The sequence below is a fragment of the Bos indicus x Bos taurus genome, chromosome 18 (assembly GCF_003369695.1).
Source record: "Bos indicus x Bos taurus breed Angus x Brahman F1 hybrid chromosome 18, Bos_hybrid_MaternalHap_v2.0, whole genome shotgun sequence".
Classification (NCBI taxonomy): Eukaryota; Metazoa; Chordata; class Mammalia; order Artiodactyla; family Bovidae; genus Bos; species Bos indicus x Bos taurus.
The window spans coordinates 40,421,280-40,492,329 of NC_040093.1; the positions used below are offsets into that span (position 1 = coordinate 40,421,280).

A 71,050-nucleotide genomic window follows, 5' to 3' on the forward strand; every position below is an offset into this window, starting at 1 on the left:
TTTTTTTAATCAGTTTTTTTTTTTTTTTTATTGAGTCATATGAGATCTTTGTATATTTTGGATAAAGAAAGAAAGTGAAAGTGAAGTCGCTCAGTCGTGTCTGACTCTGCGACCCCATGGACTGTACCCACCAGGCTCCTCCATCCATGGAATTTTCTAGGCAAGAGTACTGGAATGGGTTGCCAGTTCCTTCTCCAGGGGATCTTCCCGACCCAGGGATTGAACCTGGGTCTGCCACATCTCAGGCAGACACTTTACTATCTGAGCCACCAGGGAATCCCATATATTTTGGAGATGTTAACCCCTAATTAGATATATCGGCTGCAAATATAATCTCCCATTTAGTAGGCTGCCTTTTTGTTTTGTTGATAGTTTCCTTCTCTATGAAAAGATTTCCAGTTTGATGTAGTCCCATTTATTTTTCTCTGTATGTTTATTCTTTAATTCTTCCAGGTCTTTGTTAATTGATTCTTGCATTTTCTCCATTTTACTATCATTATTCTGACCATTTATTTGTTTTTGATTTTGTTTCCCTTTCCTGAGGAGACATATTAAAAAAAAAATTACTGAGGCCATTGTCAAAAAATGTACTACCTATGTTCTCTTCTAGGATTTTTATGGTTGTAGTTTTACAAACTTTAAACAGTTTGATTTTTTTTTTTTTTGCATGTAGTTGTTCAGTTTTCCCAACATCATTTATTGAAGAGGTTGTCTTTTCCTTGTTGCATATTCTTACTGCCTTTGTCATAGATTAATTGCCCACATAAGTCTGAGTTTATTTCTGGGCTCTCTAGTCTGTTCTGTTGATTGATGCATCCATTTTTGTGTGGTATCATAATGCTTTGATTGCTGCAGCTTTTAAAAAATATTATTATCGGTTTGACTATGCTGGGTCTTAGTTGTGGCGTCTAAGGTCTTCGATCTTCATTGTGGCATGCAAATTCTTAGTTGTGGCATATTGGATCTAGTTTCCTGACCAGAGATCAAACCCAGGCCCCCTGCACTGGGAGCCTGGAGTCTTAACCACTGGACCACCAGGGAAGTCTCTACTGCAGCTTTGTAGGGTAGTTTAAAATCAGGTGCCATTTGTTGAAACCAACTCTACCAGGAGCAGTGCTCAGACTATAATCTCATCAGCCCTCATGGCTCACCTGTGAAAGGAACCCATGATGCTCAACTAGACCATAGGATAAGGTCAGGTGCTCCTCCTTCTCCTCCCCCAAGGCCACTTTGGGAGGCTGGACTGCTTCAGTTCCTGGCTGGGGGAGTCCTCCCCTCCATGGCAGAACCACCCTGTGGGCAGGATCCTCTATCATGGCTTTGCTGTGTGACCTCAGGAAGCTCACAGACCCTTTCTGGGCCTCAGTTTCATTACCTGCAGAGAGACTCAGGGGCCCCACCAAAATTTTAGATCTGAGAAAGATGGGATCTGCCCTTAGAGAACCTCACACGAGAATCTCTCTGCTTCTTAGAGTCACATCACATGTCAGAGACCCCTTAGCCCCACCCATTCCTCAAGCCACAGACCAGGAGGGTTCTCTCTGCCCCCAGTCTGTCCCGCTGGCCATATCCTCTTATCCCCAGGGCAAACTTTGGCCTGGAGACAGAGCCTGGAGCCCAGAGGAAACACAAAATTCCAGGGTTGCCTGGGGAGGGCCTGCGTCCTAGGAGGAGGCAGAGGGAGCATGTTTGCTGATGCAGGGCCTCCTGGGGGGAAGTCTGTAGACCCAGCATGCCCTCTACCCAGTGGCATCTGCCCACTGTCTCATGGCTGCCCCACCTCCCAATGAGGCCCCCATGCTCTTCTCTGCTGGACAACAGGGAACTGTTACCATGATGATTAGCAGTTTATTAACCATGAGGCTTCCCCAACCCCCACAGCTGGGGAAACTCCCTGAGTGGGTTTCGAGTCCCCTTTGTTTTTGCCACCGACTCAGAACTCTTCTCTGGAACAAGCCAAGTTCCCCTGCCCCTTCCAAGGAACAGGTTACATGAGAAGACACAAAGGATTCTGGACCAGCTCCGGGCGGGTGCAGTGTGCCTCGCCGGGGACAGGGAACAGAGCAACCAAGGTGCCCTGGAGCCCCTGCCAGGTGCCTGGTGTGTGCTGGGGTCATGGACGGGCAGAGTTCAGAGGCCAGCCCTGACCCCGGGGGAGTTCGCAGGAGATGAGGATGGAGAGACAAGGCCCAGCCCCACAGAGGAACATGTAGGTGAGACGAAGGGCCAAGGGGCCTGGAGTGGGGAGATGTTGCTTTTGGCTACCTTGGATGCCACAAGGAGGCTGCAGCCAGTGAGATGGGTCGGGTGGGTGGAAGGATTCATACCAAGGGAAGGAGGAGTGGGCATTTCACACCAGGGAAGCACTGAGCACAGATAAACGGGGAGAAACAACATGGGATGCTGCTGGAGCAAATGGCCTGGGTGTGACGCTGAGGCAGTCAGCTCCGTGGGGACGGGAGGGCGTCTGCTTTGCTTACCACTATGTGTGTCCCCAGCGCCAAGCATGGCGCCTACCACCCAGTGGGCTCCACAGTGAGGCTCGACCGAGTGAGCGCAGGCTGGAAAGGGAAGTTGATGACATGGAGCAGAAACGGAGGGAGAAGTCCTGGAGGGCCGAGTGCATCTTTCAGCCTTCCTTGGTAGGCAGAATGGACCAGGGACATTTTTGAGGTGGTTTCCTCACCGGGGATTAACCCATTTATTCCTCTTTGGTTCTCCCAGCTGTGAGACAAACTCCAAGGGACCTTCCAGATGAGTGTCCTGGAGTCTGGGCCTGTGATCAGGGTCTCAAAAGACCTTTGAGGTGCTCTGAGGACTCTGGGGCTCCAAGGTCTGTCGGGGGCGGTGCTGGGGAACCAGGAATGCTCCCTGGAGGAAGTGACAGGGAGGGGCTGCTGGAGAAGAGGTGCAAGGGAGGGGGTGTAGGGGAGGGGTGCTGCAGCTGGAGGAAGGGAATGGGTACAGGAGGGAAGCAGGCCAGGTGCAGGCCTGTTGGGAGAAGAGCATCAAGGGGGAATTGGATCTGAAGGGGAGGAAGCAGCAATGTGGACTGTCTTAACACCTCTGACCCAAGCTGGCCAGACACCTGCCTGTTCACCTATGGACCCTCCTGCCCTAACACTGCTGCCATGGGGAGTGCCTTGAGGATTAAACCAGCTGGAGGGCTCAGTGTCCCCCCAGCTTTAGCCTGAAGGGGTCAGACCGGCCTGATTCTGGTCTTCCACTTGACAGGTAAGGGGGGAGGGGTCCTGCCCCACCTCTGGCTCTACCACAGGCTGGGCCGGGACCATAGATGCAGCTGTCACACCTCCCAAAACTTAGCCCCAAGCCACAGAGCAGGGACCAGGTTGCTGGGGTGTGGAAGCTCTTCATCACCTTCAAATTGCACGTGACAACTGTCACTTGGCTGGCAAAGCTGTCTTGTGGGTTACTTGTGTCAGTTGAGGCTTCAGGAGGTGCGACGACTTGTCTCCTGCAGGATGTGTATGTAGCATTGTACACACTCGGCTCCGTTCTCTGGCAGCGGAAGCGAGGTTCATCCTGCCCCGCCCCTGGGGGCTGAGGTGCTCAGGTCTCCAAATTTATCTCCATCTTCCAATCCCAAGACGTGTCCCACTCCCCTGTCCTGAAAATCTGACCTGCTCACTGATGAATCAATTGTTCCTGATAGGTTATAGGTCTGCTTGATTCCTCAGGTCAGAAATCCAAGGGCAGTCCCTGCCCCAGGCTCTCCTTTCCCTCACCTTACTGAGTCAGCCACCCAGACATGACTTGAATCCATCTCTTTTTCACCATCCACATGGCCAGCCCTCCATTTGTCTCCTAGACCACGGTCCACATCCATCTCCCAGCTCCCAGCCTTGGCCTCCAAGTCCATCCTCACCAAAGCCCAGTCATCTTCCACAAACACAAATCTCAGCAAGGCTCTCCCCTCCCCAAATCCTTCAATGCTTCCTCATCACCTTCAGGATGGAGTCTAGATTCCCACCAACTTTTCAACTTTTGCCCCCAGCCCTGCCAGCCATGTCACTTTGTTCCAGTCACATCAATGTTCTTTCAGTTCCTTGAAAAAGGCCAGGCTCTCACTGACACTCCTCAAGCCTTTGGACAAGTCTGCCCTACCCCTGCTTCCTGTCTAGAACACTCTCTTGCTCCCCACACCCTACTTCCATTCATTCCTACGCTCCTTCAGATCACAGCTTAAACCTTCACTTCCTTCCTTCAGCCCCAACTTTTCTCTGTGTCCTCAAAGGTCACTGACTTCCCCATTATGCTGTCTTTTCATTGCATTGTTATACCTGGCTTATTCCTGTGAACTCCTTGAAAACAGGAACTCTTTTGTCTTTCAACTTGTACCTCCAGGACATAGCACCCAGCTGATATGCCATAAAATATGTTTATTGTATGGATGAAGGGTTGGTGGTTGGATGGACGGGTGAACAGATGAGTGATTGGATGACGGATGGATGGACAGATGGATGTGTGGCTGGGTAAACGGCTTCATGGATGGATGGATGGATGGACACTTACACAGTTCTGAAGTACAGCTTGGACTCAGCTTCTGGTCTATCCCAGCGGCTTCTTCACCCCAGAACAAGTGATTTTTGATCCAGTGTATGTGTCCCCTCAGCTCATGCGATACACCTGAATCCTCTGTTACGAATGAGGTGGAGGAAACCAAACAAGGCACTCTTTTGACTTTTTTTCCACCTAGTTCACAGCTTCCTTGTGGGTTGTGGCCATTTCTTGCTTCCTGCCAAACCTAAATTGCTTCAACTGTGGCTTTGATCTCATTCGTTCTTCATCCTAGAAGGGTCTTCCTCCCTCCACATGCTCCCACCTCTTGGCTTCTGACACTATCCCACCCCAGGGTCTCCTTCCCCTCTGCCGACGACATGATCCCTTTTGCCTGCTTCCATAAAACCTCTCCTTGACCCCAACTCCCCTCTCCCCTAGCCTCCAGCACTCCAGCATGCTTTCCTCCTATTTCCCCTTTTATTTTTCCCCTTTTACGAATATGACCAAACTTCTCCGATGTGTGGTCTACACCTCCCACTACCAATTTCCTCTCTGTCCACATGTGATTGAATTCTTAGAATGTGGCTTCTGGTACTGACACTCCAGGGATGTGACTCTCTCTGGGCAGCTCAGCCCCCACACCCTGAACTTCTCATCCTTTCCCAGAGGACAGTGTGGGGCAGTGGTTACCAGCAGATGCTCTGGGACCAGTGTCTACAGCCCTGGGCCCCAGTCTGTCATCTACCTGTTCCTGGTTATGTGACCCTGTGAACAAGACTAGGAACCTCACTGTCCTTGTCTGTAAAATGGGCATGTGGGTAAGATTCTGCCTCATGGTATTGCTGGGAAAATGAACTGAGATGATGAAGGTAAAGTTCTCAGTCTCCAGCTGGATGGATGAGTCCCCTTGTCATCACTGAGCACCCATTTCCCTTCTTGACATTCCTCCCTGTGGGATTCGGGACATGTTTTTCTCTTGCTTGAACTCTGTGTGGACTCCTCTCCTCAGTAATGGGCTTCCCAGGTGGCGCTATTGGTAAAGAACGCACCTGCCAGTACAGGAGACAGAAGAGACCTGGGTTCCATCCCTGCGGTGGGAAGATCCCCTGGAGGAGGGCATGGCAACCCACTCCAGTGTTCTTGCCTGGAGACTCCCACGGACCAAGGAGCCTGGCGGGCTAGAGTCCATGGGGCCCCAAAGAGTCGGACTTGGCTGAAGCGATTTAGAATGCAGGCACTCACACTCCTCAGTAATGTGTCTGAGCTCTCACCACGGGCGGGGCAGGGTTCTTAGCAGTTATGCTGATTAGTTTCCTTTGTCCTCACAACAGCCCTAGAAGGTAAGAACTATTTTTATCTACATTTTACGGATGAGGAAACTGGGGACCAACCGCAATGGTTGAGAAACTGGTCCAAGGACACAGAGCTAGCTCGTGGTACAAGTGTGCTTGGGACTCTGTCCTAGGATGTGTTTTCACCTCAAGCAACCCTTTCTCCTTCCAAGATGTCTCCACTCAGACCTTTGATCTCAGCACGGATGCTTCCGTAGCATGACAGACCAGACACACAGCCCAGGACCCCGCTGTCTCCTCTGGCGTTCTCCTGCCTGCACTGTCGGATACCTTAGCTCTCTGCCTTGCCGTCTAGCTGGTTCTGTGTGCGTCTGCCACCCACACTGGACTGGGGGCTCCAGAGAGGCAGAAAACTGTGCCCTCATGGTTCTCGCAGCCTCAGGAACCAGAAAGGCAGAACCGAGTTCCCTCTCAACCGACTTCCCTTTTTTTCTGTGTATGTTAGCCTCATTCCCTACCTCCCCGTATGTCTCACTGGTCTGAAACTTTGCCCTTGACTCATTCCTCGCCTCCAGCCCCCACATTGCATCAGGCACAGACTCCACTCGGCAATGTCTTCAGGCAGCTTTCAGTTTTCTCACTTCCTCCTCATTCCCACTGGCTCAACTCACATCCTTCACACCCAGACAGTATACCAACACTCCCAGTATATTTTCTCCTCTCTGGTCCTGCAGACACCACCCACCTCCCTGCCTGTGTCTGGTGGGTCTTTCTCAAGCGCTGCTCTGACTTCATACTGCCCACCCTCAAGAATCATCACTGATTGCCTGCTTCCTTCCACCTCCACTGGAAACTCTTCAGGCCAGTCTTTAAGCCCTGGCATCAGTCTGGTCCCTCCCTCCCTGGTCAGTCTCATCTCGAGTTTCCCCAGGGTTAAATTTCTACTCTGTGCCTGGGTTTGCAGCTCCTGTCCTCTCTTTTTCTGGATTTACCCACCTCCTATCCCCAAACCAAATTCTATCCATTTCTTATCTATATGTGTATTAGTCACTGCTGCTGCTGCTGCTGCTGCTAAGTCGCTTCAGTCGTGTCCAACTCTTTGTGACCCCATAGATGGCAGCCCACCAAGCTCCCTCGTCCCTGGGATTCTCCAGGCAAGAACACTGGAGTGGGTGGCCATTTCCTCCCCCAGGGGATCTTCCTGACTTATGCATCAAACCCAGTCTCCTGCATTGTAGGCAGATTCTTTACCATTTCTTATATATGGCATGCCATAAAAGATTAAGCAAGAAGGTTACTGTGGAGCTGAGGGGCTGGCAGTCAGATAACCCAGGTTTAAATTCAGGTCTGCCATCAGCAAGCTGGGGGACTTTCAATAAGTCACTCCTCTCTGAGCCTAGGTTTCACATCTTTAAAATGAAAATAATAATAGTAACTGCATTAGAAGGTTTGGATTTGCTTCAGCTGCCTTAGCACTATATCTGGCAAATAGTATGAGTTCCTGACTTTAAATATCATCTATATGCCACCGACTCCCAAATTCCTCCCGCCAACTCCAGACTTGTATTATCAGCTGCCTACTCAACATGTCAAACAGATGTCTCAAACCACCAAGTCTGAAGCTGCATTCCCCATTCCCATTCACCCCCATACCTGCTCCTCTCCTGTTCTTTGCCAACCCCTCCATCCTGTTACTCGGGCCAGAAACCTGGGTGCCATCTTCTACACCTCTTTCTCTCACCCTCTACTTCCCATCTGTCTGGTGATCGCCCAGCTCTGCCTTCAGAATCCAACCAGAGCCCAGCTTCTCTCTCCTGGATTCCTATACTGCCTTCTCCATCATCTCCCCACCTCTCTCCTCACCTCCTACAATCTACTGTCAGCACGGTTGTCAAAGGGAATGAGAGTGTCCTCTGATCAGAGCATCTCCGTGGCTTTCCATCTGACTCTGAGGAAAAACCAAGGACCCCACAGCAGCCAGAAGGTTCTGTGTGCTCTGCCTGCCTCCTGACCCTGTTAACTCCGGTATTTTCTTTCCCTGGATACTTGTGTGACTCATTCCTTCACCTCCTTCAAATTTTATTTAAATGTCACTTTTCAGTGAGGTCTGCCCTGTTTAAAATTGCAACCCACCCCACCTTTTCCTCTGCTCAATTTTTTCTTTTGCTTTTTGCTGTGTATTTAATACTTTCTGCCTTCCAACGCACTATATCCCATTGGCTTACTTATTCTGTCTGCTGCTGTTTGCCTGTCTCCCACTCATATCTCCCTACTCCCATCTCCACTGGAATGTAAGTTCCCAGGGACAAAGGCCTTTCAACAAAGCATATCCCCTGGCACATGGAGGGCCCACCATACATCCTGGTAGAATCCAATGAGAGGATGAATAATGGCTGGTATTGTTCCAGGAAGCACTTCTCATGGTGTCTCGCTCTTCCCTGTGATGAGCGAGGGGAATCTCACTCATGCCTGGAATCTCACTCACTTCATCTGGGCTCCCGCTCCAGCCCTGTAAATCAGTTCCTTTTATTCACTGCTAGAATCCAGCTCTCTCTCTCAAGGGAGCACTTATCCCAGTTTCCAAGTATTTTCACAGGCAGGTGTTTGGTCTCCTGAAGGCACTGGGATCATTCTAGTTTGGGCTGCCAGTCCAAGGCACTTAGCCCTCAAGAGCAATGACAGACCTTTCATTTGGATGTCAGAAGTCTGCAGCAGCCTGCTCTGAGCCTGGAAGCCTGCCTGGCAGGGTCCTTCTTATCCAATCTGACACTTGTGCTCCAAAGGTTTGTTCAGCACCAGGGTCAGCTCTCAGAGCCCAGCATCCTGGAAAGAGAACATGGCACCCTGTCTAAGGAGCCTGGTGAACCTGGCCTCTTTGAAAGGCTAGAGGTTTCCCCACATTCCTGACCAGTCTCAGCCACTGCAGACAAGCCAGCAGGGACAAGGTCAGCAGCACTGGGGTGTATGACACGTGGCATAGACCTACGTGGATTATGGCTCTCCCAGTGGGGGCAGAGGGTTCATAGCAGCTGTGGCCACATCTGAGCAGGACCCAGACCTGAGAAGTATGGGCCCCAGAGGAGGGGGCCCTGTTCCCTTTCTAGAGAGAAGCCAGCACTCTGCAGCACTCCAGGCCTGGCCAGATGGGTTGTGGCTTGTTCTGCCACACACAGGCTTTCCCCTCAACCCCACTTGTCTCAGCATCCCTCCTCCTTCCTGCCTTGTCTCCGTTCCTTCAACACTCCAGTCTCAATTTTTTTAAACTAAAACTGTCCACACTAACTCCAAAAATAATTTGGCATTTTTATTGGGATCATACTGAAAGTATAGATGTCCTTAGGGAGCTGGGCGTCTGTCCCACCCACTCCCCATCCACTCCCTGAAGCCTCTCTCAGCCTGTCTAACCTCTCCTCCTCCAGCCAGCCCCTCCTCATCCCTGCCCTCCCCATGGGCTGCAGCCTGGGGAGTGGGGTGACTGGCTCTCTTCACTGTCTGTGGTTGGCCTCATTAAAGATGTGCTTCCAGGGTAGATAAGGAAGAGCATGGGAATGAGGGCAGGAAAGGGACAGAAACCCAGAGAAGGTGTGACTCCTCCAGGGAGCTTCTTTTTGGCCCCAGAAAGGCTCTAAAGTGAGAGTTAGAAGTGAAAGTAGCCAAAGTGAGTGGGGCTCGGGGTGGGACACCAGCACAGTTAACCAGGTAAGAGTCAATATTTCTGCTTAGGGAAGCCCCATGCATCTCTCCTAATCCATTCCTCTATGGATTAGAGGACTCTGGATGGGGCACCCGCTAGTCCCATGCGTTTCTTCCTATTTTACTAATATGTGTGTGTCCCTAAATCATATATATCACTGTTTATGCATGCTTTTATGCTTCATATTAATACTGTCATATGGTATCTGTGCTTTCACATTTTGCAGTGTTGAACTTGAGAGTCATGTATGTGGACAGGTACCAATGTATTTCTTTGCTTTTACCATTGTATGCTATTCTGTACAATGACTATGCTACAATTGACAAAAAGAAGAGTAGGGTCTTTGAAGTTGGGCTGTCTGCCAGGTTGGTCAAGGTAAGTACCCTTAATCAGTCTGGGCCTCAGCACTACCATCTGGAAAATGGGACTTCTATGGACCTCCTCTTAGAGCTGGGACAGGGATTAAATGAGAAAATTCATTCAAAGACTCACAGTGGTGTGTGACAGGGATGGTGAACCTCCCACCGAGGAGGCCAGTGTCTTAGTCATCGGTGTCTTCAGCAATAAATAAACTCTTCCTCTTTCCCATGCTACCCACCCTACCTGGGAGCCCCACTGCTTCTAATCCTGACGCCCTGGAAAGGCGACCTGGGGGCTGCCTACTGGGCATCTCAGTGTTCATGCGCATGGAACTCCAACTCTGTCAGGCTAATGGTAGTCATGATGATGTATAAAACCAGGAAACAGGCTGCACAGGTACAGTGAGAGCCAGGGGTGGGGAGGAGAAGGGAAGACCCAGGCAAATGTCCAGGCAGGCAGAAGCCTCCACAATGAGACGCCTGAGATCCCAGGGCTGCTGGATTCCCCTGCTCACTCCTTGTGGGTCTGCGTGACAGTCAGAGCCTTGACCCAGTCCAAGCTTCCTGGGGGTCCTTGTTGGGCCTGAGGAGCAATTTATTGATGAGGATGTGGTGGAGGAGGTTCAGAGGGCTTTTGGGGTGATCACATCTTCATAAAAGGCCACTTTAAGTCTCTGACATCACTTGGAGACAATTAAATATTTTCGCCAGGAAAGGCCTTGAAATGTACCTCCCGCCCCCCACCCATGGATGGGTGGGCCTCCATAAATCAGAAGGGGCGTGGCACAGGCATCAGGTCAGAGAGTGCCAGTGGACACAGATGGCTGTGGGCCCTGGCTCCACCCCTCTTTCTCTCCTTCCAGGACCTGTGGTGGGTGGTGGTCACTGGAGCACAGACCAACACACACAAATGCCTGCTCTCATGGATCTTACAGAAATTAGCCAGGTCACGTGAGGGTTATAATGAGGATGGGGGAATCAACATCAAGGGAAATGAACTGGAGCCAGCAGGACGGTTGAAATGCTCCAGGAAAACAAAAACACCGAAACGAACTTGTCAGTCCCTAGAACTGTGCCAGATTTCTGTGCCAAGAGGCCAAGGTTACCCTGGTTGGACTTCTGGGTTTTGGAGCTATGTTAGAGACTGGTTAGTCTAGATCATCTGGCAAACAGCTGGTGCTCAATCATTTTAATATTCTTCTCCACATTTACTTCCTTGTCTGCTGCAAGGGATCACCAGCATATCTGAGTCGTTAGAACTCCTCAGCATCAGTGTATTTCAGAGGAGCTACAAAACGCTTCTTCTTTCCACGTCCACTCAGTAAGAATTCCAGATTAAATCCATTAGTAGCTGACAGGCTAAGGGTGGCCTTCATCTTGTCTGCAAGCAGAGCAAGGATAGAGGGGCAAGTTTGGTCTTGGAAAGCCTGTTTACCCCAGTTAAGGAAATGGTTCAAGTTTTCAATAGTATCATGCAGGTAACTGACAAGTCATTCCTGCTAAGTCCAAGTGATATATTTCTTCTTCCTGACTGCCGCATCAATCAGGAGAGGCTAGGTTATGCTGCAATGACAAATAGCGTCAAACTCTCATTGGTTTAAAACTGCAAAGTTCTGTTTCTTCCACATGGAGCTGCTGGGGCTCTTTCTGTGGCTGGAGGTTCTGAGTCACCCTCACTCTGGGAACCAGGGTAATGGACCAGTCAGTCATCATCTGGAATATTGCCAAGTTCTGGCTCCAGGAACTAAAAGTTCTCAAGGGTTTCTCACCAATAATTAAATGTTTGAATCTGGTTTGACAAACTTTACTCCCACTGCCAGCTCAGAATTGATTGTTTGGCACCTCACCAACCCCAAGGGAACAAGAAGAGTGGCCCTCTTGAGTGCTTAGGGGAAGCAAGCCAGAAATGCTCGGAGAAATTGATGTTGAAACTAACTTTCCTTTCTGTCCAAGTCTCAGATTCAGACATCTTGCTAGTCTGGTTCTAATTAGGATGCCAGTGTTTTGACCTTGCCAAGTTCAAAAGCAATTTAGAAGGAAAAAAGTTCCATCAACTTGAACAGCATCCATTAGCTTAGGGAAAAAATTATGCAAGTCATAAATTATTTTTATCTGCTTGCTGACACTGTATCATGTCTTTATCTTCCTTTACTGAAAACCAAGAAGACTGATATATATCTCTCTCTTATAATTCCACAGTCTTATTTGGGTAACCAATAACAAAACTGAGTAGAAAAAGGACGTTTCAAACTCTTTGATCGTGAATTCTACTTTACTAAAGTAGAACCAAAAGCCTGGAAAGATTAAGCAACTTTCCTAAAGTCACACAGCCAAAGATCACCATGTTACATTCCACTTCTGTATTGCTAAATAGCAAGATGCTCATTAGAAATAATTCTAGTTCTTTCCCCTGGGGACAAAAGATCCCTTGAAGGTAAGAGAGAGGCAGCTCTTCCCACAGGTGCCCTGCTCTGGAATCCTCCTAGGTTCAGAGGTACCAGCTCTTCCAGCCAATTTGGTAAGGTTGATGAGATCCTGCGTGTGTCTGGCAGCTGAAGTTTGCGGTCATTTGGGGAAAGGCATTCTGGCCCTAGATCTCTTCTTTAATCCCAGTACACAGGAGCAGCAGGGCATGTGTACACACACACTTCATGGCTCCCAGGCGCTTACTATTCAGCTTCACACTGGAAATTCCCAACCATTCATTTGTGTTTTTCTGCCTGGCCTCACCCTTTTGGGGAATGTACAGAGGACACAGGAGAGGCAAAGGGGAATAACAGCAAAGGGCAGAGGGTGAGAGGGCTGCCGGTAGCTGTCGCCCAAAGGACCCTGCACACCTAGGTGGGGTGGAGGCAGGCTGGCCTGGTGCGGAGGGCTCTAAAACTCTGGCTAGGTGCCAAATCCCCTAGTTTGGAAGGCGGGGAGGGAAAGAGAGGAGAGGAAGGCGGGAGGAAAGAGGCAACGGCTTGAAAGTGCAGACTCTCAGCTCTCCCATCCCTGAATTCAGCAGGACTGAAGTGGGGCTCGGGAGTCTCTACTTTTGACAATCTGTGGCTCACAATTTTAGAAACGGTGGTTAAGATTCAAGTCCTGGAGAAAGACTTCAGGTTCCAGTTCTGCTGCTTACAGTCTGTTTGACCTCAGGCAAGTCCTGTGGACTTTGAAAACCTTACTCTCATCATCTGCAAGTGGAAGCCCTGGTACATAAAGAATTTAGTGTATTGCCTGGCATGTGGTAAACATTAAATAAACAATGGCTATTTTAATAACAACAATAATATTACTATTATTATAATATGATATTATAAAAATATTATAACATAATAATATTCCTTGGAAGGGCTGATGCTGAAGCTCTAGTACTTTGGCCACCTGATGGGAAGAACCAACTCATTGGAAAAGACCCTGATGCTGGGAAAGACTGAGAGCAGGAGGAGAAGGGGATGACAGGGGATGAGATGGTTAGATAGCATCACAGACTCAGTGGACATGAATTTGAGAAAACTCCAGGAGATAGTGGAGGACAGAGAAGCCTGGCATGCTCTAGTCCATGGGGTCGCAAAGAGTTGGACGCTACTTATCGACTCAACAACAACAGTGATAATAATATAAATAATATTATATTATTAGTAATAGTATATTATATCTCAGAGCCCTGATCACTCTATCAAAGTTTTCAGAGGCCTCAGGTGACTCAGATGGTTAAGAATCCACCTGCAATGCGGGAGACCTGGGTTCAATCCTTGGGTTAGGAAGATCCCCTGGAGAAGCAAACAGCTACCAACTCCAGTATTTTGGCCTCGAGAATTCCATGGACTATATAGTCCATGGGGTCGCAAAGAGTCAGACACGACTGAGTGACTTTCACTTCCACTTTCAAGTCTCCATCAAACTCTGCACTAATTGTGGGGAATCACTTCAGCTAAAGTTGAGCTCCACAACTGAAAGAGAAAAATCAAGCCCCAAATCCCTAGGGAGTTGGTCTGGACTGAAGGAGAATAAAAATTTCTTTTGCTCTCCATTCTCTTCTGGAACATGAAGAGCTTAACCTTATCTGAGAATGTGATGAAAAATCAGGGACAAATATTTTCATTTCAAAGCCACTGCTGGTGTTGCACGTTGCTGAAAGGGCGGTGTTCAGGTGTTGAGGGGTTATGACTTTGCCTCCAGCTCCTTCCTGGGGGTGGGAACGGGCAAAAGCAGGAGGGACTGGACTTGGAGTGGAACAGGAAAGCTATTGTGTGCTGCTAAGGGCAGTACTAGAATTTGCAGGGACTTCCCTGGTGGTCCAATAGTTAGGACTCTGGGCTCCCACTGCAGGGGGCATGGGTCCTATCCTGGGTCTGGGAAGTAAGATCCCACAAGCTGAGTGGTGAGGCAGCAATCTCAGATTCTTGCAGAAACTTCAAACCCAAATGTCTATGGGGCTCAGGAGGTGGTGAAGTGAGGGAAGCTGCATGTAAGAAAAATTAAGGGCCCATCATATGCTGTCTTTCCTGGTCCCGCTTTTGATGAAGACTTGGGCTAAGAGAAAAATATCCTCTCTATGAGAAAAACAAGAGAAGGGTGATGATAAATGGCAATTGACATGGCCATTGGAATCCGGAACGCCAAGAAGTGGAAGGGGTGGTAGAGAACTCAGGATTGTCACCCTGGCCTGCTCCATCTCAAGGGTCAGCCATGGCTCAGGCCCTACCCACCATCATATTGGGGGTGACAGCACACAGTGGGGCTGAGACCTTCCAAATTACTTAAGAGAACCTAGAAAAGTAGGCTGGTGTGTGTAATTTCCTGTTTCTTAAGTGTTGCCTCTAATTAAAAACAAAAATTCCATGTACACATCAAACCTAAAATGCCTCTAATGCAAAACATTCTGACATTTAATAAACTACTAGTAGAGAACAAAAGACCTGTCAATTAAACTGTGACAAGTCATTGACTGTAAGACACATCTTGATTCCAAAGGTATTACAACGTGAAAAAAGAAGTGTGTGTCTAAGAATCCATGCAATTATTTGTTCATTCGCTCAGTCATGTCCAAATCTTTGAGACCCCATGGACTGCAGCATGCCAGGCTTCCTTGTCCTTCACTGTCCCCTGGAGTTTGCCCAAACTCATGTCCACTGAGTCAGTGATGCCACCCAACCATCTTGTTCTCCTTCTCCTCCTGCCAGCATCAGGGTCTTTTCCAATGAGTCAGTTCTTTACATCAGGTGGCCAAAGTATTGGAGCTTCAACTTCAGCATCAGTCCTTCCCATGAATATTCAAGACTGATGCAATACTGTATAATAAGCTGGACTTGGCCTTTGGCACGTTGCAGTTTCCAGTCTACGCAACTGTACAGAGCAGCTCATGATGCCACCTTGGGCACTGGCGGTTCATACTTGAGTCACACCTCTGAGTACCCAAGTCCCTTGAGAAGTAATCCTTCTTTGATCTTTATCTGGACCAGCAGTGAGTTGAGGCTGTAAAGAGGAAAATGTGGCCCAGTTTGCTCCCGTGGGTCACTAGATCCCTAATGGTGATACCAAGGCCCTCAAGATGGTTGTTTAGAGGCCTGCGCAGTGGGAGGGGGCAGGGTGGGGGACTTCATAAGGGAATATAATTCCTGCCAGGGATGGAAGCTGCTGGAAATCTCTCACCTGGTTTTTTAAAATCTTTAAAAAAAAAATTTAAATTTCTTATAGTGAAGTATAGTTATTAACAATGTTGTGTTAGTTTCAGGTGTAGAGTGAAGTCTCACCTGATTTTATGCATGCCCAGTGTCACATACCTGGGCAGAGCAGAACTAGGCTAGAGGCTCAGCCGTCCTCACCCCTGTTCCCAGGGCCCCTTCTCCTGCTGCCCCTCTGCCCCAGGGGTCTCCAATGCTTCCACAGAGAGTCTTTTGTTTATTTTGGCCACACCGCCCTGCAGCACGCGGACCCCAGGGCCAGGGATCGAACCAGTATCATCTGCAGTGGAAGCACAGAGTCATATCCACTGGTGTGCCGGAGAAGTCCCACTTCCCCAGACAGTCTTGGCTCCTCCTTTGTTCCATCTTCCCAGAGGCCTCGGTTGCTGAGTCTGACCCAGGAAAAACAACTATATTGCACACTCAAGACTTTTAAGTTTTATTAGTAAAATACAAAATGACACAGACGTTGGCGATAGGGTTGGAAAAGCAAAAGCATCAACCAACTCCTTCCAAAGCCCTCCCCAAATTGTCTTTGTTCCTGTCCTTCTCAAGAGGACCTCACAAAGTCTGTGGAAGGGGTAACTGTTGTCCCCAGCCGCATTATCACAGGTGGGAGCCCCATCACTTGGGCCCCATCCCTTGAAGGTTCCCCATCAAGAAGAACCCCAAAAGTGCATTCAGATCTGCTGTCTTCCTCTCTGAGTGGTCAGAGTGCCCCCAACCCAAGCCAGACCCTCACGGGCATGGAGGAGGGCCAGGCAGACAGGGAAAGCTGGCTTCCCTCTCTCTGTGGACCAGAGCCGCATGTGCACTCTCTCAGCATCTGTCTGCAAAGGAGCATGCCACCTGTACATGGAAGAGCCTGGCCCATGGGAGGCTCCTCTGGTGGGGCGCAAAGAACACCTTCAGAGACAGCCAGAGGGAGGTGGGGAGCTGCCACCAGAGACCCTGAGGGGGTGGGACTTGCAGGTCTGGCTCTGATGGTGGGGTGCTGGCCAGTCCAGGAAGCCTTCAGCCCCACCCAGGCCTGCCTGAGTCTTCAGTGCCTAAAAGGGAACCTCTGACGTCATGTCCACAACTTCCCCTCCCCTGCCCATCTCTCCCCACAGGACAGAGTCCCTTTCAGAAATAAACATGGGAACCTCAGGTTTCCATGGTGGATTCTGATATCATGGAAAACATCATGGAAATGCCTGGCCCTGCCTGTGGTGGGGGTGAAGGGGAGGCAGGAAGAGCTCAGAATACAGAGGACAGTGTTTTCAAGGAGTGAGAGGTGGAAGAGGAAGCCAGGCTGCGGGAAAGAAAGAGAAAGCGCTGGACCTGGGTCCCTCATGAAGGAGTGGAGGAGGAAGGGGTGTGGCTACTGCCTGCAGCTGCTCCCTGGCTCCTTTCTTGGAGCCTGCAGGCCTCTGCTCCTCCCACAGCCTGTCACTTGTGACCTGGTAGGCTGTCACAAGTCGCCGGGGGGCGGGGGGTGGGGGTGGGGGCTGGACCTCCTGGTCACAGCATCCATGGATATGCCTGTCTCATCGATGCTTGAGAGCATCTCTACTGTGAAGGTTGAGAAGCTGCACCCAGGGTCTGCAGAAAGGGGTCTCTGGATCAACTAGTGATGCCTGACAGGGATAGAGATTATTGCCACATATCTACCATCCCTCTTCCCTTTCACAGATGAGACACCAGAGTGATGAATGTCTTGATGGACTGGTGAGGGCCTGGGACTAAACTCCCAGCCTTTACATTTATAGTCAATGTTCCTTCACAGATGCGGAGGTCGGGGGTGGGGGGTGAGGGGTGGTGAGAGTGGAATCCAAGCCAGCAGATTACTTCATCTCTCATTCCCAAAATGCCTGCCCAAGGGCAGAACCTTCAATGGGAGCAGTCCCGGGAAACACCACACTAACCTCATGCAAGAAAAGACAGGTCCCCTCCTGGGGCATGGGGTCTGTACAGGGGACATGGAAAACTAGCACCGCAGGTGGCCGGGGTGGCTGGCGACCGCAGCGGGACCAAGAGACGCGATGAGGTCTGAGGGAGTGGGCAGGAGAGGCCTGACCTGAGGCTCATTTGTAAGATGGAATGTCCATGGTAACACAGGGGGAGTGGGTCAAAGGGGCTGGGCGTTCAGTAAATAATTGTTCATGGGGGCTGGCATGGTGTCTAAGGGACCCTCTAACCAGCCAACAGCAGAGGGACATTTTTTGTCCTGGGACATTGGAGTGAGCTGGGGAGGCCACCTGTTCTGTCCACAGTAGGTCACAAATGGTCAAGGGTGGCCCCCAGGAGCTGGGAGAAGACCCACCCAGATGACCTTGCCTCCTTGCTCCAATCATCCCAGCTTGGGCCAGACCCTTGGGTGAGGGTGAGTGTGAGGATGGGGGACCCCGGGCCGCTGAGTTGAATGACTGGACAGACGCAGGCAGGAGGGGAGCTCACACTGGCACCAGGACGTACGAGTTACTGCCACAGCTCCGGGGGACATAGCAGATCCCTTCCACCACATCCCCCACCATCTTGTGAGGGCAGCTCTGCAGTCTCTGGTAGGCAAACATGGCCACCCCCAGGCAGAAGAGGAGACCGAGGAAGGCCAACAGCCCTACGGCCTGCCTTCGCGTGGCCACCTGGGAGTCGGGGACAGACGTCATAAGGATGCCCAGACTCCGGGGGCCTGCGGTGGTGAGAATGGGTTCCTTGGCCTTGGGGAGCTCCTCAGTCTCAGGGCCCCAGCTGCCCGAGGCCAGTGCATCCATGCTGGGGGTCCCTTCAGAGGCTACAGTGACCTCGAAGATGCTGGACACCGTGGCCGACCCCAGGAAGGCATCCGTGTGAGCTGAAGAGGGACTCATTTCTTTGGACCCTAGAGAGTTCTTTGAAGAGTCCTGTACCTTGATTCCCACAGTTAGGCTTCCAGGCCCACTGCTGTCCTCTAAGACAGCGTAGGAAAGAGTCGGGGCCTGGGTGGAGGGGTCCGGGGTGGAGGGGACCAGGGAGGGGAGGGTCTGGGTGGAGAGGGTCTTGGTGGGGAGGGTCTGGGTGGAGGAGGCCTGGGTGGAGGGGGCCTGGGTGGAGGGGACTGGGGTGGGGAGAGTCTGGGTGGAGGGGACTGGGGTGGGGAGGGTCTGGGTGGAGGGGGCCTGGGTGGAGGGGACTGGGGTGGGGAGGGTCTGGGTGGAGGGGACCAGGGTGGAGGTGGCCTCAGAGGCTTTCCCCTCAGTCCAGAGGCCTGCCTCAGGTTGGTCGGCAGCAGAACTCTGCCAAGACGTGGCGGTGGTGAAGGCAGCCTCGTTGAAAAGCTCAATTTTCTGAGTCCCTCCATCTGGAGCTTTTGAAGTGGAGGAGGACCTGGTCCCCATGGAACCAGCCACTCCTGGCGAAGTCCCCAAGGCACTCTCTGCCCCCAGACTACTGCTTTCGCCCGTGAAGTTCACCTCTGAGGCAGCAGACCGGTACATCTCCCTGGCGCCCAGGGTGGTCCTGGGCTTGCCCTCACTGGTTTGCCTCTCAAATGTGCCACTCTTTTGAGACACAGAAGCCTTGTGGTCTAGGTGCTTCATGGCTTTCTGGACCCATTCCTCCTTTGGGTCAGCACAGAATGATTTACCCTTCACAGTCTTCAGGCTGCAAGGAAGGAAGACAAGAGAGCCAGTGATGCTTAGATGCCACGTGGAGTAGGAGCATCACACAAAATCTCTGCAGGTGAGCTGACCTGGCTGGAAATCAAGTCCCCACCACTTACTAGCTGTGGCAGCTCAGCTCACAGAACTTCTGTGTTCTCACCTGAGAACTGGAAAGAGAGTCCTGTCTTCTGCAGGGTGACCAACCATCCCAGAAAAACTGGGACTGAAGGGGTCTTTTTGTGACAATTCCAGCAAACCAGGACAAGTTGGTCACCTGCTTCTGTGTTATTGTAAAAAATGAAAAGGATGTGAAGCACCTGGTTCAGAGTGTGTGCATGAAAACTCAGTCGCTCAGCCGTGTCCAGCTCTGTGCAGCCCCATGGACTGATATGCACCAGGCTCCTCTGTCCATGGAATTTCCCAGGCAAGCATACTGGAGTGGGTTGCCATTTCCTACTCCAGGGGATCTTCCTGACCAGAAAGACAATAAAAATGTAAGTCATAACGTCATGAACGTGAAGATGGGGGCTCTTCGCTGTGAGTTTTATGATTGGGAGATATCCCAGGTGTTCTCTGCCATGAGGTGTGTGACTGGCAAGCTTGGTGGTGGAAAAGACTCAATGTCATAACCTCCTCTTCCTCCTCTCCTTCAGTTGAAGGCTGCCCTCTGGACCTCTCTCCTCTCCTAGAGTGTATCCTCAGGCTACAAGGGCCCCTAGGGTGCTACAACTCTCTATATGGTGGCCCTGATGGGGCCCTGAAAGTGAAATGTGAGTGAAAGTGTTAGATGCTCAGTCATGTCTGACTCTTTGCGACCCCATGCACTGTAGCCCACCAGGCTCCTCTGTCCATGGAATTCTCCAGGGAAGAATACTGGGGTAGGTTCCATTCCTTTCTCCAGGGGATCTTCCCAACCCAGGGATCAAACCCAGGTCTCCTGGATTGCAGGCAGATTCTTTACCATCTGAGCCATCAGGGAAGCTCAAAGAATACTGGAGTCGGTGGTCATTCCTTCCTTCAGGACCCTGAGTTCCATCCAAATCTTGAGCTTCCTTTGAAGCCTGCATGTGGCTTAGTACCAAGACTACAGCTCAGAACTGGCTGGGACCCCTGCTCCACACCCTGGCCTGTGCTGGAAATTTTGTCTGGTTAAACTTCATACCCTTTCTGCAAGATGGCTACTATATACATCCCCATTTTACAGATTAGAAAACTGAGGCTTAGAGGGGTAATAAAAATGTGCCTGTCTCCAATATGCTAAGAAGCCAGAGAGGTCCAGAAAGCGAGCATGACCCTGAAGGACCCACAGGCACAGTGCTGTCCCAGTGCTGTCATCCCCTCTCTGGAGCATCCCACTTCCCCTTCGCCTACAAAAGAGAAGCAAACATATAGGGTAGCGTGGGGGAAGTGAGGTTTGACAGATGAGCAGAGAGGTCAGGCTGTAGCACACTTGCCCTCTTAGTAATCACTGGGAGGAAGTACAATTTTCTTTAGCTGGGCTAAAGAAAGCCTGCTTTAGCTTGGGAAACAGGCTTCGAACAGGCTGTTTCCTGTTGCCAGGAGTCAGGGTCTGGCTGAGACTGCTTTAGGACCCAAAGGTCAGTCCTGGGGAAAGGCCTGAGGGCTGGGCGACTGGGCAGTACCCAAGAGGGACCCCAAATGAGCAAGCAGCCAAGATGGCCAGGAGTCCTAACACCCACAGGTGAAGCCGGCTTGGCTTGACCCCTCCTGGAAGTCTGAAGTCTGGGAAGGATTCTGTTTCCTTATCTGTTCAATGGTGATTATAACCTTGGCCTCTATTATTGTTAGCAGCTTCCAGGCACACTGCCAAGAGCTTTCATTCTCCTCAAAACTACCCATTTTAACAGATAAGGAAACCAGAGCCCAGAGGGTAGATAAGATCACAGGGGCCACCCAGACTGTAAGCGGTAAAGGCATTATTCACACCAGATCTGCTGGCGTCTAGAGCCTGCACTTTCAGAACACCATGCTTTTCCTCTCCCATGAAACCCAGCAGGTTCCAGTGCTGCATAAAACACCCTTTGGCCCAGTAGGAATTACCACCCCGGATGGCTTCTCCAGGCTATTCAGGAATGTCACGGCTCATGTTTGCTCAGGGCACGGATATTAAGGTCAGCGAGGAGGCCAGCAGGTCAGGAGCAAGAGGAACACTTGCCGAAAGCCCTTGGCCAGGAGCCCAGTTTGGGGTGACAGGATGTGGACATGGATTAGCAGAGACCAGGGGCTGAAAGGAATACAGAGGCTGAGAGGGCAGTACCTACATGACAGCTCCATCATTGCAGGACTCCCGATTTCGTTGGTAGCCGACTAGACGAGACTCGGGAATCTTCTGGGTCATTTTGTTGCAGAAGAGGTTACACTTGTTCACACCGTGTTGCTGCCCTAACCCCACAGAGGCCCCCAGTCAGCGGGACTGTCTGTGGACATCTGGCTTCCCAGCCCCATGCCAGCTTGTCCCAGACGCACCCTCCTAGCCAGAACCAATGCCCCACACCCTTGACCTCAGCCCTCTGTCCCCGGCCAAACTTCTCTAGGCCTCAGTTTCCCTACCTGTAAAATAGGGACAGCAGTAGAATCTACTTCACAGGTTTGTTGTAAGGATGGAGGAAAATGAATTCTTATAAAGCTCTTATTGTCTGGCACATCTTATTTAATTTTAAAATTCAGTTGCTGGAGTGGGTTCACCAGGGGAGAGGAGTGTGAAACTGACAAGGATCTACCTGAGGTTACACAGTCAGCAAGTGACAGAACAGGCTCTCCTGCCAGGCCTGGCTCCCGGCCCATCTGGACCCGTAACCCTGCCATTCCCCGCACCGTGCTCTTACTCTAGTAAGTCACCTGCTCAACTCTCACCCCGTCGCATCGGGATCCCATCCCTCCATCTCAGCCTGATCCATTTCCGCAGCCTCTGAGACACCCCTAGATCTCTGTCCATTCACATCCCATGTGTATTCCCTGTATACATCACGGTCACCGGCAACTACCGTAATGACACATATATATGCCCAACAACAACAACAAAAAACCACATAAAGGCATACATGCCACCAGGCCGAAGTAGCAGGTAACAAAAAATTTAAATATAAAACGATAACCACCTTCTAAGCAGCGTGCTGAGTAGACAATCCTTTGTTCTGCCGTTAAGAGTCAGGATGAGGGTTTCCCTGGTGGCTCAGTGGTAAAGAATCCACCTGCCAAAGCAGGAGTCACGGGTTCAATCCCTGATCTGGAAAGATCCCAGATACTGTGGAGCAACTAAGCCCGTGCAGTAAAACTATTGAGCCTATGCTCTATAGCTGGGGAGCCACAACTACAGAGTCTGAGTGCCCTCTGGCCTGTGCTCAGCGACAAGAGAAGCCACCGAAATGAGAAGCCTGAGCACCATAACGAGAGAGTAGCCCCTGATAGCCTCAACTAGAGAAAGCAGAGTGCAGCAAAGAAGACCCAGCACAGCCAAAAAGTGAATACAGAAATAAATAGTCTATAAAAAGAGCCAGGATGAATTGGGAAGCAGCTCCTGAGAGGAACCAAATGGGCCATTTGGATTCCCAAGACAAGCTGGGGCAGCAGGAGTAGGGAGGAGGGATAGAAATGGGGTTGTGCATGGGGTGAGGGCAGAATGGGATAGGCGGGGCCTTAAGATGGCTGGGTCCCACGTGGAGCCAGACAGAAAGCCCAGGACAGAATGACGGTGACTCAACAGACAGCTGAGAACCCAGATATTTTATATAAACATTCAATGTGGTTTGCACTGCATCTCTACCTTCCCCTAAAATCTCCAGCAAAATCTACTCTGCTTGGTATAAGTTCAAGAGGGGCAGGCCAAAAAATGAAGAGCTTGAGTTTCCGATCAGAGTCAAGGTCATTTGCAGCCAAAGCAAGACCTCAGAGGATTTTGAAAAATCTAGAGGTTAGGACTTCCAGGGCAGTGGAGCCGAAAGAACAAACTTATTTTATTTCTGCAGAGCTTGGGAGGTCCCCAGTGATCCCCGGGGTTCCACCAGAACACACATTGCTCTTGCACAAATACTTAATGCACGAGGACACAGAAACCAAATATGCTCTGCCTTCCCAAATACAGGCATGCACGCACACCTTCTAAAATCTGCCGCCTCTTCTCTCATCACACCCCCTGCCTCAGCCCACCCTGCCTTGTGGGGAGTAGGGGGAGTCAGGGCTTGCAAGGTCAGGGCCAGGCCATCAGGGGGCATCACTAGTAGCCCCCCGAGGTGGGCAGGGGGGCTCCCCGCAGCTGGTCCCTGAATCACCAGCTGCCCTTTCTCTCTGAGGAACCAGGATATGAAAGTTTCCTTGCCTTGTCACCCTACTTTCCCCACAGCAGGACCTCAAAATGACTCAGCAGCAGCCTCCCCCGGTCCTGCTGAGCAGAGTCAAGAGTCAGTCCTCTGGACTGGAGTGGCAGGTGACTTCCGGGGGGAATCCCCAGAAAAATGGTGCCTCTGATGACCTGGAGCCAGGGGGAGGCTGCCCAGTGGGCAGGAGGGACAAACTAGGGAAGCTCAGTGCCCTCTTCTGACTCTGCATCCACTATGCCCACTTCTAGGGCTTAATGAGCCACAAAGGCAGCCTGTCTCACAGTCCCCACCGTCTGCCATGGTGCCTGATGGCCTTGGCCAGGTTCTCTTCTCGCTTTTGCCTGGGAAGGTGGTGTAACTAACCAAGCGGGCTTTCCTTCTAGGAACTGAAGTTTTCTTTTCTGTAACTGGGGATAATGTCTCAACCAGCCAGTCGTCTATTAACTCTCGTGTGAATGCAGGAGGACAGGGACCTTGAATGTCTTGGTGTCACAGTGTTTCTCATCATCAAGCTTAAGGTGGATATAAATATTCATTGAATGAAATAATGTCTCAGTCTACTTACCCCTCCAGCCACCTGCCTACCTGTCTATCCATCCATCCATTTATCTGCCCCCTCTTGTCAATCTGCTACCCATTCCCTGCCACCCACCTGGCTACCTCCCACCCAGCCCTACTCACTCCAGTCCATCAATCTACCCGTGCCCCACTCACCTACCTACCACCTGTCCACCTAGGCACCCTCCACCCCCTTCATCTACCCATCCCTCCATCTCTCTCCAGCCCACTCACATATCCTTCATCCATCCATCCACTCCCTGATTTGGCCAACATCTGTTTGAGTTACTTTTGAGTATCTACAAAGACCCAGGCCCTCTTGTCCTTAACTCTGAACTCCTTCTCCCAGAGGTGCTGATGCTGAGCTCGGAGAGAGTACCTCAATCCCAATAAATGCTATCAGATCACCGTGTTCACTTGGTCAACCAACAAATGCTGACTTGCCTCTGACCAGGCCCTGTGAGGAGCAGAGGGATGAAGAAGGCCCATCTCAGCCTCAGAAGTCTCTCAACCTGGTGGACGGCTAAGAGAGAACCACAGAGTATCAGAACTTTCCTTAGTAGACCACCTGTGGTGTATTGGACACTAGGCTCAGCCCACACACATCTGTTGTCATTAATTCCTGCAAAAAGATTACTTTTATCCTCATTTTAAAGATGTGGAAGCTGAGAATCAGAGAGCTTTAATGACTTGCCCAAGGCCACACAGCTGGCAGATGTGGCAGGTCAGGTTTTCCTCCCAGCCCTTAAGACAATCCACTATTCTGCTGCTGCTGCTAAGTCGCATCAGTCGTGTCCGACTCTGTGCAACCCCATAGACGGCAGCCCACCAGGCTCCCCCATCCCTGGGATTCTCCAGGCAAGAACACTGGAGTGGGTTGCCATTTCCTTCTCCAATATCCACTATTCTAGGCTGCCTTAAACGCCAAGAAAAAACACCATGTTCCAGAACAGACCTCAGAGAAGCTGCGGTTTACATGAGGGAGAGACCACCTGCAACTGCAAGTGATCATGGAGGTTTCTTGGAGGAAGTGTACATTAGGCTGGAGCTCAAGGACTGTTCGGAGGGTTATAGGCAGGAAAAGATGGGAATGTTCTGGGTCTCTGGGAGAGCTTGAGCCATTGCTCAGCTGTGTGTCTCAGACGAGTCACTCAGGTTCTCAGAGCCTCCCATCCCTATAAAATGGACGTGATAATAACTGCTTCATGGGATGGTTATGAGAATAAAGCTTTTAAAATATCTGGACCCTTAGAGCAGAGTTTTCTCAACAGCAAATACCACTGACATTTTGGACCACGTGATTCTTTGTTGGGGAGGCTGTTCCATGTACTGTAGGATGCTTGGCATCACCCGTGGCCTCGATGCACTAGGTGCCTGAGTACCTCCCAACCAAAACGTAACAACCAAAAATGTGGCCAGAAATTGCCAAATGTCTCCTTGGGGGCCAACTCCAGCAGTGAGGACCACTGCCCTGGAGATACCCACATGATTCTTTCCCCTGCCCCACTCAATGCCCCCTTCTCCCCTGACTCCCTACATAAAATCTCAACATCTTCCACACCACCCTTCGATCCCTGTTTTTTTTTTTTAATCACAGCATTTTTTTTTTCCTTCTAACAGACCAAATCCTTTACTAATTCATTTTGAGTATTACCTGTCTTTTCCAGTTGATATTCAGCAACCCCAAGAGCTGGGATCACTGGCAATTTTATTCACTGATGTGGCCTCAGCACCTAGAATTGTACCTGGCACATAGTAGGGGCTTATCTACCAAATGAATCAACAAAATGCACAAGGAAGCCACTTTGTACATGTAAAATCCCAACCAACAGGAAATAGAGGAATTTTTAATTTAGATTCGACCCAGGCCTGGATCTGACACTCTCAATTTATCCTCCTCTGCCTTTCCCACCCACCCCTACTGCTTAATCAGGGGGGGCAGATGACAGCAGCTTAATTCAGTTTTTTTCTTTCCCTCTTTCTTGTCAGAGCTTGAGTGGGAGTGAATGCGTCAGTGCTCAGGGAGGAAAATTCTCTGTTCTGACTTGTATCTGCAGGTTTGTTATATAAAGCAGAGGCGCCTCCTGCCTGACACAGCCCCGCAAACCCACATTTGGGAACTGACGCAGCCACCCTGCACCAGCCAGGGCGGTAGCCACAAAGTCCCCAGCTCCCCCTCTCTCTCTGCCTCTCCGGCTTGTGGTCCAGTCCCTAAGTCCTATAGGGGCTCCCAGGGGGTGTCTCTGAGCCACACATGTCAGCATGGCTAAGAATTTTCAAGATGAACCTAGCCACATGCCCAGTTGTAAAACGGGAGAGACGGAGCCTCAGAAAGGTCAGAATAATGGGAATATCTCCCAGAAAAACCAGTGGCCAAGATTAGGGTGGGCCCCTGATGGTTTTGAAGCCTCAGGCTGCCGGATAGAGCTTCCAGAGTGCCCCCCACCCAGGATCCCTCCTCCATCCTAGCAGAGAAGAAACCCACCCCCCAACCCAGCTTAGTAGAAGCGATCCTCCTCTTTCTCCCACTTGCTAAGTGTCCTCAGCCTCACCACGCACATATAGGCAATAGTTATATTTAAAGGTGCAGCAGCTGGGACCAAAGAAGGCAATACTGTACTCAGGGTCACAGCTATGGCCAAGCAACCTCCTCCACCTGACTCCTCATCTTCCAGTCCTCACTGTCCCCATACACCTCAGGGCTCAGAAGTTCAAGCCCAGGAAGCAGGAAGGTCAGCAGCACTTGGCCAGCACCATCTCCACTCACCTGCTCTCTGCCCCACCAGTGGCTTTTCCCCAAACAGAGGGACTTGGGGGACAGTGCGCTCCATAGAGGTGTCCTGGAAACCAGAGACTGGTGCTCATTTTCCCAGACTGGCTGTGTGCCCTAAGGCAGCCTCCCGCCCTCTCTGAGCCTCAATCTGCCAGATGGCCTGGGTATTACCAGAGGATAGGGCTGGCTCAAATAGCTCTTGAAGGCAGTGTGATCCACAGAAGCGGGCGCGTGCATCCACGCTCCCTCCTGCACCCACTCTTACCCTCTCCTGTCGTACTTGCTGGCTGTGCATCTTCAGGTCAGTTTCTCAACCTCTTTGGGCCTCCATCTTACTCATGTTGGGTGGGATCGATACATCATACCCTCCCAGGTCCCGGGCTCCAGAAAGCAAGTGACTGGAGGTGAAAACATTTTCTAAACTGTGCTTTGGAGGAGAAAGACAGTACCCTGAGGGGGGAGGTGGGGTGGGGACAGACATGGGCAGAGGGATTGAGGGCTAGACCAGAGGCACAGTGATGAGCCCAATTCATGAGCTGCAATGACCTTGACCTCCACTGGTCCTGGGTCCCTTCTCCTGGAGAGGCCTCGAAATTGGGCAGGAGAAAGTCCCAACTGTGGCCTGGGCTGGGGCCAAGCCGAGACTATGGGAATCAGGACCGAGGGTTACATATTAACCCCGGAAAGGGAGATGAGCCCACGGTCTCCCAGGGCTCCATCCGAGTGCCCACCGAGAGGCTCCTCAGGCTTCCCACTACCCCCACTCTCCCGGCACCCCACACCTGGATCGTCTGCTGCCCACACCACCTCCCTGCACTGCCAAGTGGTCACCACCTTGCTCACTGGGCCAGGCAGGGACAGTCTCTGGTTAGAGTAAATTTTTCCAGCCCATGGGCAGACCACACAACCAGAGAGGTGTCAAGCCGCATCCCCCACCTACCCCCGCACCCAGCTCCTACCTCCCCCACCCGGCATATATGTCAAGAAGGGGCGGCCAGGGATCTCAGCCTTACCCGGGAAGGCTCTGGGGGTCCTGTTGTCAGGCTTGAGGGGCAGAAGTGGGGCTAAGGGTTCCCCTTACCCGGCTCATGGCTGAGTCCACCCCACTTACCGGCTAGCAGCGCAACCAAATGGCAGAGGACAGCCAAGCAGAGCGGCCGCGAGAGAGGCGGAAGACCCATGGCCGGGGCGGGTGGGGGTCCAGGCAGGCAGCAGGGGCCCTTGTCGAAGCTCAGCGCTGGTCCCCTGGCCGCCTGTGCTCTGCTGCGATTTATAATGGGGCTCCTCTGCCTCCGCCTCCGCCTCCAGCCCCCGCAGGCAGCAGGCAGGCGGTGGGAGGGGAGAGGAAGGGAGCGTGTGCAGCAACTGGATTCCTCAGGATGTTGCCAAGGAACCGAGCGAGCAGCTCCCTGGCTCTGGGTGAGCGGCTCGTGGTGGGGGGACTGGGCTGGCTCCGCATATGGGGACCTGCCTGGGAGGCTGGACCCGGCCTGTTAGGGTTCAAAGGGCTTCCTCTCCTCCCATCTGCTGAGGCTGCCTTCCTACTGGGAGCTGGCACATGTCCTAGGGTCTGAGCTGGGGCCCTAGCTCCTAAGTGGGCTGAAAACAAAAGGACAGAGGACTGGAGAGTGCCGGCGGCAGGCAGGCAAGCCAGGAGGACTCTGGGGTCCCGCCGTCTGGGGTCTGATAAACTCTCCCCTGGTCTGGGAGGGAGCTCTCCGATGCCAGGAAGGACCTCTAACCCTTAACCTCTCAACGCCCCAGCACCTGGGGGACCTTGTTCATCAAGGTGTTCCCCGAGGCCAGCATGGAACCTGGCAAACAGTAGGGGCTCAATACAGCAAAAGCTTGCGGAAAGAAAGCGCCAGCCCCACTTCACAGGGCAGGTGGGGAAACTGAAGCCCTGAGAGGGGGCCAAGTCACAGAGAGCATCAGAGAGGGGAACCCACCTCCCCCGCCACAGAGAAGAGCAGGCAGGCCCAGGGGGCGGGTGGTTCAGGAAGCGGCAAAGAGCCCGGCCTCCCCACCTCCATCCCCACTACCTCTCCTTTCCTCTTTTGCTCTTTCCTCATCTCCTCCCTCCCATCACCCACTCGCCTGCTGTGAGCCCAGGGGAAACACATGGCTGTCACCCCTGGTAACTTGGGGCCCCTCGGGCAGTCCTGAACTCAGCAGCATGCCCTGAAAGATCCCTGCCCCTCGTGAGGCCTCCGTTCTCCCATCTGTTCAAGGAGGGAGTTGGGTCGATCACTGAGGAGGGGGCTTCCCAGCTCCAACTTCCCAGGCTTTCTCTCTGTCAGAGGCCGTGACAAGAGGTAAAGGCACGACTAGCCATTAGCTCCCACCAAACTGGTCTCAGAGCTTGCCGGTGTGAATGGGCGCTGCACAGCAGCTTTCGAGGCTGCCTTCCCCACAGGCAGTGGCAATAATCCCCAAGACTCCAGGAGACTCTAGCAGGAGCCCAGTCAGTCTGGGGCAGGAGTTAACCGTGAACCCACTCTCATCGAGGCGACTCTGGGCTGCCAGCCAGAGCAAAGCCAGTCTGCCTGTGAGCTACGGCTGCAGGCTATGGAGCCAGTTGGTCTAGGTGGGGCTGGGCAGAGGGGTCATAGGTCCCGGGGCACCTCTCTTTTACCCTAAAGCTGTCTGGGGTATGGAGCTAGAAGGCTGGACCCTCCTTGACAGGGAGGGGCATCCCTGGCACTGGTCAATGTCTACTCAAGCTCAGAGAATCTGTCCAGCCCATGCAGACATGAAGTTGTAACCTTCACATCCCTCAGTGTATAGCTGGGGAAATTGAGGCCCAAAGAGGGACAAGAAGTGATACAAACTGATGTCCCAGGCTCTTTCTGTTCTGCCCATGATGAGAAGTGGGGGGGCAGGGGGTGGCGCGGAGGAAGGGGAGGAGGAACAGGGAGGGGCCAGGGAAGGGGAGGAGGACATTGTTTAGTTGCTAAGTCCTCTCTGACTGTTTGTGACCCTATGGACTAGCCCGCCAGGCTCCTCTGCCCATGGGATTTGCCAGGCAAGAATACTGGAGTGGGTTGCCATTTCCTCCTCCAGGGGATTTTCCCGACCCAGGGACTGAACCCATGTCTCCTGCATTGGCAGGTGGATTCTTTACCACTGAGCCACTGGGAAAACCCAGAAAGAGGAGGAGGGGGAAAGAAAGGAAGAGGGGAAGGGGAGAGGGGTGAGGGGAGAGGCAAGTCCTGGGAAACCCCACATTTCATAAAGGACAAGAACCAGGTTGGACCAAATATTTGGGGTTAGAGACCCTTGTTCTCTTGGCCCCATACTATGCTCCAAATAAGGATTTAGAAAGCAAGGACTTTGGGGTCAGATGATCCTGGTTCTGGCACTATCTCTATGCTGTCTCGGACAGCTACCCTGCCTCTCTGATTTCACACTTACTCTGAGATGGGCAGTGTTTTAAGTGCTTTCTATGACTAATTCAGCAAATTATGGCACCAAACCCAGGTGTAAGCAAGATGCCATTATCGTGGTCCATTTTATGGATGGGGAAATTGAGGCATGCCAAAGTTAAGGTATTTTCTGAGTATCACCATCCCAGAAGTGGGAAGCCTGGATGTGCCCCAGCCAGCTAACTCTGGAGTCTGAGGTCCTGACTCCAGATTACACTTTTCCCTCCACCCCCACGGCGAGGACTGCTGTGGGAATTGAGTTTGTGCCCTTTAGGTACCGGTTCAGAGTCTGGCATGGAACAGGTATCAAAACACAGAGACAGCACTGCTTTTCTTTGTCCAGCCCTTGGGAATGTCCCCTGTCCTCTTCTGGCCCAGCTTTTGCTCCCACAAATTTGGAATGGTCACCCCACCTGTCTCATCCGGGTGTTAAGAACTGAGTTTAGATTCAATTCAGACACAGTAGCCAGGATTTTAGGTTGGTGGGACCTGAGACAAACATGACTCAACCACGTATGAGGGGTATCACCTTGGGCAAGTGATTTAACTGCTCTGAGCCTCAGCTTCCCCATCTGTAAAATGGGATGCTAATAGCCCCCTCACCGAATCACTCACTCCCTGGGGAGTTCACAAATCTAAGGACTTTCACGGTGCCTGACACACAGGAACCATTGGTGCTTGTAATTCAACCCTGATGTGTGCCTGGCACTGTGGTGGACAGGGAGGGGCAGGTGGGGCAGGAGGGGAGGTAGGAAAATAAGTCAAAGTTTTTGCCCTAAGGAGCCCCAGTTCAGTAGTAGAAAGAAGATGCGAGTCCTATCAGAGATTCGAAGGCTGCGGGTCTTGGGGAGAGAGAGAAGCCTTTGTTCTTGTCTGGGAATCAACGAAGGTAGGAATGAGAGACATTTCAGCCAGAAAGTGGGCAGAATTTTGCTTGTCTTTTACATTATTGTTTTGAAAAATTTGTAAACAATAAAAAAGGGATGAAAGAAAAAGCTTTCCTGCGTTTTTCCATATTTGATTCATCTTTCTTCTTTTTGCCAAGCCATCTCAAAGTGGTTGCCTGATACTTTGCCTCTGAATTCTTCAGCATGTACTCCACTATATAAGGACATTGTCTTACATGAACAGGATACTATTATTGCACTTAGCAAAACTAACGATTCTTATATCTCTTATGACATTTAGTTAATATTCAAATTTCTCCAATTGTCCTGAAATGTATTTTAAGTTTCTTCTCCTGTCTTCCCTCTTTCTCTCTTTCTTCCTTCATATCTATCTATCGACTATTGAGCCATGGTCCCATTTAGGTTCATGCATTGCTTATGGTTGTTTCTATTAATCCTACATTAGACTTCTTTTACATCTTTCATGATTGAATTCCTGAAGAGTCAAGACCACTGTCTCGCTTACTGTTTTTCTCACTGTGTGTTGTCTCTGAGGAAGGAATGGGCAGGAAGTCTGCTGTTAAACACTTTGAAGCTAGAGTGAGAAAAGAGGATGCTATTCAGGGAAAAAAGGAAGCTGGGAATCTTCTGAGCTGAAGAATCACCAGAGCAGCACTGGGTAGCAGGAAAGAGGGTTTTTGCAGGGTCAGTGGGATGGTAGGGAGAGAGGTATTCTCATCTATATTCTGCAGACCCAATGGTGGCTGGGACCCACTATGGATGCCCCAAAGAACAGGGAGGCTGCATCACTGTTGTGGAACATCGGGGATTCTCCCAGCATCGGAAGCAGGACAGAAACAAGTGGGGAATGGGGTGGGGAGCCCAGGGCACGCCTGTGGGACCCCAGGATGGTAGGAGGAATGTGGTGGCCAGTGAGCTGTCTCTCCAGGTCCCCCTGGGGGCCGCACTCCCTGCCCTAGCCAGCCCCACCCAGCTCACCTTTTCTGACCTCTAAAGAGGGCAACACACATGCTCCAGATATTTCCCTCTATCTGTGCACATGCCTGGCCACCCCCTCTTTTTATTGTGGTAAAATAAACATCACTTTGCCAACAAAGGTCCATCTAGTCAAAGCTATGGTTTTTTCAGTAGTCATATACAAATGTGAGAGTTGAACCATAAAGAAGGCTGAGCACTGAAGAATTGATACTTTCGAATTGTGGTTCTAGAGAAGACTCTTGAGAGTCCCTTAGACTACAAGGATATAAAACCAGTTCGTTCTAAAGGAAATCAACCCTGAATAGTCATTGGAAGGACTCATGCTGAAGCTCCAATACTTTGGCCACCTGACGCAAAGAACCTACTCATTGGAAAAGACCCTGATTCTGGGAAAGACTGAGGGCAGGAGGAGAAGGGAATGAGATGAGATGGTTAGATGGCATTACTGACTATTACATTCATTGGGACATGAATCTGAGCAAACTCCAGGAGATGATGAGGGACAGGGAAGCCTGGCGTGCTGTAGTCCATGGGGTCGCAAAGAATTGGATTGGACTTAGCGAACAACCACATATATCACTTAAAAAATTAACATTTTAACCATTTCTAAGTGTTCAGTTCAGTGGCATGAAGTATATTCACATTGCTGTGTACCCATCAGCACAATCTATCTCCAGAATTTTCTCATCTTGTAAAACTGCAAGTTTGGACCCAGTGAACAATAACTCCCATTTCCTCCTGCCACTGCTCCTAGCAACCACCAATCTGCTTTCTGTGTCTAGGAGTCTGACTCCCTGAGGAATCAGACAGTACCTGTCTTCTTGTGACTGCCTTCTTTTGCTTTCAAAGTTCATCCATATTGTAGCAGGTGTCAAAATTTCCTTCCTTTTAAGGCTGAATCATATTCCACTGTAGGTTTAGACAATATTCTGCTTATGCATTCATCCATCGATGGGTGCTTGGGTTGTTTCCACCTTCTGGCTATTTCAGAAAATACTGAAGTGAGTAATGGGTGTATGAATATCTGTTCCTGTCCCTGCTTTCAATTCTTGTCTGTGGATGCCCAGAGTGGGATTTCTGGATCATATGGTAGTTCTATGTTTAATTTTTTTTTGAGAAACAGCCATAGTGTTTTCTTCAGCGACTGTACCACCTTACACTCCCATCACCAATGCACAAAGGTTCCGATTTCCCTACACCCTCACCAACCTTGCTTTTTCATAATATCCATGTTAATGAATCTGAAGTGGTATCTCATTGTGGTTTTGATTTGCATTTCCCTAAATGGTTAGTGATGTTAAGCACCTTTTCCTGTCGCTGAGGAGGAATAAAAATTTCCTCTACACATCTAGGTTCTTCTGCCCAGTCTAAGAATTAAATTGACATGAAACAGATTAACAGGAGAAAATCAAACAAGAGTTTAATAACATTGTATTCACAGGGGAGACCATAGAAAACTGAGTAACTTGCCAAGAGAGCTGAAGCCCTCATATTAAATACCATCTTCAGCTGATGACAAGAGAATGTTGGGGGTAGCAATTTGAGACTTCAAAGAGGAGGAAGACAATTCACAGGGAGGAAGAAAAAGCGCAAATGTTTGGTAAATAAACGCTTGCTGCATCATGCAGAAACAATGAGACACAGACTGGATGTTGATCTCTAGACCTTCCTCAATTTCCCCGACCATACTTAGCTCCATATTCTTTGCAGATAGCTCTAGTAATAGTTCTATTCCTGTCACAGGTTCTTTATCTAAAATCTTTCAGGCAGTCAAGGGGGCAGTAACCAAAAAATTTCCCAGGTCTTCTGTTTCTTAAAAATAATCAGCCTAAGATTTCCCTGGTGGCTCAGTAGATGGGAATTCACCTGCCAATGCAGGAGACACAGATTCGATCCCTGGTCGGAGAAGATTCCACGTGCTGCGGAACAACTAAGCCAGTGTACCACAACTACCACGCCTGCGTCTTGCAACCGCTGCAGCCTGAGAATTCTAAGCTGTGCGCTGCAACTACTGAAGCCCTGGCAACCTAGAGCCCATGCGTCACAAGAAAAGCCACCTCGATGGGAAGCCCACGCATCGCAGCTGGAAAGTAGACACAGCTTCCACAACTAGAAAAAGCCAGTGCAAAGCAACGAAGACCCAGAGCAGCCAAAAATAAAGTAAATAAATCAGCCTATAGGGTATAAAGAATGAATTATATTTTCCAATGAGGTTATGTTATGAGACCATGAAATGTAATGCTCTAGAATTCTTTGAAAAAAAAAATTTCTGTTAAAGGTCAGAGGATATATTAAAGTTGCTATAGGCAAAATATATTAATGATGTATAGTATTTAAATGAATGTTAATACGAAAGATAGAGGCAGTTCTTTACTTTTGTAGATTTGCATATTAGTTCAGTTCAGTCACTCAGGAATGTTCAACTCTTTGCTACCCCATGGACCACAGCACACCAGGCTTCCTTGTCCATCACCAACTCCTGGAAATTGCTCATCCTCATGTTCATCGAGTCAGTGATGCCATCCAACCATCTCATCCTCTGCCAACCCCTTCTCCTCCTGCCCCCAATCTTTACCAGCATCCAGGTCTTTTCTAATGAGTCAGTTCTTCACATCAGGTGGCCAAAGTATTGGACCAGTTTCAGCATCAGTCCTTCCAGTGAATATTCAGGACTAATTTCCTTTAGGATTGAATGATTTGATCTCCTTGCAGTCCAAGGGACTCTCACGAGTCTTCTCCAACACCACAGTTCAAAAGCATCAATTCTTTGGCGCTCAGCCTTTGTTATGGTCCAACTCTCACATCCATACATGACTACTGGAAAAACCATAGCTTTGACTAGACAGACCTTTATTGGCAAAGTAATGTCTCTGCTTTTTTAATATTGTGTCTAGGTTTGTCACAGTTTTTCTTCCAAGGAGCAAGTATCTTTTAATTTCATGGATGCAGCCACCATCTGCAGTGATTTTGGAGCCCAAGAAAATAAAGTTTGTCACTGTTTCCATTGTTACCCCATGTATTTGCCATGAATTGATGGGGCCAGATGCCATGATCTTCACTTTTTGAATGTTGAATTTTAAGCCAGCTTTTTCACTCTCCTCTTTCACTTTCATCAAGAGGCTCTTTAGCTTCTCTTCATTTTCTGCCATAAAGGTGGTGTCCTCTGCATACCTGAGTTTAATGATATTTTTTCCGGCAGTCTTGATTCCAGCTTGTGCTTCATCCAGCCCAGCATTTTGCATGATGGACTCTGCATATAAGTTAAATAAGCAAGGTGACAATATATAGCCTTGGCATACTCCTTTCCCAATTTGGAACCAGTCCATTGTTCTATGTCTGGTTCTAACTGTTGCTTCTTGACCTGCATACAGATTTCTCAGGAGGCAGGTCAGGTGGTCTGGTATTCCCATCTCTTTAAGAATTTTTCATAGTTTGTTGTGATCCACACAGTCAAACAGTGAAAACAGTGACAGACTCTGCATTCAGATGGATATATCTGTCCTTTTCTCCTTTGCCTTTTGCTTCTCTTCTTTTCTCAGCTATTTGTAAGGCCTCCTCAGACAACCATTTTGCCTTTTTGCATTTCTTTTTCTTGGGCATGGTTTTGATCACTGCCTCATGTATAATTTGTGAACCTCCATCCATAGTTCTTCAAGTACTCTATCTATCAGATCTAATCCCTGGAATCTATTTGTCACTTCCACTGTATAATTGTAAGGGATTTGATTTAGGTCATACCTGAGTGGTTTAGTGGCTTTTCTTACTTTCTTCAATTTAAGTGTGAATTTAGCAATAAGGAGTTCATGATCTGAGCCACACTCAGTTCCTGGTCTTGTTTTTGCTGCTATAGACCTTCTCCATCTTCAGCTACAAAGAATAAAATCAATGTGATTTTGGTATTGACCCTCTGGTGATGTCCAAGTTTAGAGTCGTCTCTTGTGTTGTTAGAAGAGGGTATTTGCTATGACCAGTGTGTTCTCTTGACAAAACTCTGTTAGCCTTTGCCCTTCTTCATTTTATTCTCCAAGGCCAAGCTTGCCAATTACTCCAAGTATCTCTTGACTTCCTACTTTTGCATTCCAATACCCCATGATGAAAAGGACATCCTTTTTTTTTTTTTTTTTGGTGTTAGTTCTAGAAGGTCTTATAGGTCATCATAGAACCACTCAATTTCAGCTTCTTTGGCATTAGTGGTTGGGGCATAGACTTGGATCACTGTGATATTGAATGGTTTACCTTGGAAATGAACAGAGATCATTCTGTTGTTTTTGAGACTGCACCCAAGTACTGCATTTCGGACTCTTTTGTTGACTATGAGGGCTATTCCATTTCTTCTACTCCTGCATATTAGACAAGGAGTATTTTAAAGTGGTTACTTTTTATGAATATGCACAAAACTGAGAATATTTTTATTAGTCCCCAAATAGTAGAATAAAAATGTTTTTAGTGTTAAAAAAATAACCAGCCTGAATTAATCCTCATGTCAAGGAGATACATTTTGGAGCGGCAAATATTGCCCCCACTAAGAATGTGCTTATTAACAAGTTGAGTATCTTCTTTGGAGAACTGTCCATCCAAGTCTTTGCCCATTTTGTTATTGGGCTGTCTGTACCTTTTTATGCCATCAGATTCTCATAAATACATGTACCATGGGCTTTCATTGCCCACTATTCACAGAGGCAGAAACCGAGGCTCAGAGGGACCAAATAACTTGTTCCAGACACACAGCTGGTGAGAGTTCCTATGTCTGTCTGAACCTGTTACCCATGCCCTTCATGATGCTTTTCCACGCCTCTCAGTTAGTGTTTCGGGTGTCTGGAGCCTCAACCCTGGAAATCTCACTGTGAGAGCCAGATCCAAAAGGGAGCAAAGGCCACTTGTGCCAAGATATCCATGGAACAGAATGTACACTGAGGAAATAATGAAGATGCAGCAAGAGCAGAGAATCCTTTTTCTGGTCGTTTTTGGCAGAGCAAGCTGTGTCCAGGAACTCCTCCAGGGAAGCACACCCATTTTAGGCCCCAGGGAAGTTTGGCACCAGATGAACCAGATACTCCCCAAATCCACTCCCTCTTCTTCCTGGATATACAGCGTGGCTGTACTTTCCAGCATCCTTTGCTGTCAGGGCGGTCATGTGACTGAGTTCTGCCAATGGCACGTGGGCAGAAGTGATGAGCCCGTTTCTGGCCCAGCTCATGAAGTCTTCCCACAAGCTTCCACTCTCTTTTCCCATCTTCTGGATGATGGATAGGAGACCTGGTCCTGGAGGAGGTTGGAGCCATGAGTGGGAAGCAGCTCGGGTCTTTGAATGACCACATGGGTGGAAGGTCACCACAGACCAGGAATGCCCGGTCAGACTTCATGTGAGAAGACAAAACCTTGTATGGAGTTGAGCCACTGAGATTCGTGGGGTTGTTTCTGCAAGTAGCATTTCTTAACTAATACACTCTCCTCTGTCTCTGTGTTCTCCCTTGAAGGGGGAAGGTTAAGGTTGGGTTATTGAATGAGTGAATGAATATGCTTCTCAAAGATCTACAATTGAGGACTGAATGAATGATTTCATCAACTCCTCCTGTCAAGTGGTCCCAGGGTGGACACATGTCTGGGATTCCCTGCTGGCACCTGCTCGGCTACTTCCCAGGTCCTGAGGTCTGGCTGAGACTCCCCACCCTCTCACAGGGTGACCTTGTGCAAGCCAGCTCATGTACCAAAGTCAAGGGCTTCTCCGCTGGGAGAGAGGGGGCCGTGGGTCTCCTGCCCCACCTCACAGGAACAGCACATGCCAAGGAACAAAGCAGACACTGTTGCAGAGGATTTATTTTCCAGAAGGCCTGAGGGGCAGGGGCAGGGGCATGGGCAGGACAGGAGCGGAGGGAGATCCCAGAACACTTGGAGGCCATGTGCATGGGCAGCGGGCAGGTTAACACTTCTAGTACCTGCAGTGGACAAATGCCCTTGGGCTCTAGGAGGGGACACAAGCCCTGAAAGACACTGATGTTTATGCCTGGCAAAGCCACATTCCCTGTGGCTTCCACCTGAGCCTAACAGCAAATCCCTTCAGATGGGTATTCCCATTCTCAGGTGAGGCTCAGAGAGGTTAAATGTTCTCCTCAGGGTCACACAGTGACAACCACCCTGCCATGCTGCATCAGGGTCCCTCAGAAAGGAAAAAGCACAGATACCTGGGGAACCTGTTGTCCCCAAAGAGCTCCAGATGAATCCCAAATCCCAGTCATTAGCCTGGCCACAGCCACCTGAGAACAACCTCCATTCAAGGCTCTTTCCCTTAACTATACCCCACACATTCACTTCAGGGGTCAGGAAATCACTGCCTTGTTCCCGTCCCACACATTTCCTAGAAGTTCTTCCTGTCATTTATTTGGCCTTTTAAGCATCTGCCTTCTTTACTTATACAAATATAACTAGAGCTTATAATACCAAGCCAAGTGTAGTCATTCATACTGTAGCATGAATTTCATTATTAGCTATTTGGGAAAGGAGGAAGAAAAAATGAGGGACTCTGAAGAGTCCCTCTGAAGAAATCAGGCCTGGATGTTGGAGGTTGGAGGGGCAGTAAAAACCCAAGGGAAGCAAGAAGGTTAAAGACCTCTAACATGCAGGTAAAATGGGGGAGAAAAGTGATTCTGGGCAAATTTGAGGCTTCCTAATGGACCCCACCAGCCCTTCGCTAGATGACCTTAAGTCTCTGTATTGATGCATGAGAGCCTTTGGGAGGTGGGAGAGAGAAACTACTTTCATTGACTCAGTTTGCAGCCTGTTACTGAGCTCTGATTCTGAACCAGCCCCTGTGCTCTGTGCTGGAGGCCAGGAGACCAAAGTAACTCAGGTGTGGATGTTGGTCTAGCTGATAGGGCTGGAGGACAAGCTCCCAAGTCCTGAGAATTCTGGGAAGATGGTGATCAGTGTTGCTAAAGAGAGGCAGAGGGCCCATGGAAATTTAAAAAACTGAATCTCAATTACTGGCTGCTTAGGTCGAGTGATGATGCCCTGGAGGACAGATGGGGTCGGACAGGTGCAGAAAATGGAAAGACATTCTGGGTATCAGGAGCAGCCCAGGAAAAGAGCCAGAAGTGGAAAGGTATGACATGGGTTGGGAGAACAGGGAGCTGGAACCCAACATGCATGAAGGGAAATGAGGCAGGACTGGAGACTGAGGTGCCAAGCTCAGGAGCTCTGACTTCAGCTGAGGGCAATGGGGAGCCATGGAAGGGTTTGGAGCAGAGGAGTGACTAACCAGGATGGTGGATCCTCTGGCTTTGGTGGGGCAGAGGGTGGGTTGGAGGGTAAGAGGGGAGATGAGAGGCACAGCTGGAGGCTTGACTGAGGGTGACAGCTGCAGGGATTAAGCTCTGTCAGCACTGAAAGAGTCGTTGGCACAGGCTCATGTCAGGAAGCCGCTGTAACAGGAGGGAGGTGGGGATCTGTGAGCCTTCCTGGAAGAACCAAGGCCACGGTCATCAGAGCAGGGCCTGCCTCATTGGTTCAGCTTCTGGAGAATCTTCTTCACCCAGTGCTGTTTGGGGTCAGCACAGATCTCTCGGTCCTTCACAGTCAGCAAGCTGGAAGGCAGAAACACCAGGGGGAGAAGGAAGCCTCATTAGCATGCAGCAAGGATGCCATGGTCCACTGCAGATGGTTTGCATACAGCAGGTGACTCATAAATGCAGGTGACTCACATGTCTTAAGAAGGACAGGGGGAAATAAACATCAAGGACTTCCCATACCTTCAGCCCCAGCCCCAAGTGCCTGGACAGGCCAGGAAATAGAATGCGCAAGAGGCTCATAATCACTGCTGACACTGTCTTGGGAGAGAGTATCGGGTAGTGGATAGTGGCCAAGAGCATGAACTTTGGAACCAGCTTATCTGGGATTAAAGTTCTAGCTCTGCCACTTGTTAGTGAGTCCCTTAACTTCTCTGAGCTTCTGTTTTCACATTTGTAAAATGGGCGTGATAATTGTGGTCCAACTTCCCGGGAATCTGATGACGATTTGATGAATTAATATATAAACTGGTGTGCTCACGACAGTGCACAGCAGACAGTAGATGCTATATAATTGTGCCACGACTGGCCCAAAGGTCTGTTTTTAACTTTTTTTTAAAAGGCAGAGGAACCAGCGATCAAATTGCCAACATCTGCTGAATCATCGAGAAAGCAAGAGAGTTCCAGAAAAACGTCTATTTCTGCTTTATTGACTATGCCGAAGCCTTTGACTGTGTGAATCACAATAAACTGTGGAAAATTCTGAAAGAGATGGGAATACCAGACCACCTGACCTGCCTCTTGAGAAACCTGTATGCAGGTCAGGAAGCAACAGTTAGAACTGGACATGGAACAACACACTGGTTCCAAATAGGAAAGGAGTACATCAAGGCTGTATATTGTCACCCTGCTTATTTAACTTATACGCAGAGTACATCATGAGAAATGCTGGGCTGGAAGAAGCACAAGCTGGAATCAAGATTACTGGGAGAAATATCAATAACCTCAGATATGCAAATAACACCACCCTTATGGCAGAAAGTGAAGAAGAACTAAAGAGCCTCTTGATGAAAGTGAAAGTGGAGAGTGAAAAAGCTGGCTTAAAGCTCAACATTCAGAAAACTAAGATCATGGCATCCGGTCCCATCACCTCATGGCAAATAGATGGGGAAACAGTGGAAACAGTATCAGACTTTATTTTTTGGGGCTCCAAAATCACTGCAGATGGTGATTGCAGCCATGAAATTAAAAGACGTTTACTCCTTGGAAGGAAAGTTATGACCAACCTAGACAGCATATTAAAAAGCAGAGACATTACTTTGTCAACAAAGGTTTATCTAGTCAAGGCTATGGTTTTTCAAATAGTCATATATGGATGTGAGAGTTGGACTATAAAGAGGGCTGAGCGCTGAAGAATTGATGCTTTTGAACTGTGGTGTTGGAGAAGGCTCTTGAGAGTCCCTTGGACTGCAAGGAGATCCAAGCAGTCCCTCCTAAAGGAGATCAGTCCTGGGTGTTCATTGGAAGGACTAATGTTGAAGCTGAAACTCCAATACTTTGGCCACCTGATGCAAAGAGCTGACTCATTTGAAAAGACCCTGATGCTGGGAAAGACTGAGGGCAGGAGGAGAAGGGGACGACAGAGGATGAGATGGCTGGATGGCATCACCAACTCAATGGACATGAGTTTGGGTAAACTCCAAGAGTTGGTGATGGACAGGAAGGCCTGGCGTGCTGTGGTACAAAGGGTTGCAAAGAGTTGGACACGACTGAGTGACTGAACTGAACTGAACTAATAAAAGTCACATAATATAAAACATACTATTTTAACCATATTTAACTGGACAGTTCAGTGGCACTAAGTACATTCACATTATTGTGCAACTATTACCATCATCCATCTTCCGAATTTTTCACCTTCTTAAACTGAAAGTCTGTCCCTATTGAACACTATCTCCCCACCCGTCCTCCCACTCTCTGATCCCTGTCATCTACCGATGTACTTTCTGACTATGAATTCGACTATTCTTAGGTACCTCATGGAAGTGGAATCAAACAGGATTTGGCTGCACCTAATGTATATTGAAATGCATTTTTAAGGTTCACTTGGTATATGTTGGCCTGAACTTTTAACATTGATTTTCTTCATAAATCCTTCAACGACCCTGTGAGCCTCCAGTATTCTATCTGCTTCACAGTGAGGAAAGTGAGGCCCAAATGAGGTAAAGGAACTTGCCCAAGGGCCAGAGCTGGTAAGACCTGCCTCATCGTGCTGGCCATAAACTGGATGCTCTGGGGCAGGGCCTTCAGAGAACTTCCCCATCCGGGCCCGCCCTGGAGAGATCTGAGAGCAGACAAGAGTGGGGAGCAATAGCCCAAGACCACGTGGCAGTTGTGGGCTCGGGCTTCCACTTTTGCCAGAGCTGCAACAAACACCCCTGATCTGCACACGTGTGTGCACACATACACACAGATGACCAATGAACAGAAAGAACAAAGAAGGCAGCAAAGCAGGATTGATCTTGGCCATGGACAGCCTGCCCTGGCTGCTCTGTGGCACCGGACAAGGCCCGGCCATTCATTGAACCACATTCCTTCTAGAATCCCTTCCGGCTCAAGATCCAATAATCATGTGTGTCCCTGGTGGCTCAGTGGTAAAGAATCCATGTGTCAAGGCAGGAGACTCAGGTTCAATCCCTGGGTTGGGAAGATCCCCTGGAGAAGGAAATGGCAACCCACTCCAGTGTTCTTGCTAGAAAATCCCATGGACAGAGGAGCCTGGTGGGCTACAGTCCATGGGGTCACAAAAGAACAACTAAGAAACTGAGCGACTAAACAACAGCAACTGCCTCTCACTGAGCATCTATTATATGCCAGAAATTGAGTATTACACCTCCCACTTCCTATTATCATGCCCTGCGACGCTCAAAAAGGCCCCATAACTCACTGTGTCCATTTATTCACCTGTAAAAAGGAGATTTCACAGTACCTACTACACTGAGTTGTTTGAAGGACTACTATTTATTAATATTTATAAAGTGTTTATAACAGTAACTGGCACTTAACAAGCACTCTCTACACGTTTGATAAAAATAAATGAAGGTGGTCATTCCCATTATACTGATGGGGAAACTGAGGCCCAGTATTGAAGTAAGCAAGACCCTGGCAGGGCTTCCTGCTTCAGTCTTCTTGCCTTTTACCCCTTTGAGGGGTGGAAGATGAATGAGAAGGATGAAGAGGGGACGATGACACAGACCCAAAGGGGCTCATGAATCCCCAGGTTCAAACACCCCACCCCCAGCAGACTCCAGGCCAAGGAAAAGAAACCAAAGAAGCTGAGAGAAAGCAGCAAAGGAGAACAAGGACCCAAGAGTCCTGGTTCCAGCCTGGGCAACCTTGAGCAAGTCATTTCTCTTCATCCCATCCTGAGGCTGTTTCTCTATCTGTGGAATGGAAATAATAGCACCTCCTTGTAGGATCACTATGAGAATGAAACAGTCATGCTCAGAGCAGTGCCTGGCCCAGAGGAAGCACTTAGTGTCAGCTCTTAATATTCTCCTGGTAAGCATGGGTTGCCTCATTGAAAAGGAATGAAATAATGCCATGTTCTGCAATACGGATGGACCTAGATGGCACCCCACTGCAGTGCTCTTGCCTGGAAAACCCCATGGACGGAGGAGCCTGGTGGGCTGCAGACCATGGGGTCACGAAGAGTCGGACACGACTGAGCGACTTCACTTTCCCTTTTCCCTTTCATGCATTGGAGAAGGAAATGGCAACCCACTCCAGTGTTCTTGACTGGAGAATCCCAGGGACGGGGGAGCCTGGTGGGCCGCTGTCTATGGGGTCGCACAGAGTCGGACACGACTGAAGCGACTTAGCAGCAGCAGCAGAGATTGTCACACTGAGTGAAGTAAGTCAGACAGAGAAGGAGAAATATCATACAACATCCCTTATATGTGGAATCTAAAAAGAAATGATACAAATGAACTTATTTACAAGACAGAAAGAGACTCACAGACTTAGACAACAAACTTATGGCTCCTGGGTGGGCGAAAGGATGGTGGAGGAGGCACGGTTAGGGAGTTTGGGATGGACATGTACACACTGCTATATTTAAAGTGGATAAGCAACAATGGCCTACTATATACAGCACATGGAACTCTGCCCAGTGTTATGTGGCAGCCTGGATGGGAGGGGAGTTTGGGGGAGAATGGATATATGTGTAGGTATATCCCTTTACAGGTCCCTTTGCTGTTCATCTGAAATCATCACAACATTATTTGTTAATGGGCTATATCCCAATAAACAAACAAAAAAAAATTAGAATGGACTGCCTCAAATAACTAAATCTCAGGGCACTGGGGATCAGCCTGTCCCCTGCACCCTGCGCTCTATAGCAGCTCTACACTACCTATCTCACCATGCCCGCGGATGCACCCTCTGCGATCTCAGAACCAGGCACGTGCTGCCTGGCACAAAGGAAGTGCCCGATAAGATCTGTCGAATGATCACATGGGTTTTTTTTTTTTCTTGGTACACCCAAGCCTCAGCTGAGCCATCTAGTCCAGCCAGGGGCTCCCCCTGGCATCCAGGCGTCCAGCTGCATTCCTCCAGCCCCGGGTAGAGACCACCCACGAGCACCTGGATCCTCCCGGGCAACACCCCTCAGGCTCTTTAGGGCCTTGTCTCCCCAGCTCCCTACTCACACCACGCCAGGTCTCCGGCAGGAATTTGAAGTCCAGTAGTAATATTTCACCAAACGCAGGGGCAGAGGGTAACGGATGTAGTCCCGGCAACAGACGCTGTCCTCCACGTTGGCACCGTAGGGGCCTGGGGGAGAGGGGTGTTCAGGGGCGTCACAGGCTGGTCTCCCTTGGCCCTCACCTCTGTCTTAGCTTTTCTGTTCTCATGCGGAAGGTTGGTGTCCAAAGGATTCTGGGTCCTCAAAACCCCACTCTGGATCTCTAAGAAGCCATTAAGCACCCAGAGTCTACACTCTGCATCAGCCAGCTCGGGGGAGAGGGAGTCAGACTCACTGAGCATCAGCAATGCCCTAAGGCGACTTCCCTGATGGTCCAGGAATTAGGACTCTGTGCTTCCACTGTAGGGGGCACAGGTTCGATCCCTAGTCAGGGAACTAAGGTTCTTTAAGTGGTATAGCACTCCCCAAAGAAACAAACAAACAGACAATAAAAAACAATGCCTAGCGTGGCCAAGAATAAAAAACCCACCAAAACTCAACCAAACAAACGGAACAATGCTGAAGCTCTAGATGGGATCCAGAGACTCTGAACAGGAAGGAGCCTTAGAACTTTGCTATTTGAGGTGAGGTCTGTGGACCCTCATCACCATCACATAAGAGCTTGTCAGAAAAGCTCAGTGCCTTGTCCCAGCCAGGCTGAAACACGTGCACTTTGAAGAACTCTCCAGGTCTTTGGAGAATTTCCCTTCAGCTCACATCTACTTTAATCCCCTTCCTGGAGCAAATGGTGAGACTAGGGTCCAGAGAAGGAGGTGGATTTGCCCAGACCACACAGCAGGACCCAGGAGAGTGTCAGGTCAAGGGCTCAGACAGACTCCAGTCACCCAAGCCCTGGTTCGAGTCTTACTCTACTCTGAGTCACGTAACATCTCTGAGACCTAATTTCTTCCTCAGATCCAGGGGGTAATAATAGTACCTACTCTCTGGGGCCTTAAATGCAGGGAAAAGTGCTCAGGAACCCCCGGTAAATGAGCAGTCATCGTTCCTGACTCCCAGCCCAGTCCTCATTCCCCTACCCAACACAGGGCAGAAGAGCAGACCTTGAGATGGAAAGGGAAATCAACAGCCCAGTGTTGAGGGGAAGTTCCAGAGCAAAAATGGGGCAGTGAGAGGGCAGGACCAGTCTTCCAAGGGAATAGCCCTTACCCCTGCTCCCACCTTTCCCCACCCAGGCGGTCCTCCTTCAGGGGCTCCTTCTCCACACCCCAAGACCCTATTCTTGAGTTCTCTAGGGGGACCCTGGGCCATACCCACCACCACCCCAACCCAGCTGAGGCAGATCCTAGACTCCAAGCCTTCAGCGCTGCTCATTTAGCAGACATAAAGACTCAGGTCTGGTAGAAGCACTGGAACTAGCCCAACAGCCAACAGACTGGCGTCTTCGGCTCTCAGTTCAGTACTCTCTCCACCACTACTGTCTGACCTTGACTTCTGCAGAGAGCCCTGCCTCTTCCCAGTCTCACCTGCCTCTGTTGCTTGAAGTATCATAGCCAGGAGGATGAGGGCAGCCAGGAGAGGGGTCTGCAGGCTGGCCATCGTTTTGACCTGTGTCCCAGCTCAGGTGTCTACAATCACCAAAGGACAGGGAGGTCTGGTATTTAAGCACTTGCTACACCCACAAGCCTCAGACACTCTTAGTCACCCGTGAGGCCAGAGTCTCTGACATTCACATTATGAAAGAAGAACTCCTGCTTCCTTCAAAGAGGAGGAAATTCTCTGTGGCCAGGAATCACTCAGAGGGGACCCCCACGCTCACCTCTCCCTGAGTCTCAAGAGATGTGAAATCCCCCTTGAGCTGGGCTTCTTGGAGGCCTGTGCTCCCTGGGGTCTGCTGGCTGTGTGGTCTTGGCCATGTCACTGGACGTCTCTGGGTCTCAATTTACCCATCTGGAAATGGGGGAGACGTTTTCAGAGTCCCACCGACTTACCCCAGTGGTTGTTTGTAAATCAAGTGAGAATGGGGACAGGAGACAAACAGCCCCAAGCCCTCACATGGAACTGAGGCCCATCTTGTCCCCTTGGTGACCTTCATCATGGATCTGTCTTCAAAGGAGAAGCCTATGGACCCCTTGGCTTATTTTCTCTCCCGCATCACCAGCATTCTCCAGGGCTTCTCACAAGGTCTCAACTTGGGCCAGTTCATGGTCATTTACATTTCCAGGTTCCCTTGTGGCTCAGCTGGTAAAGAATCTGCCTGCAATGCAGGAGACCTGGATTCCATCCCTGGGTTGGGAAGATCCCCTGGAGAAGGGAAAGGCTACCCACTCCAGTATTCAGTCTGGAGAATTCAATGGGTCACAGAGTCAGATACAACGGAGTGACTTTCACTTTCTTTCTGTCCTTCTTTCCAGCTGTCTCTACCCTCTTCCTCAGCCAACCCTTCTCAATCTACCACCATGTCCCACTGATCCTACTTCCTAAGTCTCTCTCAGATCTGTCCCCTTATCTCTGTCCCCATTGTCCCTACCCTGTCCTGGCCGCCTCCACCCCAGGCTCAGGTGCTGGCCCCTCATTCCCCACTCCACAATGCAGTAACCAGAGGGAGCAGCCCTGATTCCAACCTCCACACGCCTGCTTCAAAACTCTTCTGCGCCCTCGCTAAACCCATTCTCCTGATTGTGACCTTCAAGACCTCTATTCCAGATATGACCCTCGCCCTAAAACTGGTCTCCCTCCCATGAGGAATCACATCACTCTCCTCACAGTTCCTCAAAGAGGTCTGTGGCCTGTCCCTGGCCATGTATGCCCTTTCCACTTCCCTACTGCATAAACTCCTACTCGTGCACAAGAGCCATTTGAAATGTCAGCCTCTAGGTAAGCACACCCCCTCAGGACTTAAAATTCTTTGGGGTGACCTAGAACATGGACTCAAACAAATTACATCATATTTTCTCTTTCTTGGGCTCCTCCCAGAAGCCAAATTGATTCATCTCTTGGAAAGCAGGGTCTCCATTTATTTGCTTGGCAGTCCAGGGTCTTCCAAGACTGGGGTACATTGTGGGTGCTCAGAATACATCTAATGGAGGAGAAAAAAGGGACTTGACAGTAAGTGGCTGAGCCAGCCTGGAGTTCAGGACTCAGCAGTACTCTACTTGTAAAGGGATCCAGGCATTCATTTATTCATCCATTCAACAAATACTTATTGAGCCCTTGGTAGACAAAATAATGAACCCCCCAAAACGTCCACATGTAATTCCCTGAACTTGTGAATATGTGACCTTAAATGGTAAAAAAGACTTTGCAGTTGTGTTTAAGTTCAAGCCCTTCAAACAGAGAGACTTCCGGGATTATCTGGATAGACTCAATCCAATCGCAGGGTCATTATAAGAAGGGCCAGCAAATGCATCAGATACAGACAGGATAAGGGATGACATAAGCAGAAGTTTACATGATATGATGCTGTGAGCCCAGGAATGCAGGCAGCCTCGAGGAGGTGGGAAACGCAAGGAAACAAATTCTCCCCTAGGGATTCCAGAAGGAAAACAGCCCTGCCAACACCTTGATTTCATATCACTGAGACTGATTTAGGACTTCTGACTTTCTAAACTGTGCATGGGTGCGTGCTCAGCTGCTTCAGTAGTGTCTGACTCTTTGCGACCCCACGGACTGTAGCCCACCAGGCTCCTCTATCCATGGGATTCTCCAGGCAAGACTACTGGAATGGGTTGCTGGGCCCTCCTCCAAGGAATCTTCCCCATCCAGTGATCAAATCCATGTCTCCTGCATTGATTGCAGGCAGATTCTTTACCCACTGAGCCACTTCTGAACTGTAAGATAACAAATTTGTGTTGTATTAAACCACCATTTATCACAACACAAGGGGAGACTAATACAAGAACCTGCCGTGTGCAAGGTACACCACCAGGATCTGGGGACACAGCAGTGAACCTTGGAGACAGACAATAAACAGAGGAAGAAAAAAAAAAAACAAGCAAGGTAATGTCAGGCTGCAGCGAGCGCCGGGAAGGAAATGAAACAGAGCAAAACAGACGGTGACCATGGGAAAGCAGGCTGTGTAGTCTATGAGGGGTGACATGCAAGCTGAAATTCAGGTGATACTAAGAAGCCCACCAGGGAGGAAAGGGCAAGGGTTAAGTGTGAAAGGGCTGAGAAGCTGGGGCAGAGTGCGTGCGGGAACAGAGGGCAGCCAGCTGGGAGAGGCAGGCGGGCAGAGGCGGGCGGGGCTTGTTCAACTACGATTCCGATGGGCCTCCTGATGGATCTGCCCTGGAAGGGCATAGCATTGCTTTGGAAGACCTCGTCAAAAGCCACTCACAGAAGGACAAATACTGCATGATTACCATTCTGTGGGGTTCCTGGAGGAGTCAAATTCATAAAGACAGGAACTAAAACGGTGGTTACCAGGGGCTGGAGGGCAGAGGGAATGAGGAGTTAGTCTTTAATGGATACAGAGTTTCAGTTTGGGAAGACGGAAAAGTTGTGGAGATGGATGGTGCGGATGGTTGCACAACTTGGTGGTCCAGTGGTCAAGAATCCACCTACCAGTGCAGAGGACACAGGTTCCATCCATGATCCAAAAAACTCCACATGCCGCACGGGGCAATGAAGCCCGGCTGCTGCAACTACCGAGCCTCAAACAAGAGAAGCCACCGACTGCAACGAGAAGCCTGAGCACTGCAACCAGGGAGCAGCCCCCGCTGACAGCAACTAGAGAAAGCCTGCCTGCAGCAGTGGAGACCCAGCACAGCCAAACTAAATAAAGAATTTAAAAAGTGAATGTATTTAATGCCACTGAACTGTATACTTAAAAAGTGATTACAACGGTAAATTTTACATTATGTATATATTATCAATTAAAAGTAAGAAAACAAAAGCATATGAAAAGATATTTCACATCTTATGTCATCAAGGAAATGCAAATTAAAGCAATGAGGAGATACCACTACACACCTATGAGAATGGCCAAAGTCTGGGGCACTGACAACAGTGACGCTGTGGAGCAACAGGGACCCATTCGTTGCTGGTGGGATGTTAAACAGCACAGCCGCTTCGAAAGTCTGGAGGTTTCCTACAAAACTGAGTATGCTTTTACTGTCTGGTCCAATGATCACAACCCTTGGTATTTACCCAAAGGAAAACTGAAAACTTATGTCCTCACAAAAGCCTATAGTTTAGCAACTTTATTCCTAATTGTCAAAAATTTAGGAGCAACCAAAATGTCCTTCAGTAGGTAAATGGATAAAATGTGGTACTTCAGACAATGGAATTATTCAGTTCAGTTCAGTCGCTCAGTCGTGTCCGACTCTTTTCGACCCCATGAACCGCAGCACGCCAGGCCTCCCTGTCCATCACCAACTCCCAGAGTTCACTCAAACTCATGCCCATTGAGTTGGTGATGCCATCCAGCCATCTCATCCTCTGTCATCCCCTTCTCCTGCCCCCAATCCCTCCCAGCATCAGGGTCTTTTCCAATGAGTCAGCTCTTTGCATGAGGTGGCCAAAGTACTGGAGTTTCAGCTTTAGCATCATACCTTCCAAAGAACACCCAGGACTGATCTCCTTTAGAATGGACTGGTTGGATCTCCTTGCAGTATTCACTGCTAAAAAGAAAACAGCTATCAAAGTGTGAAAAGACACGGAGGAAACTTAAATGCATATCACGGTTACTGTTGTTTAGTCGCTAAGTCATATAGCCCACCAGGCAGCCCTGTCCATGGGATTTCCCAGACAAGAATACTGGAGTGGGTTGCCATTTCCTTTTCCAATGACTAGCTAAGTGAGAGAAGCCAATTTGAAAAGGCTAACTACTGTATGACTTCAACTATATGACCTTTCGGAAAAGGCAAAACTATGATAAAAAATTAGTGGTTACCAGGGGTTAGAGGGAAGAAAAGATGAATAAGTGGAGTGCAGAGGAGTGTTAGGGCAGTGAAAATATTCCATACAATACCATAACGATGGATACACATCATTGTATTTTGGTCCAAACCCATACACCACACACCAAGAGAGAATAAGCCATAATATTATAAACTATAGACTTTTGGTGGTTACAATGTGTCAAAGTAGGCTCATCAGTTGTCACAAATGCACAGTCTGGAGGGGGATGTTAATAGCGAGGGAGCCACCCATGTGTGGCGGCAGGGAGTACACAGGAAATTTCTCTACCCCCCTTTCAATGTTGCTGTGAACCCAACTACTCCAGAAAATTATCTTGAAAGAAAAAAGAAAGATGTTACCCAGAGTCTAATCAAGCTCTAGCCCTGAATCCCGTTTTATAAGAAATACAGGGTCTAGAGGAAGATGAATGATCCCACGAGAAGGCAGATAACTGCAGAAGGTGGAACCTTCCAGGCCTCCAAAAAGACAGCTGTCCGGGGATCAACACATAGTCAATGTTCTTTTTTTTACAAAATGTGGATTAGGGACATTGAAAATTAAAAGTGATTTAAGAGACAGTCAGAAATGTACAATACATAGACTAGTTGAATCCTAATTTTGAGAAACAGTTATAAAAGATCTTTTGAGGACAAACACGGAAATTTATTTATTTTTCTTTTTTCTTTTATTTTTTAAATTTTATTTTTAATCGGAGGATAATTGGTTAACAGTGTTGTGTTAGTTTCTGATGTACAACCACATGAATTATCCATATGTATACATATATCCAGGCATCCCCAGTGGCTCAGCAGTAAAGAATTCACCTGCAATGCAGGAGACACAGGAGATGTGGGTTCAATCCCTGGGTCAGGAAAATTCCCCTGGAGGAGGAGATGGCAACCCACTCCAGTATTCTTGCCTGGAAAATCCCATGGACAGAGGAGCCTGGCAGGAAGCAGTCCATGGGTTGGCAAAGAGTCGACACAACTGAAGTGACTGAGCACACAGGAATACATATTTCCCTTCCCTCGTGAGCCTCCTCCCCACCTCACCCCATCATACCCGTCTAGGTTACCATAGAGCACAGAGCTAAGCTCCCTGAAACCAGGAAATTTAAATGTAATATGATATTAGGGCTTTATTGTTGATTTTCTTAGGTAAGATAAAGACTATAAAGGTGTGTAGGAGGATGTCCTTGTTTTTAAGAGATGCACCTGAAGTTTTTAGGGGTGAAATTCATGATGATCTTATTTTCAAAGAGTTCAGTTCAGGTGAGGTATTCATGTATATGAGTACATATTGATGTGTGTATAGACAGAGGCATGTGGATATGTGTATGTGCATATATGCATATGTATGTATGTACTGCATATACATATAGGTGACGTGCATTCAAGTGTGCATATGCCTACATCTGTGTGTTGTATACATATACATGTGAGTATGTACACTTGGTATGTGTGTGTACGCATGCATGTATATGTGCAAATGTGTGTTACGTGTGTGTGTGTGTATATGGATATACCCGTACAATATCCCAAAGAAAGCAAACACAGCTAGATGTTAACCATGTTACAGTGAGGTGGTAGATACACTGGTGATCTTTAAACTGCTCTAACAACTTTCCTGAAAATGTTAAATGTTTCATAAGAAAACACGGGGAGAAAAGAAGAAATATTTTTTAGATGTGGAAGTGATCTTGTGAAAAATGGACCGTCACTGGAGGGAGAGGCACAGAACTGGTCTAATGGCTTTTCATCTGAACTCGGGGTTTCCTTCCACAGGGCCTCAGGGGGTGGGATCAGGGGCTGCCCACTGGAGAGCACCTTTGTCCCCAGCAACGAGGCAGGGCCCCCAGCCTTTCCTGCTGACTCAGCCTCTGCTCCCCAGTGCCCCATTTCCCTGGGGCTCGGAAAGACGGTGAGCCTCACCTGTGCCAGCCAGCCTGCGCTCCCCCAGCCTGCTCCCCCTGTGCAGGAGGAGAGCCCTGAGTTCACAGACAGGGCTCAGGGGACCAGCTGTCAGAAAAAGGCAAGGGGAGTTTCTCTAGGGCTGAGGGTGCGGAATCCCCGGCAGTTACCAAGGAAGGGGATGTTTTCCCTCTTCATGTGAAGAAGTAGAGCTGCCCTGTGCTTCTGTCCTTCCACAGTGCTGGCAATGCATGGGAGGCTCCCAGATCAAACTCTCCTTTCCCCAAATGTCCTTCTTCTTCTGTTTAAATTTTTTTTTGCTTCTTAAAAAAAAAATGCATAAAAGTGGAAACCACCCATATGTCCATCAGTGGATGAATGGAAACACACACACACAATGGAATATTACTCACCTGAAAAAGGAAGGAAATTGTGAGCTGTGCGACAACATGGATAAACCTCGAAGACATTAATGCTAGGGGAAATAAGCCAGTCACAAAAAGACACGTGCTGGAGGATTCCCGGAGGTATCTATGAGGTACCTAGAGGTGGTCAAATCCATAGGCACAAGAAGTAGAATGGTGATTGCCAGGGGCTGGAGGAGGAGGGGATGGCGAGTTATTATTTGATGGGACAGAGCTTCTCTTTGGGAAGATGAGCGAGTTCTAGAGGTGGAATGCGGCGACAGAAGCACAATGTAAATGTGCTTAATGCCACTGAACTGTGCACCTTAAAATGGTTTAAATCTTTAAAATGACTTAAAGCTTCTGATGTATTGCTGTTTAGTTGCAGAGTCATGCTGGACTCTTTTGTGACTCCGTGGACTGTAGCCTTCCTGGCTTCTCTGTCCATGGGATTCTCTAGGCAAGAATACTGGAGTGAGTTGCCATTTCCTTCTCTAGAGGATCTTCCTGACCCAGGGGTCAAACTCTCTTCTGCTTGGCAGGCAGATTCTTTACCACTGTGTCATCTGGGAAACCCCTATGTATATATTATCTCTACAAAAATATTATATGTAAATACGTATTTACACAAATGCTTAGCTTACATCTGAAAAGATATACAACCGAGTCATCATGTGAGCTGCCCCTAAGGAGGGAACTGGGATAGTGGATGGGGGCAGCTGTTTAGAGGAGGAAAGGTTTGCTTTCCACCAAATACCCTTTTGAGTGATTTGAAGTGTTTTCCATGTGCATGATTGACCTATTCAGAAAGAAAAAAATGTAAATTCATGCAGCCAAAAAAAAGAAAAAGATAGGCTGAAAAGCAATTTTCTCACCTCTGACTTCCCCTCCACATTTCATTTCCCTTTCTCAGAAGAAAAAAGCTTGATGATTTCTTATTTGTCCTTCAAAAACAGTCTATGTAAGCATATATACAAAGGCATTTCTTTGAAAGAAATGGGAGAAAGGCCTAAATAAGGAAGGGAGGAAGGGTGGGAAGGAGGGCAGCATATGTGTGTGTTAAGTCGCTTCAGTCGTGTCCGTCTCTTTGTGACCCCGTGGACTGTAGCCTGCCAGGCTCCTCTGTCCATGGGATTCTCCAGGCAAGAATACTGGAGTGGGTTGCCATGCCCTCCTGCAGGGGATCTTCCCGACTCAGGGATCGAACTTTACGTCTGTTATGTCTCCTGCATTGGCAAGCAGCTTCTTTACCACTACTACTGTTCTATTCCTTGCTTCTCTCACCTGAAATGCATCTTGGAAAAGTCCCTATCTGTAGTCTAGATCAGCCTCGTTCTTTCCAGTAGCCATCTGGTTTTTTGCTGTATGGACCTACCAAAATTAATATAGCTGGTCTGCTTATTGATGGACGTTTTGGGGGTTTTCCAGTCTTTTGCATTTACATGCTGTTTGCTGTTCATGAAAGGGAACACATCTGGTAGATAAATTCCTAGAAGTAGTGTCTGGACTTTTGCTTCCACTGAGAGGCAAAGAGAAAGTCCCTGCCCTGAAGAGCTGCTGCCTCAGAGCTTCCTCTTTTCAGCAAAGCCGGAGGGGCCCTGGAGAGGGCTCCTCGTGGAGCTCTGAGGACCACTCCAGGCTTCTGATTTCTGAGTGGCTGGGATCCCCACCCTGAAATTTTCTGGGGGAACAGCCTGTCACCCCTTTACATGGCAGGGAGGAGATGAGCACCCCCAGACTGTCCCACAAACAGAAGGAAGGATATGCACATTTATCTGAGGGCCTGGGGCAGCAGGTGGACAAGCCTGGGACTTTGTGAGCAAAGAGAATTGGACAAGAGCCTGGCCAAGAGGTGACTTGAGTCCAGAACTCCACCTGGGCCAGACAAGTGGACTGAGAAGCAAGAGGGAAATGGAGAAGGGAGGGTGAGGAAGAAGAAGTAAAAGATTTGGGGATTAATTGGCACAGTGGCAACCACTACAGTAATAAGAGGAAGAAGGAGGAGAAGGAGGAAGAAGGAGGAAAAGGCGAAAAAAAGATGAAGACAGCCCATCGTGAGTGCCAGATGCACTGTGCCTTGTTTTTCATACCAACTGTCTCATCATCCCCCTGCTGAGAAGGGGCCACCATCCTCACCCCCAGTTCTCAGATAAGGAACCTGAGACTCAGAGTCCACAGCCAGTGAGTGGTGAGGCCTGAATTCACACTCAGGTCTGAGGCCAGAGTCTAGGCGCATTCTAATCACTCATCGCTGTAGCCAGACAAGACCGAAGGCACTAGTAAGAGTGAGGAGCCCCATTAGAAGGGCTCAGATGGTGAGAGTCCCTCTCAGGCCAGTGCAGCCAGGGTTACCGGAAGTGCCCTAAGATGAGGAACCAAGGCTTAAAGAATGGAAGCCTGCTGCTAGGGCTACATGGAGTCTGGATTTGATCCTTTCTGTCGTTGTGGTTGTGCAGCCTCCACGTCGTGTCTGACTCATAGCGACCCCATGGACTGCAGCACACCAGGCTTCCCTGCCCCTCGCCGTCTCCCCGAATTTGCCCAAGTTCGTGTCCACTGAAGCGGTGATGCCGTCCAACCATCTTGTCCTCTGTCGCCCTAAGCTTTTTATTTTGTTTTTTGAGATATCATTTATGTACTCTAAAATTCACCCTTTTAAATAGTATAAAGGAAATATATAATTCAGTGGTTTTTTAAATATATTCACAAGGTGTGTGTATCCATTTCCACTAATTCCACAACATTTTCATCACCTCAAAAAGAAGCATAGCGCCCATCAGCAGTCACTCTCCATTTTTCCCCCTCCCCAGACCCTACTTTCTGCTTCTATGAGTTTGCCTTTTATGGACATTTCATATAGATGAAATCAGGCAATAGGTGGCATTTTGTGTGTTTAATTTTAAGTTTTCAAGTTGTATCCATGTTGTAGCATTATCAGCACTTTATTCTTTTTATGACTGAGTAATACTTCCTTATGGATATAACATATTCTGTTTATCCATTTGAATCCTTTCAAATACTTTTGGGCTATTATGAATAATGCTACTATAAACATCTGTGTACAGGCTTTTGTATAAATCTATGTTATATGTGTATCTAAGGAATACACATATTCCTTAGGAAATGAATTCCATAGGAAAAGAATTTCTGGCTCACATAGTAATTTTATGTTTAACTTTTTGAGGACCTGCCGGAGGGGCCTGGTGGGCGACTGTACATGCGGCAGAGAAAGAGTCAGACACTACTTAGTGACTAAAGAGCAGCAACAGCAGAGTGTTTCCAAGGGGGATCTAACATTTTACACTCCCACCAACAATGTGTGAGGGTTCCAATTTTCAATTTTCTTGTGAACTCTTGTTACCATCTTCCCGTTTGGTTATAGCCATCCTGGTGGGTGTGAAGTGGTATATCATTGTGATTTCAATTCACATTTTTCCTAATGACTAATGATGCTGAGTATCTGATCATGTGAATATTGGCTATTTGTATATCTTCTTTGGAAAAATGTTTATTCATACCCTTTGCTTATGTTTTTGTTGTTGAGTTGTAACAGTTTTCTATGTATCCTAATATTTGATCTTTATTTTCTTCCATTCTTTGGCTTGTCTTTTCATTTTATTGAGAGTGTCCTTTGGAGCACAAAAGTTGTAAATTTTGATGATACTAATTTATTTTTTATTTGGTTGCTTATAACAAGGAAAGAGTCATATCTAAGAAACCATTACCTAATCCAAGGGCATGAAGACTTAGCCTTATGTTTTCTTCTTGGTACTTTTAGCTCTTACATTCCCATCTTTGCTTCATTTGGGGGTAATCTTTGTATGTGATGTGAGGTAGGGGTCCAACTATATTCATTTGCATGTGGCTATCCAGTCCCAGCATTCCTTGCTGAAAAGAATCTTCTTTCTTCATGGACTTATCTTGGCACCCTTGTCATAAATCAGTTGCCCCTAAATGGATGCTGTCATTTCTGGACTCTCAATTCTAATCCATTGATCTGTATGCCCATCCTTGTGCCAATACTACTCTGCTATGACTACCGTATTTTCTAATATCCTCAGAGGTTTTTTTAACTTTCAAATGAAATATTTCAAACACAGATAAAATTAAAATAAATTTGGGAACCTACAACCTAGATTTAATAGCAGTTGATATTTTGCTGTGTTTTGGTTCACTTTTTTTTTTCATTAAGAAGTAAAATAGTTTAGGGCTTCCCTGGTGGTTCAATGACAAAGAATCCACCTGCCAATGCAGGAGACACGGGTTTAATCCCTGATCCGGGAAGATCCCACATGCCGCGGAGCAACTAAGTCTGTGTGCCTTAACTATTGAGCCTGTGCTCTAGAGCCCAGGAACTGCAACTACTGAGCCCTCAAGCTACAGCTGCTGAAGTCCACGCACTCCACAATAAGCCGCCGCTTCTAAAGAGCAGCCCCAGCTCACCACAACCAGAGAAAAGCAAGCACAGCAATGACGACCCAGCAGAGCTTATGCTGCTGCTGCTGCTGCTAAGTCACTTCAGTCGTGTCCAACTCTGTGCGACCCCATAGACGGCAGCCCACCAGGCTCCCCGGTCCCTGGGCTTCTCCAGGCAAGAACACTGGAGTGGGTTGCCATTTCCTTCTCCAATGCATGAAAGTGAAAAGTGAAAGTGAAGTCACTCAGTCGTGTCCGACCCTCAGTGACCCCATAGACTGCAGGCTTCCAGGCTCCTCCATCCATGGGATTTTCCAGGCAAGAGTACTGGAGTGGGGTGCCATTGCCTTCTCCAGCAGAGCCTATAAATAAACAAATAAAATTATTCTTTAAAAAGAAATAAAATAGTTTAGATATACCTAAAGTTATCTTATTCCTACCCCCAGTCATTTCCCCTCCCTCTGTCTCCACAGGTAACCACAAACCACCACTCTGAAGTTGCTGGGGTTCCTTTCTGAGGATGCCATTATCCTTTTATAGCCTTTTAGTATGGTATTATTTTGGGGTCTTAATATTTTACGTAAGTAGCATCATACTGACCATAACCTTTTACAACTGGCTTATTTCACTCAAGTTTATGTCTGTAAGCTTTTTTTCCGTGTTGATCCATGTGGATCTAGTACATTGATTTTCATTGTTGTATATAGCAAATTCAACATAGAACTAATCTATTGTGTGTTTCATCCACTCGCCTGGCAGTGGACATCTAGGTTTTTTCCAGATGTTGACTATTACTGAGAGTTCTGTAATGAGTGGACATCCTAGCCGGTGTCTTCCTGTTCTCTTCATCTTTTAGCTCACTTTTTGCTCTAAGCTGGGTTCTCCCCTGAGGACTCTGATTCCCCTGTAGCCTTCTTAGCAAGCCACACTTCTCTCCCTGAGCACCGCATACCACATGACTGGCACAGGAGAGGATCCTCTTCACTCTTCATAGCTCCTCCCAAGCCAGCCATTTTTCCCATCTTCCCCATCAAACTCCCAGATTCTTTGACATGCATGTCAGCAGACTCTCCATCCATTACCCACCCTTTGCTGCAGCCTTGTACACCACTAGTCACTCCCCGTCCCACAGATAATACTAGCTACCAGCTCATTGTCATTCCCTCCAGCATGATCCTGTCATAGTCATGATGATTTCAATAACCAGCCTCTCAGTTCCACGGCCTTCTCTGCTCCAATAAGCTTATCTTCCACCTACTTCAGCCCCTTGCTCCTAAGATACATGTTGACCATATCATTACCAGTAACTGCAGCTGTATAATTTCAGTTTCACATACCCCACTCTCCAACTACCATCACCTCTCAGCCCAGCTCGTCAGCTTGAATATACCATTCCAACAATCCTTCCACCACACTCAAACCAATCCCATCCCTTTCCCCTGTCCCTTGCTCTCCACTCAGGTCTTTGCTTCTCTCCTTATTCAACTCAACTTCCTTGGTCTTTCATTTACAAACATCATTTACCTCAACTCTCTTTCCCAAATAACTTCAACTATCTGCTACCCATTCTTGCTACATCCTAGCAAATCCATGACTGGGTGGAAACAACTCTTCACTCATTGCACTTGCACCAGTGTAGCCGAACGAGGCTGGAGAAAAGCATCCAGTCATGCCACCCAAAAATTCAAGATCTCCCATGGTCCTTCCATTTGCCCCCAAAGTCCTGCTGTATATTCCTGGCTTGTTTGCTTTTGCATCCTCCTAGACTACTTCATCCTTTCTTCCCTTCACTCAAACCTTTAATCCCTCCTCCCTGATCCTACTCTCAACTGATGACCCTGATTCCTCTTTTCCTGAGAAAAGGGAAGTTATCAGAAGAGCACACCCGCCTGCAAGTACGGCATCTACCCATGGATTTCCATCTTCCTTGCTTCTGACTAATCCCCTCTCCTACTCAAGGACGTTACTCCTCAGTTCTCCCGTTCTTTCCAGCATCATCAATTTCCCCCTCTCTACTGTATCTTGCTCATCTGAATGCAACGTACCGTTACTTCCTGCATCTTAAGAAAACGGTGCCTTGACCCCACATCTGCCTCGAAATACTGTCCATTTATAGCAAACCTCAAGAAGCGTCTATCCTTGCAGTTTTCAAGTCCCCTTGTCCTTGCCTCAATATTCCCATGCTGATTCCAAAGATTCCTTTGGCATTCCCTGTGATGGAAGATTCGTGAGAGAAGATCCTTCAGAGAGGGGAGGAGGAGAAGAAACTCTGGAGTACATTGTATTTCAAAGGTATTGGCAGAGGTAAAAGAAGATATTTTTGGTCTGTGTAGGATGTAGAAATTGTTAAACACATGAAGGATATAAAATGTCTTTCGTGGTTTTAAAAAACTATTGGAATTAGGTAAACTAACATGTAGTAAATAATGGAATACTAGATGTGGTAACAAACAACCCCCAAATTATATAATGGCTCAGATATGATTAAAAGTTGACTTCCCATCATGTGAAGTCCGAAATAGGTGTTCCTGGTTAATGGGCAGCTCTTCTCCAAGTGGGGGCAGGTGACTCAGTGATAGAGAATCTGCCTGCCAATGCAGGAGACACAGGTTTGATCCCTGGGTCAGGAAGATCCCCTGGAAAAGGAAACAGCAACCCACTCCAGTATTCTTGCCTAGGAAATTCCATGGACAGAAGAGCCTAGCAGGCTACAGTTCATGGGGTCCCAAAGAGTCCAACGAGACTAAATAACAACTTCTCCAATTGATGACTCAGGGCCCAGGCTCCTTCCATCTGTGGTTCTACTGTAGTTAATAGAGTGCTGTGCTCACCTGCAGGAAGCCAAAGAAGGGAAAACAGAGCAGGGAATGAAGCATGGGAGGCTTTTATGTCCAGACCTGGAAGTTGGGGTGCATCTGCTCTGCTCACATTCAGAATTCAGACACATGGCCTTGCTTAACCACAAGGAAGGGTGAGAAATTATCTAGCTGACTGCCCAAGAAGGAAAGAAAACAGGCTTGATGAAGAGCCAGCCAGTCTTTGCAAACAGTGGAAGTCCTCCAAGGACTTCCAATGAGCAGGCAAGAAGAAGATGATTCATCCTCTAGCATCTTATCCTGAATGAACAGCTTGCTCTGGCCTGGATTCAGAGAGCAAGTCCCATTGTAAAACCACATTTGTTTTTTTCTGGGAAGAAATCCCTTAGAAAAGCAAACAATTCTAACATTCCTTTTATCTCTGCTGCCATTTGATATGTTTTATGGATTTCCAAATACGGTTTTTCAGTGTTGCATAAAAACAAGGGCACCTTAAAGCCTGTAGAGTGTGACTAGTGTGCCTGTACCCTAAGACTAGGACTATGGCATAGCTTCACTTCCAGCTGGCAGCAAGAGCTTGGCTAACAAACTTCACACTCTTGGGACTCAAGCTCCAATTCTGTGGAATGAGTAACCCTTGCCGCGGCCATGTTGTTGGGGAATCAAAGACTTGCTCATTCTCTGCTCCCAGGGATCCTTACAAGAGCCCTTTGGAGCTGAAAGGGCATGAATGGTTATTGCTTATTTCACAGTTGGGGAAAGTCTGAGCTGGAGAGGTGACATGCCTGACTCAGGGAAACCCCACTTCAGTCCCCAGGCAAGAGGTGGTGACTTAAGTTATGAGAGGAGGTAACATCAGAAGAGGGAAGCAGAAAAGCATAAGGAATGGTGTGGAAGGAGGAATGAAGAAAACCCACGAAAGTACATCCCCAAGCCCAGGGTTCTTTCCATACTGCCTCCTAACCCTCACTTTCTTGTGATTTGTTTTCTGTGATGCCTGGTGGTCTAGTCAAAGAGGGAGGACTATAGAGAAGTAGAGTGGGAACTCATGGCATCTGGAATCCCCAGAAGCCTTCAGATAGGAGGCAGATGTAGATCAATATTGCTCCCATGGTCAAAAGCTGCCTGTTTGAGGAAAGGATCCTAAAGGAGGAACCATGAAGTAAAGGAACCCTCCTTTTGCATCCTTTTATTCTGAGCTCCAGGGAGTTGCTGCCCAGGGATGCTGTATCTTCTGCCTAAGCCTGTACCTCTTATCTGAAAAGGGAAGATGATTTAAAAAAAAAAAATAAGTGACAAAACGTTAATCATGAATCAAGGTGATGGGAATATAGGAATTCTTCATACTATTTTTACAAGATTGCTATAAGTTTAAAATCACTTCAAAAACAAATCAGAAGATTATAAGCACCTAGAAGCCCCCTTACGACCTCTTCCAATCAGTACTCCTTCAAGGGATTGCCCCCATTCTGACTCCTAATATCTAGACAGTTTTTCTATTTGAATCATGTAGAAATCATAATTTTGTGTCTGAGTTCTTTCTTTTAAAACTGTGTTGATGGGGGAACTTCCCAGGTGGTCCAGAGGTTGAGACTTCCAGCTTCCACTGTGGAGGGTGAGGGGAGTGAGTATTCGATCCCTGATCAGGGAAGCTCCTCGTGCCACATGTTGAGGCAAAAAAAAAAAAAAAAAAGTGTGAGTGAGATTCAGCTATGCTGTTTGCTTTTTTTCAATTCACTCATTCTCATTTCTCTCTAGCATTCCATCGTAAGAATTCATCATATAGGGGTGGGATTTCCAGAATGACTGAGAACCTCTGAAAACCCTCACTCCAAAAGATCAATGGTAAAGCTATGCAAAATAGCCAAAAGCAATCATTTGAAAACTGGAGATTTATCAAAATCATCCATGGTAGGCAGAATAATGACCTCACAAAGATGTTCATGTCCGAATCCCCAGAAACTCTGAATACATTGTTACACGGCAAAGGGGAATTAAGATTGCAGATGGAATTAAGTTTGTTAATTAGCTGACATAAGATAAAGCTCTTCCTTCATTGGAAGGACTGATGCTGAAGCTTGAAGCTCCAATACTTTGGCCACCTGATGGGAAGAACTGACTCACTGAAAAAGATCCTGATGCTGGGAAAGATTGAAGCCAGGAGGATAAGGGGATGACAGAGGATGAGATGGTTGGATGGAATCACTGTCTCAATGCGCATGAATTTGAGCAAGCTCTGGGAGTTGGTGATGGACAGGGAGGCCTGGGGTGCTGCAGTCCATGGGGTCACAAAGAGTTGGAGATGACTGAGTGACTGAACTGAATTGAACTGACTGATAATATAAATGCGGGCAGTCTCTAGAAGCCGGAAAAGGTAAAGAAATGCATTCTCCTCTAGGGTCTCCAGAAGAAAGTAGCCTTGTTGATACCTTGATTTTCTTTTATTTTTTTTCCAAAGATATTTATTTATTTATTTGGCTGCTTTGGGTCTTAATTGTGGCATTCAAGATCTTTGTTGCATCACGAGGAATGTTCTGTTGCGGAGCTCAAATTCTCTAGTTGTAGCTCAAGGGTTTAGTTACTCTGAGGCAATGGGGATCTTGGTTTCTGAGTCAGGGATCAAACCCATGTCCCCTGCATTGGAAAGCAGATTCTTAACCACTGAACCACCAGAGAAGTCCCATTTTGATTTTAATGAGACCTATTTTATATTTCCGACCCATAGAACCATAAGGTAATATACTTTTATAATTTTAAGCCACAAAGTTTGTGATAATTTGATATAGAAGCAACAGAAAACTAATATAGCATACAAGAAATTGAGAAACATTTACTTAAGAAAATCAACTAAACTTCAGTTAGGAGAGTATACATCCGTGGTGTTCAACCTGAGGCTATGTCCATATTTCTCCTCCCTCAGCTTCATGATATATTAATAGAAGGTCTATCAGAGTGGTGGTAAAGAGGTGACTGTATTGGAGCAGAGTGCAGAAAATTCCATGCCAGAGGCATTATCAAAAGCAATAGTGATCTCAGTGTCATGCAATCAGAGAGACAAATATCAAAGTTAGTCTAAGGTCTCTGTACTGGTTAGGAAAAGCAATAGACCAACAGGTCAGCCAAAAGTTTTAACAGGGATATCTGGAGAACAAGACAGCCAAAGTTCTCAGTAAGATTTTACTGGCAGGTGATGTGCATACGAAAGACTGAACAAATCTCAGGAGATATTGGAGGTTAGAGCAAGCTACTCAGCATGAGCCTTGAAAACACACGAATTAAAATCTGGAATAAACTTGTAAACTAGCTGTACCCTGAATATATACCTCAAAACACAAATAGATCATTCAGCAAATGGTAGAAGTCTTATTGGCTCAAGAGATTTAAGCACAACTTATGGCCAATCATTGGATAACCATCAAAGAATGCTGACCCAGAGGCAACCCCTAGTACTAGGTTTATAAAAACAAGAATAAAAAATAACTGAGCAGAGACATCAGCAGCCACATGCTTGGAGGAAACAAAATCCATAAAATTAGTCCAGAGAAGTCACCAAAAAAACAGAAAAGAAACTAACAAAAAACAGACAACAATAAACAGCCCCAGTGATAGGGAAGAGGTAACAGAAACCAGAGCTGCTGCAATATATGGTCTAAAACAGCTAGCTGTCAGCAAAAAGCAAAACAGTCAACAGAAACTGTCTTTGGGGGGATCCATATGTTAGAAGACAAAGTCCTCAAAGGAGCTATTATAAACATATTCAAAGAACTAAAAGATCATGTTTAAATAAAGGAAAGTATGCTGACAAAGATTTATCAAGTAGAAAATAATAACAAAGACAAAGAAATTATTTATTTACTTTATTTTTGGTTGTGCTGGGTCTTCACTGCTGCATGGCCTTCTCTAGCTGCTGTGAGCAGGGACTACTCTTTGCTGGGGAAGGTAGGTTTCTCATCGTGGTGGTTTCTCCAATTAAAAGCGGAGTTTGAAGAGTGGATTTTTAAAAGTATGATCCCACTATATTATGTATACAAGAGATACACTTTCCAGCCAAAGATACAGATATTTTGAAAGTAAAAGGATGAAAAAGATACAAAATGCAAAAGAGATATAAATATTAAAGAAAGCTAGAGTATCTATAAAATCAGGTAAAGTAGACTTTGAGGCAGAATTTGTTACTAAAGTCAAATAAGAGTATTTTATAGTGATAAAAGGGTCAATCAATCAGGAGGACAATCATTATAAACATATACTCACCTAACAGTACTTCAAAATACACAGATCAAAAATTGACAGAATCCAAGGGATAACTCAACAATAATAGAGACTTCAATGCCCCATTTTCAATAATGAATATAAACAGGTAGAAGATCAATAAGAATATAGAAGACCTGAACAATACTATAAAATAACTGAAACTTACAGACATCTATAGAACATTCTACCCAACAACAGGAGAATAAAGATTATTCTCAAGTGTATGTAGAACATTCTTCAGGATACCATATGTTAAGCCATAAGACAAGCCTCAACAAATTTTAAAAGACTGAAATGATCCAAAGTATGTTTTCCAACCACCATTAAATATAATAACAGAAGGAATTTTTGGAAATTCAGAAACTTAAAATTTAAACAACAAATTCCTAAATAACCAGTGAGTAAAAAAGAAATCACAAGAGGAAATTAGAAAATACCTTGAGTTGAATGAAAACAAAAGCACAAAACATCAAAACTTAGGAGAACTTCCCTGGCGGTCCAGTGGTTAAGAATTCGCCTGCCAATGCAGGGGACAGGGGTTCGGTCTCTGGTCTGGGAAGATTTCACATTCCTCGGGGCAGCTAAACCCATGTGCCACAGCTACCTAAGCCCCCGCTCCACAAGGCAATGAGAAGTTATGCACCATAACTAGAGAGAAGCCCTCACTGGCCACAACTAGAGAAAGCCTGAAGACCCACCACAGCCAAAAGGAAATAAACAAATACTAAAATATTTACAAAGAAACTTGGAGAATACTGCTAAAACAGTGCATGGAGGGAAATTTAAAGATGTAAATGCCTATTTTTAAAATGGAGAACGATCTCATCAATAACCTAAACTTACATCATGAGAAACTAATTTAAAAAAAAAAGAAAACTAAATCAAAAGCAAGCTGCAGGAATGAAGTAACATAGATTGAAGGGAAATAAATAGAAAAACAACAGAGAAAATCAATAAAACCAAAGGTTGGTTCTTTGAAAATATTAACAAAAGTGACAAACCTTTAGCCAGGCTGACCAAGGAGAAAAGAGAAGACATAAATTAACAAAATCAGGGATGAAACAGGAGGTATTCCTACCTAGAAAATACAGTCAGCAATTGTATGACAATAAATTAGATAACCTAGATGAAATGGACAAATTCCTAGAAAGACACAAAACTAAGAAAGAAATAGAAAGTCTAAACAGATAAATAACAACAAGCCAAAAGACTGGATTAGTAATCAAAAAGTTTCCCACAACGAAGAGGCCTGGCCCAGGTAGCTTCACTGGTGAATTCTGACAAAAGTTTAAGGAAGATTGAACACCAATCCTCATATTTTCCAAAAATAGAAGGGAATACTTCCCAACTTATTCTATTGAGATAGTCTGGGACTTGGGAACCTGGCATTCAGGGCCCTTCCCTGGAGTGCTTGCACCTGGACAAATGCCTCCTGAAGCAACAGAATACCAAGAAAAAATGAGGGGCTAAAAATAGCTGCATACATGCACAAGGAGGGCAAATTATGTATAAGATACAAGAAAGCCAAAAACCAACTGCCGTTTCTGAGGTGCCAGGAGCAAAAGCAGGGTACTGCACATGATCCCTGCACACAGCACCACCAAGACAGCACACCGAAGCCATCCCTCTGATGACCACTGATCACCCCACTACCCTCACCCCATTGAGGAATCAGCCCGCCCTCCTCAGACAGCAGGCAAGGACACTTGTTTCTTGTTTTCACTCCCTTGTGCTGCAGCCCATAAAGCCTTGCCTGAGTTTCTCATCCGGCCTCTTACCAACTTCCACTGATTGAAGAGTTCAAGTACCCGGCTCAATAACAAAGGGAAGCCAACACTGTGCTTGTGTGTGCTCAGTTGTGTCTGACTCACTGTGATCCCATGAAATGTAGCCTGCCAGGCTTCTCTGTCCACAGGATTACACAGGCAAGAATATTGGAGTGGGCTGCCATTTCCTCCTCCAGGGCATCCTCCCAACCCAGGGATCAAACTCACGTCTCCTCAGTCTCCGGCTTTGCAGGTGTATTCTTTACCACCAACTTACCTGGTAAGCCAGAAGCCAATATTACTCTGATAGTAAAACCGGAAAGACAGAGCACACCCCCAAAAATTAAGGAATAAATAAAACTAAGAAAACCAACATCCCTTATGAATCTAAACGCAAAAAAATCCTAACATTAAAAAAAATTAGCCAACCAAATTCAGCAAAACACAAAAAGAGTTAACTATGATCAAGTGGAATTCACGTCAGGGATACGTGGTTAGTTTAACATACAAAAGCAATCAATGCAATATGCCATATTAACAGAATAAAGAACAAAAACCACATAATCATCTCAGTGGATCCAGAGGAGGAATTTGATAACATTCCACACCCTTTAATAACAAAAAATTATTCAACAAACTAAAAACGGAAGGGAACTTCCTCAATCTAATAGAGGGCAACCATGAAAAACCCACAGTCAAAAAAAAAAAAAAAAAACCCACAGCCAACACACACTTAATGGTGAAAAATCGAATGCTTTCCCCCTGAGATTTGGAACAAGACAAGGATATTTCTTGTCAAGAAATTAAGCAACAAAAAGAAATAAGAGGCACTCATACTGGAAGGGAAGAAGTAAACATAATCATATATACAAAAAATTCTAAGGGGATTACAAAAACACCCAAAACAAATAAAACTACAAAACCATAGCAGAAACAGTAGTAATCCTGTTGACTGCAGTGTAGAAGATCAACATATGAAAATCACCTGCATTTCCATATGCTTATGAACAACCCACAAATGAACAATTCCATTCACAGCAGTATCAAAAGAATAAAATACGTCAGAATAAATTTAACAAATACAGTGCCAGATTTCAAAAGTGAAAATTATATCTTTGCCAAGACGGGTAGAAATCTAAATAGAGAGATATTCTACGTCTATGGATTGGAAGGCTCATTATTTACGGGAAATCCTCTTCTATTTGATCAATAGAACTAACTCAATCCTTATCAAAATTCAAGCAAGTCTGTTTCCTTTCCACACAGATTGACTGTGGCTGCTTCTAAAGTTTATATTAAAAGGCAAAGGGCCTAGAATAACAAAAACAATCTTGAAAAAGAAAAACAAAGTTAGAGGACATAACCTTCCAATTTCCAAACTTGCTACAGCAATAAAGAGAGTGTAGAACTGAATAAGGCTAGACAGATCAATGACACACAAGTGAGAGCCCAGAAATAAACTCTGACATTTACAATCAGTTGGTTTACAACCAAGGAGCCAAGAGGCAACTGGCTACCTGCAAAGAAAAGAACGAAGCTGGACTCCCTACATCACACCATTCACAAAATTTAACTCAAAATGAATGAGACCTAACATAGAGTTAGAACCATAAAACCCTTAGGACAAAATCTTGGTGACCTTGGGTTAGGCAAACATTTTGTCACCAGCAAAATCCACTGGGGTCCCAGGGAAAAATAAGAGAATTTAGGTGATCAGGTCTCATTTCTTTTGTGCTTAGTTTCCAATTGCCTGTAAATGGTCTTGCCCTTAACACAAGGGACTAGAGTTTCCACCATAGAATGGCTGTGCCCAACACCTCCAGCTTGGCAGGGCTGTATGAAGAGCATGCACAGGGCGCTTCAATTCAAGATGGTGGGGGGTGGGGCAGCGTGTGCATAGACCCTTCACCAGGCACTGCAATCTGGAGCGTGAGCAACACTCCTGTGCCAGACCCATAAGAACCGCCGCCTTCTGCACTTGAGCATAACCCTATAAGGCAGCCCTCCCACAGCCTTTCACTGAGAAAGGGAGCTGTGTACTCTAGAGTCAGGGCTTACACCTGTCCCTTCTTTGATTTGATCAAAGCCTAAAACATCCCTTTGCTTCTATTGGCACAACAAACATGGGGAAGGAGAAGCCTTGTTGGGGCTCTCCTCGGAAGGGGTGGTAACAGTTTCTTAGATACAACAGCAAAAGCACAATCCACAAAATTAAAAATTAATTGAATTTCATCAAAATGTAAAACTGTATGAGTCACCATCACTGGAAGAAAATATTGGCAAATTATACATCTGCTTGAAGATGTGTATCCAAAATATAAAGAACACTTTATAGAATACCACTCAAGAACACAAGTAACCCAATTTAAAAAATTGGCAAAGCAACTGAACAGATATTTCATTTAAAAAGCTATATGAGCATCCAATAAGCATATATTAAGATGTTCAATGGGGTTTACCCAGTGGCTCATTGGTAGAGAATCCACCTGCCAAGGCAGGAGACTTGGGTTCCTGAGTCAGGAAGATTCCCTGGAGAAGGAAATGGCAACTCACTCCAGTATTCTTGCCTGGGAAATCCCATGGACAGAGAAACATGGCAGGCTACAATCCATGGGGTCAAAAAAGAGTCAGACACAGCTTAGTGGCTAAGCAACAACAAGGTGTTCGATATCATCAGTCATTAGAGAAGTATAAGCTGCAATGAGATACTACTTCATACCACAAGAATGATGAAAATTAAAAAAAGACAGATAATAACAAGTGATAGCAAGGATGAAACTAGAGTCCTCAATAATTTGGAGGAAATGTAAAATGGTACATTCAGTTTAAAAAACAGTTTGGCAGTTTCTTAAGAAGTTAAATATATGTGTTTTTCTATATGACCCAACAATTCACTCCTCGGAACATTTACCCAAGAGAAAGGAAAATTATATGTCCACACAAAGCTTAAATATGAATATTCAGAGCAGAATTATTCATGATAGCCAGAAACTGAAAGCAACCCAAATGTCCACTCATGGATGAATGAATAAAGTGTATTTTACAGACACAATGGTATACATTCAGCCACAAAAAGGAATGAAGTACTAATATTTGTTAAAACCTGGATGAACCTCACAAGCACTGTGTTAAGTGAAACCAGCCAGGCATGAAGGGCCACTGGATGGTCCCCAGTATGTGGGATGTCCAGAAAAGACCTATCTATAAAGACAGCAATTAGATTTAGTAGGTGACTGGGGCTGGGGATGGGGAAAGGGGAGTGACCGCACATAAGCATGAGGGAACTTCCTGGAGTAATGGAATGTGCTAAAATTTAATTGTGGTGACAGTTGCACAACTTTGTGCTTTTACTAAAAATTATTGAATTCTACACTTATAAGTGAAATAGAAAGACCCTGCAAAAACAACAACAAAAAAGAATATGTAATTTCTTTATTCATTCTACTATTAATAAATATTTGGGTAGTTTCCAGTTTGGAGATATTATAAATATTGCAGGTATGGGCATTCTTGAACATCATTTGATGGATATAAGAAAACATTTTCTTAGGTGCATGTTTAAGAGTAGGATTTCTAGATGGTAGAGTATGCATATGTTGTGCTTTGGTAAATTCTGGCACAGAATTTTCCCAGATCTTCTATAGATGTACATCTCCGTCAGCAGTGATGAGACTTCTGGCTGCTTTGCATCCCAGCTGACGCTTGGCACTGTCTGTCATTTTCTTTGTAGCCGTGCTTACGAGTACATAGTCATGACCATAGTGGTTTCAGTTCGAACGCCTCTGATGATTAATGAAGTTGAACCCCATTTCAACTTTGGCTGTTTTGTCTCTTTGACCATTTGGAAATTCTCTTTGTGAAATGCTGGTTCAAATAATTTTGCCCCCCTTTCCCTCTAAGTAGTCTGTAATTTTCTTACTGATTTTTGTGGGAGTTCCTTATATTGAGTTGGCCCAAAAGTTAGTTCGGGTTTTCCCATAACACGTTACAAAAACACCAGATGAACCTTGGGGCCAACCCAATATGTTCTGGATGAGTGTTTTTTTAATACCACTCTCTGACATGATTTTTCACTTCCTTAACAGTGTCTTTTGATGAACACAAATTTTTGCTTTAATGTGGTCTAATTTAATCATTTTTTCTTATGGTTAGTGTTTTTTGATATCCCCAATTAAGAGATCATCTCCTTACTCATAAAGCTATAATCTTGTTTTCTCTAAAGTGGTTATTGTTTTACCTCTCTAATTTAGATCAACAATCAATCTGAAATTGATTTTATATATATAATTTGAGATATGGGGTAAATATTCCTTTTTTTTCCATTTGGATAATTGATATATACACCACGTTTTGGGGGTTTATTTTGTTTTTTAAGCACAGTAGCTTTAGTAAGTCTTGAATCGGATGGGTGAGTCATTCAGCTTTGCTTTCCTTTTTCAAGGCTGCTTTGGCCATTAAGTCTTCCACTTCTCCAAAGAAGTTTTAGAATCTGCATGTAATAAAAACCATCCTGGGAACAAATGATCCTAAAATTTGTATGGGATTACAAAAGACCTCAAACAGCCAAAGCAAACTTGAGAAAGAAAAGCAAAGCTTGAGGCATTATGATCCTTGTTTTCAAATCACATTACAGGGACTTCCCTGGAAGTCCAGTGGTTAACACTCAGAGCTTCCCCTGCAGGGTCACGGGTTCAATCCCTGGCCCCCTGGTTGGGGAACTAAGGCTCTGAGATGCCGTGTGGCCAAAACCAAAAACAAACAAACAAGCAAAACATAAGAAGAATGAAATCTTGCCATTTGCAGAAACATGAATGCCCCCCCCACCCCCACTGCCCAAGGAGGATGGAACCCACATCTCCTGCATTGGCAGGAGGATTCTTTACCGCTGAGCCACCTAGGAAGCCCCCACATTAGATACGTAGATGTTTGTTACACACTATATGAAAGAAATTTTAGGCAGTGTGTTCTTTCAGTAAGAAGATACACTCATTGATGATACTACATTCTTAAATATTTCAAACGTATTTTTCTTCCAAGTATAGACATTCTAGGGATTTTTGACTGGAATTGCCTTAAACCTATCATTCAGTTTGAAGAAATGAGAAATAGATTCTATAATCCTGAGTGAAATAAATGAAGTAAGTCAGAGAAAAACAAATACTGTTTAATGTCACATGTTGAATTAAAAATAAAAAGCAAGTTTATGAATACAAAGAACATGTCAGTGGTTGCCTGA

General features: G+C 47.2%; 2 protein-coding genes across 4 annotated transcripts; both read right to left on the bottom strand.

Moving 5' to 3' along the window:
• Positions 1–15,956: 15,956 nt before the first annotated feature.
• On the bottom strand, positions 15,957–28,232 carry CX3CL1 (C-X3-C motif chemokine ligand 1). Of its 3 annotated transcripts, XM_027516473.1 has the most exons (3): positions 27,941–28,232; positions 21,444–21,564; positions 15,957–19,162 (listed from the first exon to the last, which is right to left on the bottom strand). In XM_027516473.1, exons 1-3 carry the CDS (start codon positions 28,008–28,010, stop codon positions 17,977–17,979), a joined length of 1,377 nt encoding a protein of 458 aa, XP_027372274.1. In that variant the 5' UTR covers positions 28,011–28,232; the 3' UTR covers positions 15,957–17,976. The 3 variants fall into 3 exon arrangements, with proteins under 3 accessions (XP_027372274.1, XP_027372276.1, XP_027372275.1); XM_027516475.1 differs by lacking the exon at positions 21,444–21,564 and having other exon boundaries at positions 27,941–28,169; XM_027516474.1 differs by lacking the exon at positions 27,941–28,232 and having other exon boundaries at positions 21,440–21,558.
• Positions 28,233–37,939: 9,707 nt separating this feature from the next.
• CCL22 (C-C motif chemokine ligand 22) lies at positions 37,940–45,981 on the bottom strand. The gene is made up of 3 exons (XM_027516478.1): positions 45,871–45,981; positions 44,352–44,475; positions 37,940–39,720 (listed from the first exon to the last, which is right to left on the bottom strand). The coding sequence occupies exons 1-3, from the start codon at positions 45,941–45,943 to the stop codon at positions 39,636–39,638; spliced, it is 282 nt and encodes a 93-aa protein (XP_027372279.1). The 5' UTR covers positions 45,944–45,981; the 3' UTR covers positions 37,940–39,635.
• Between the last annotated feature and the right edge of the window lie 25,069 nt (positions 45,982–71,050).

Excerpts from the sequence above, each read along its gene's own strand:
- CX3CL1 (XM_027516473.1), bottom strand. The coding sequence starts at position 28,010 with ATGGGTCTTCCGCCTCTCTCGCGGCCGCTCTGCTTGGCTGTCCTCTGC. Across the intron at positions 21,565-27,940 it reads TTTGGTTGCGCTGCTAGCCG|GGCAGCAACACGGTGTGAAC; the intron begins GTAAGTGGGGTG and ends CTGTGGGGTTAG. Across the intron at positions 19,163-21,443 it reads TGCAATGATGGAGCTGTCAT|CCTGAAGACTGTGAAGGGTA; the intron begins GTAGGTACTGCC and ends CCTTCCTTGCAG.
- CCL22 (XM_027516478.1), bottom strand. The coding sequence starts at position 45,943 with ATGGCCAGCCTGCAGACCCCTCTCCTGGCTGCCCTCATCCTCCTGGCT. Across the intron at positions 44,476-45,870 it reads ACTTCAAGCAACAGAGGCAG|GCCCCTACGGTGCCAACGTG; the intron begins GTGAGACTGGGA and ends CCTCTCCCCCAG. Across the intron at positions 39,721-44,351 it reads TGCCGGAGACCTGGCGTGGT|CTTGCTGACTGTGAAGGACC; the intron begins GTGAGTAGGGAG and ends TCTGCCTTCCAG.